The 67,918-nt window shown below is 38.9% G+C and overlaps 9 protein-coding genes, 2 long non-coding RNA genes and 3 pseudogenes across 19 annotated transcripts in view; 5 read left to right on the forward strand and 9 right to left on the reverse strand.

Annotated features, from left to right (window-relative positions):
* The first annotated feature begins 1,098 nt into the window (after positions 1-1,098).
* Positions 1,099-12,206, forward strand: LOC111337398 (matrix-remodeling-associated protein 5). Its single transcript, XM_088740483.1, has 6 exons — positions 1,099-1,468; positions 2,983-3,300; positions 3,440-3,745; positions 10,010-10,351; positions 10,704-10,844; positions 10,999-12,206. Exons 1-6 carry the CDS (start codon positions 1,405-1,407, stop codon positions 11,499-11,501), a joined length of 1,674 nt encoding a protein of 557 aa, XP_088596609.1. The 5' UTR covers positions 1,099-1,404; the 3' UTR covers positions 11,502-12,206.
* Positions 3,815-6,513, forward strand: LOC111337424 (uncharacterized; annotated as a pseudogene). Its single transcript, XR_015993795.1, has 3 exons — positions 3,815-4,192; positions 4,319-4,532; positions 5,025-6,513. The product of XR_015993795.1 is annotated as an uncharacterized LOC111337424 (transcript).
* LOC148719214 (uncharacterized) lies at positions 5,822-8,892 on the reverse strand (annotated as a pseudogene).
* A 574-nt stretch (positions 12,207-12,780) lies between the features above and the next one.
* Positions 12,781-16,317, reverse strand: LOC148719215 (uncharacterized). Of its 2 annotated transcripts, XR_015993798.1 has the most exons (3): positions 15,985-16,317; positions 13,870-14,071; positions 12,781-13,533 (listed from the first exon to the last, which is right to left on the reverse strand). It is a non-coding gene; the product is annotated as an uncharacterized LOC148719215 (long non-coding RNA). The 2 variants fall into 2 exon arrangements; XR_015993797.1 differs by having other exon boundaries at positions 12,781-14,071.
* LOC111337426 (uncharacterized) lies at positions 13,291-18,647 on the forward strand. Its single transcript, XM_022943717.2, has 4 exons — positions 13,291-13,520; positions 16,332-16,539; positions 17,269-17,372; positions 18,242-18,647. Exons 1-4 carry the CDS (start codon positions 13,476-13,478, stop codon positions 18,443-18,445), a joined length of 561 nt encoding a protein of 186 aa, XP_022799452.1. The 5' UTR covers positions 13,291-13,475; the 3' UTR covers positions 18,446-18,647.
* A 1,756-nt stretch (positions 18,648-20,403) lies between these two features.
* LOC111337397 (uncharacterized) lies at positions 20,404-29,526 on the reverse strand. Of its 4 annotated transcripts, none has more exons than XM_088740517.1 (9): positions 29,382-29,526; positions 28,101-28,258; positions 26,787-26,896; positions 24,459-24,540; positions 23,767-23,914; positions 22,663-22,729; positions 21,491-21,778; positions 21,021-21,101; positions 20,404-20,637 (listed from the first exon to the last, which is right to left on the reverse strand). In XM_088740517.1, exons 6-9 carry the CDS (start codon positions 22,727-22,729, stop codon positions 20,516-20,518), a joined length of 558 nt encoding a protein of 185 aa, XP_088596643.1. In that variant the 5' UTR covers positions 23,767-23,914; positions 24,459-24,540; positions 26,787-26,896; positions 28,101-28,258; positions 29,382-29,526; the 3' UTR covers positions 20,404-20,515. The 4 variants fall into 4 exon arrangements, with proteins under 4 accessions (XP_088596643.1, XP_088596642.1, XP_088596645.1 ...); XM_088740516.1 differs by having other exon boundaries at positions 23,767-23,947; XM_088740519.1 differs by lacking the exon at positions 26,787-26,896.
* A 2,822-nt stretch (positions 29,527-32,348) lies between these two features.
* On the reverse strand, positions 32,349-35,566 carry LOC148719216 (uncharacterized). Its single transcript, XM_088740504.1, has 4 exons — positions 35,443-35,566; positions 35,233-35,316; positions 33,241-33,572; positions 32,349-32,900 (listed from the first exon to the last, which is right to left on the reverse strand). Exons 2-4 carry the CDS (start codon positions 35,306-35,308, stop codon positions 32,724-32,726), a joined length of 585 nt encoding a protein of 194 aa, XP_088596630.1. The 5' UTR covers positions 35,309-35,316; positions 35,443-35,566; the 3' UTR covers positions 32,349-32,723.
* Positions 35,567-37,482: 1,916 nt separating this feature from the next.
* Positions 37,483-55,101, reverse strand: LOC111337425 (nuclear envelope integral membrane protein 1). 3 transcript variants are annotated; one of them, XM_088740485.1, is made up of 9 exons: positions 54,949-55,100; positions 53,670-53,844; positions 52,602-52,777; positions 50,564-50,636; positions 49,524-49,617; positions 48,508-48,640; positions 47,248-47,461; positions 39,744-39,923; positions 37,483-38,527 (listed from the first exon to the last, which is right to left on the reverse strand). In XM_088740485.1, the coding sequence occupies exons 1-9, from the start codon at positions 55,034-55,036 to the stop codon at positions 38,395-38,397; spliced, it is 1,266 nt and encodes a 421-aa protein (XP_088596611.1). In that variant the 5' UTR covers positions 55,037-55,100; the 3' UTR covers positions 37,483-38,394. The 3 variants fall into 3 exon arrangements, with proteins under 3 accessions (XP_088596611.1, XP_088596613.1, XP_088596612.1); XM_088740487.1 differs by having other exon boundaries at positions 53,657-53,844; positions 54,949-55,082; XM_088740486.1 differs by lacking the exon at positions 37,483-38,527 and adding an exon at positions 38,535-38,894 and having other exon boundaries at positions 54,949-55,101.
* On the forward strand, positions 40,798-42,417 carry LOC148719217 (uncharacterized). Its single transcript, XM_088740484.1, has one exon. The coding sequence runs from the start codon at positions 40,867-40,869 to the stop codon at positions 42,400-42,402; it is 1,536 nt and encodes a 511-aa protein (XP_088596610.1). The 5' UTR covers positions 40,798-40,866; the 3' UTR covers positions 42,403-42,417.
* On the reverse strand, positions 43,004-47,240 carry LOC148719218 (uncharacterized). Its single transcript, XM_088740482.1, has 3 exons — positions 44,989-47,240; positions 44,308-44,406; positions 43,004-43,810 (listed from the first exon to the last, which is right to left on the reverse strand). The coding sequence occupies exons 1-3, from the start codon at positions 46,459-46,461 to the stop codon at positions 43,310-43,312; spliced, it is 2,073 nt and encodes a 690-aa protein (XP_088596608.1). The 5' UTR covers positions 46,462-47,240; the 3' UTR covers positions 43,004-43,309.
* A 1,134-nt stretch (positions 55,102-56,235) lies between the features above and the next one.
* LOC111337402 (testican-3) lies at positions 56,236-61,782 on the reverse strand. The gene is made up of 6 exons (XM_022943687.2): positions 61,607-61,782; positions 60,514-60,544; positions 58,171-58,389; positions 57,387-57,556; positions 56,925-57,102; positions 56,236-56,407 (listed from the first exon to the last, which is right to left on the reverse strand). The coding sequence occupies exons 1-6, from the start codon at positions 61,661-61,663 to the stop codon at positions 56,379-56,381; spliced, it is 684 nt and encodes a 227-aa protein (XP_022799422.2). The 5' UTR covers positions 61,664-61,782; the 3' UTR covers positions 56,236-56,378.
* A 78-nt stretch (positions 61,783-61,860) lies between these two features.
* LOC111337401 (cytochrome P450 3A29) lies at positions 61,861-64,602 on the reverse strand. Its single transcript, XM_022943686.2, has 2 exons — positions 63,861-64,602; positions 61,861-63,553 (listed from the first exon to the last, which is right to left on the reverse strand). Exons 1-2 carry the CDS (start codon positions 64,375-64,377, stop codon positions 62,577-62,579), a joined length of 1,494 nt encoding a protein of 497 aa, XP_022799421.2. The 5' UTR covers positions 64,378-64,602; the 3' UTR covers positions 61,861-62,576.
* LOC111337400 (cytochrome P450 3A24-like) overlaps positions 64,218-67,918 on the forward strand; it is a 5,083-nt pseudogene continuing 1,382 nt past the window's right edge. The window contains exons 1-3 of the transcript XR_015993799.1: positions 64,218-64,357; positions 65,256-65,829; positions 67,235-67,918. The exon at positions 67,235-67,918 is cut by the window's right edge and continues 1,382 nt beyond it. The product of XR_015993799.1 is annotated as a cytochrome P450 3A24-like (transcript). The remainder of the gene's footprint in view (positions 64,358-65,255; positions 65,830-67,234) is intronic.
* LOC148719219 (uncharacterized) overlaps positions 66,137-67,918 on the reverse strand; it is a 4,114-nt gene continuing 2,332 nt past the window's right edge. Inside the window, exon 2 of the long non-coding RNA XR_015993801.1 lies at positions 66,137-67,918. This exon is cut by the window's right edge and continues 254 nt beyond it. This is a non-coding gene — a long non-coding RNA (uncharacterized LOC148719219).

Below are 67,918 nucleotides of genomic sequence, written 5' to 3' on the forward strand. Positions count from 1 at the left end.
GTTTCTAAAAAAAATCTATGCACTGCGTTGGTGAATGGTATTACAAGATAATTTGGTTTATATCAACTGATTTGATGATGTAAATTTGTCACAGTCAAGAGTTTCTAAAATTAAGCTGATGTTGGAGTGTTAGCCCTTCGTCGAGGCCTTGGTCAGTTTTCATGCAATTCAAAGAACAAAACTCTTGAATTTCGCGGAAGTTTACTATTTGTTTTAAATTTGGTAGATCGGTTGAGGCGATCGCTTTGGAAATCAGATAACATTTTCATTGCAATTTCGGTCGACGTTATTAAATTTCTAAAAAAAAAATAAATTCAGATTATATTTTTAAATCTTTGAGAAACTGAATAAAGCAAAAACAATGCATGTTTAGGTCGTCGTGTTTTGACGAGCTTCTCCGTAAACCCGCTTTTACATAGAAAAAAATAAAGAAGTAAGCAATCTCTTGTCAACCAATGTAAAGATAAAGTGCGAATGAAATTCATTTTATGATGGGCTGATTACATGCTTGTTGTTCAACTTGGCTGTTGTGATTTTGCGACAAACCATAAGTTGTTTATTTCACTATTTAGCCTCTTCTGACCTCTACTTTTATTCAAAACACGCGAAAAATATCGATTTAGCATCTGAACAGGTGATTAAATTGAATCTCCCGCATTAAATTCACTGCGTGGGATCGCAAGATAAATGCGTTTAATTTGCCTTGTTCTCTCTTTGGGCACATGTCCCTTTAGTCTTTCGGCAGGTTTTTTACTAAGCAAATAATTTCAGCGTAACAAATTTCCGTTCATTTTTCTCCTCTGACAATCTTTGTATATCTACCCATCAACACAGAACCAATGGTTAATTGATCACGGATATCTTACAAAGGAAATATCCTTAGGGATGAATGCGTTCAAAATCAAGTATGGTGTTGGCACTGGCCAATTTAACCATAGCTAACCATTTTTATTTGTGCGCATAAATAACATGTCTAAAGTAAATTTCATTTGGATGAGAAATTGACAGATATGTTTTCTTAAAAATGCATTTCGTCGAGCCAAATTAGCTGATAATTCTATGAACAAAATCAAGCGAAATTCATGACTTCAGTCATTTTGTCACTTTCCTTGAAGAGCCCGTTTTCGAATGAAAATAATTAACGCAGTAATGTAATTCCCCGGAGTGCACAGCCGGGAAAAGGTCGGAACTTAAAAAAACCCAAGATTACAGATTTGCCGACGAATATTGTTTGATTACGTTTATCATATTCATACCTTATTAGGAAAATTTGCTAATAGGAAAGACACGATATCAATCGCCTCTACATGAAAGGGAAGGTTTTTTTTCCTTCCTTTGTAGAAGTCGGGAATATTTTCGACAGGATAGTTGCATCTACGGTTTGGAAGAAAAGTTGAAGTATCTATGGGCTCATTTCCCGTCAAAAGGTTCATCTTATGTGGAGCTGTCATTGGGACTATCTGCAGTGGTAAGTGAAGCGTCGCTTATGTACTTCCCATTTTGTTAGTTACTTTTCCGCATAGTAATTTCTTCCAAGGAAATAAAAATGTATGTGTATGTTATCATTCCAACTTGACTTTACTCATATTCGAGAAACAACTCAGTTTCTCGCCTCATTTTATTTTCGTCAAAGATGTGTTTCAAATAATCGATCAATGTTTTTTCCTTAAATGTTACAAACCTTAAAACTCATTACAAATGTTTACTGAGAAAAGTAACGGCTTTGCCTTGTTGCAAATATTGTTTTTTTTTTAGCCCGTGTAAATTTTCCAAGAAACAAATTTTGGGGAGAAAGTTTAATCAAGATTATAACCGGATCCATTAAATTCCAGTGATCAGTTTTGATCTTAGAGCTATGCAAATTTACAAATTTTAAGTCTAATGCAAAAGAAATAATGCTAAAGTAAGTGTATGTAATTATTCGATGCTGTATTTTGTTTGGAAAGATGGAGTTGGTGTAGCGTATATAACTAAGCAGAGTTGGAAATGTCTTACTAATGCAGCTTGAGTTGGTGAAAAAAGGGAAAGTGAAAGCATTAGCCCTGATTTAAAGTTTGTTTTCTTAATTTTAATTTTTTCCGCTGACAAGAAGGCATAAATAACATATTTCATGATACATCCAGAATATTGTTGGGCTTTAAATGAATGGCGGTGTATTCCACAGTCCAAAAGTTGTAACTTAACACAATCGTGGGTTGTGATTCGACACTGATCGTTAAATTTAAATGAAAACGTCTGAACTTGAAAAACATCTGCTGCAGTATTTTGTTTCAGTGCTCATGAAAATAAAAAATATTATGGACTTGATAGCTTGTTTTTAGGAAACTGTTTTCAGACATAATTGGCGACTTGAAGCAGACTCCAAATATATGGCTTAGGTGTTTTGACTGGCTTAGCTTGATTTCCTTTTAAAAAGATGTGTACTGGACAGAGCAACAGCTCTCAAGCTGACCTTGACACCTTCAGCCACTCGGAAGACTCGCAAACGATATGCAACAGATTTCTACCCGGGGCTCTCAGACAAATTTGAGAATTATTTTGACAAAATACTGGAGAAGACTAAAATATCCGAAAAGAAAGATCTAAAAGCAGCTGTGATGGTTTCTGCAATACCGAGATCAAATTTTAAACAAAAGCACGTCAATAACATCTAACTTAAAAAATGATAATGATATTTTGCCAAAGCACCAGAGAGGATGGTGCTTAAGGGATATTTCCTCGCATGCATTACTGTTATGAATAAACATTAGTAAGATTTATTCTCCGTAAATCACAAGTTACAAGCTCAAGCGCTTTGGTGAATATTATTTTGTTGTGTGAAAAAATTCTATGAGATTTTTTTTTTTTGCATTAGAAAAACAACTAATGGTCTGGCCGAAGCAAAAAAAAAATTAAAGTTAAAAAAATGTTCTATTGTCTAAACAAACGAAATGGGCCCTTAAACTTGAGGTTTTCCATCATGTTCTTTCCCTTTTCTGTTAGCTCTACAGCAAGGCGAAATCCTTTGCAATATACGTAAACAAGCCTTTTTTGGGAGAGAGGTAACTGTGAATCTCCAGGACACAGTGTTACTCAACTGCTCTGTCCTCCGGGGGGGACCAATGAGACAGATTACATGGAGCAAAGAAGACAATGGAAGCAAACTTCAGTGGGTTTCCATATTACCATCCGAATCAGTACCAGGTTTCTGGTCGAGTGTTCAAATAAGCAATATCAGCGCAAAGGATCATGGAACATATAAATGCGAGATGCCAAAGGACAATGGAACTAGTATATGTTCAGTAGTTCTCCATGTTAACTGTAAGTTTACATCTTTATTTTTCTCTATTTTTCTCTATTGATTGCATGGATATTTGACCATAAATTACTTTCAAGTAGTGTTCTGCAAAACTCAATTTCTTCACTGTTTCCAACACTTTATTTATCGTTTCTCGTCCAGCCCCACCACATTTCATGAAAAGAAGAGGATTCTTCACCACAACCCCGCAGTATTTGTCTGAAGGTCAAGATCCTGTCTTCCATTGCTACGCAAGAGGCTGGCCGAAACCATCCTTCACTTGGCTCAAAGATGAAGTGGTAATAAAGGATGGTGACGGTAATCATTCTTACGCGCTAACGACAAGAAACAGCGGTCTGGATTTAAAGATATTTTACGTCCGACAGAAAAACCATGAGGGACGATACACATGTGTGGCAAAGAATAAATTTGGCGAGAAACGACATGAAGTCCACCTTTCTGTTAAAAGTAAGAAATTCAGGTTTATCTATCTTGCTTTATTGGTCAAAAGGTGTCCATTGAGGATCTAAAGTGTTTGATGGAAACACCTTCTAGAGCAGTACTGCGCATGTATTCTATGATTTATGTAGGTACGTTATAACAATAATTTCTTCATTCTTAATGATGGAATTATTTGATACTTTATCTTGTAGCCACCGCAACTCTCATAAATAGAGTCCTAAAGCGATGACGTTACGGCCGAAAAATTCGGTTCTAAACAAACTCGCATTCCTTTTCAGAATGGCGACGCTTTCTATCGCGTCGCCGCTTTCCTATTTTTCAGACGAAAAGAAATCCATAAAGAAGGGAGAAAATCATTATAAGTCTGATCATGTGGAGTCATTTAGCTATCATGAGGGAATTTTGCGAGGAGAAGTTCAAGCAAGTATGAAAAAGAAGGTTTACAAAGTCACGGTGAGTTACTCTTACGAGAGTTGTTCCGACATTTAATTAATATCACAGGTTGGCCTTCTTTCCACAACTTTTTTCACCTAATAAACTTGTTTGCCATACGAAAAATCCTTTCTTTTAAACATGCAGATTTACTTGGATGAACAACAAGACATAAAAAAACCGAATGCGAATGTCCAAGAGGAGCGTTCAAATGTAGTCACGCGGCCGCCCTTTTCATTCAGGGGATCTACCTTCTAAGCCGTACAGAAGTGGAATGCCAGTGGAGGAAGAGAAAATCCCACACATCACTCTCAAATCAAGCGGTTTCTGAACTGTTCCCTCCACCAAAACGTTACTGTGCTTTGTCGAGGGCGCCGACTCAAGCCGATCGTTCCGCATTCTATGAAGATCTGAAGAACTATGGAAATTTTACTGGAGTTTGCTGGCTGCTCAGCCCTGAGCCACCAGTCGCCAGTAAGCTGCCTATGCCTTCTATCGAGGAAATTATTTATTCTGACGAATTTCTTCGAGCAAGAGGAATTCAAGAGCAGTTGGATTGTTTGGTTTGCAGTTCCAGGCTAGACGAGGAAAAAATCGTAAGGATTAGCGAGACAACAGTTGGCCAAAGAAACAACCCTACTTCAGTGGCATATCACAAGAAGGGGCTGACTTATCGCCAGTAACTTTGGCTCCATCCTTTATGCGAAAAGAATCACCCCTTCACTATACTGAAACGTCTTCTCGGACAATATGATTTGTCGAGAGTTAAAGCGATCCAGTGGGGAGTGGACAATGAAGGGGAAGCCATTAGTGCATTCATCCTCAGAACAGGAAAATAGGTAAAAGAAACTGGTATTTGGTTCGATTCTTCTGGAATCCTTGGAACATCCCCGGATGGTATTGTTGATGATGAAACTGTTTTAGACGTGAAGTGTCCGTACACAGAACAAAACGTTACAATAGAAGAGGCTGTTAAATCAAAAACATTTTCCCTGGAAAAAAGTGAAAGTGGGCAGGGTTATGTACTGAAGAAAGATCACGTGTACTGGCACCAAGTACAGGGACAAATCTACTTTTCACCTAGAAAGTTTTGTTATTTTGTTGTGTGGACTACAAAAGATGTAGCTATTTTACTCATACAAAGGGACGACACTTGGGCAAGAAACATCCCACGCTTAACTCAATTTTACAATGACCATTTATTGCCAAAAGTAGTTGAAGGAGAATTGTAATTTCTGTAATTCCCCAAATAGGACAGAGTAATTGTAGCTTTTTTATTCCCAAAAGTAGTTTAAGGAGAAATTATCCTTAAACTACTTTTGGGAATAAAATAGTTACAAATTTTTACTCTTTCCTACTCGCACCATGATATTTGTATTTTTAATATATGGACATGCACATCTGCCGTGATAGGATATACCTTTGCGATTAGAATTAGAAATAAAAGAAGTCCTGTTCTAAGTAAGGTAACAGTGTTATGATGTGTAGTGTTATGATGTGTAGGGTAAGGAATGTGAATAAAATAACTGTTCCACTTATACTTGAGTTCAACATGCATTTATTTTTTTGACATACGTATGACATTTATTATTATATGTTATTTCAGCTTCGAAATGAAATCTTACACTCACTTACATGCCATGAACAAAACTATTCAAAAACCATATCCTCACATCCCTCCTTTATTAAGGGAAATTGTAAATTTACAAGAGCAGCACACAACTGAAACAGTACATCAGCATAGCAACGTAAGTAAGACGGAATAAAACTCAAAATTTGAAAGTCTTTCAGCCTGGTATTGGCTCTTTCGACGTGGATTCGACATCTTGCTATGGCCTTTGTAGCCCTTGCCTCACTTTCAGTCAAAGTTCCTTTGTTCAGAAATGGTGGTATATTTCCATGGGGGACAATGTCCTGGATAAGAAATCCCTTGTCAGCAAGTATCATGTCCCCTGGGGTCAAGTGTTTGAGGAGGCCTGACTCCTGCACGATGGCTTTGTCAGAAATAGATCCCGGGTAAAGCATACTTACATAGGTTATCACAGCATTTGGTGCAACACCAACAATGACTTAAAATGAATGCATTCCACGATAGGATGGGTAGGTTGCATTTTGTTGACTCATTAGTTTAGGTGCTGCAACCTCAATATCAGTGCAGTCTATGACTATGCGACAAGATCCATACTGACTAATGGATGATGGTGCTGATAGTTTGTTTTTGTCTTGGGAAGGAATTGATGTCATAATGTCTTTAAATAAAATGTCATGCAATACATGAATAAATGTTGTAATAATGTTAGCAATTGTAGCAACACTACAATTAAATAGCTGAGCCAAATGTAGATTTGTGTAGTTCTGCCTGACTTTCATCAAAGTAATAGAAATCTGGTCTTCAAAGGTGATAGATTCCACCTTCCAGCCCCCAAAATAGTTGATGAAATCTTTAAACCTTAAGGCATGTTTCACAACAATGTCAAAGACTTCCTTTGTTGGAAGCCCAGTCTTCATTCTAATAACTTCTCCTGGCAGCCCTGTCACAGTGTAACATCTGTTCTTGTAGTGTAATGTATCCTCTAGATTCTTTAACTCTCTTTTTGCTAGGTCCAGTTCTGCCTCAAGGATAACCTCCTGTCTTGTTTTTGGCCTTTGTTCAGTCTCCTTCTCAACAACAATAATAATAATAATAATAATAATAAATAATAAAAGTCTTTATTCCATCATAAGATAAAACTACATATCTTATGTTACAATGAATTTGGAAAAACTACAGAAATCTACATACATATTATGAATCAAAAAGTATGTCATTACAATAAATGGAGCTTAAATATCAACCTATTTACAAAGGTGTTCATAAAGCGCTGTGTATTAATTTTCGGGCGCGCGCAGCCTTTTTTCCTAAGATTGTGTACATATGTCTTTTGGACAGGAATGATGTCTTTCAGGGGGCGGCAATCCCTTGATTTTAGTTTCTTCAAAATGTTTCGGTCTTGTTTGTTTAAAAGGTTCTTGATAAAAACTGGAAATGAGAGAAAACCGCGTTTACTCGGACATCGGTCTAAAAAATTTTGTACAACCGTAAGATCGGACTCAGATGCCCCATAGACTGAAAGTGCATAGCTGAAATTAGCCAAAACAATGGATATAAAAAGATGATCAATCTCTGCCTGAGAGTAATGTTCCTTTCTCAATGTTCGTAGGACGTGTAAACACTTGTTTGCTTTGACAAGCTTAGTTCATACATGCTCATCAAATTTTCCGTCACTCTGTAAAGTTACTCCTAGTAAAACGAAGCTATTACATTGGGGAATATTAGTGATTGGAGAGTAGAGTACATTATGATTTTTCTTTCTAACAACCAGCTCTTTACATTTGCAAGGGTTGCAGACCATTCTACTGTCTTTACACCATGTTAAGAACTGTCCTACTAAGTCGGCAGACGGGTCTCTATTCCCAGTGATACGCGAAAGAATAGTGGAATCATCGGCATATTTAAAAAGCACAGGGCAACCATTAAAAAAAATCTCCCAATCGTTCAAAAATATATTAAAAAGATACGGTCCGCTTACACTACCTTGTGTGGTTCCTCTATTGATAGATTTCCACTGTCCTAAAAAATTATAACTAACAACACGTTGTTGTCTTGCATAGAGGAAACTATGATACCAATTGATAATGTGCGGATTTATAGGTAGCTGTTTCAGCTGTTTCTGTTTTCAGTTTGTTTCAACAGATGATGGTTTATTTCTTTGAGCCTGTTCTACCAACTCGGCCAAAGTCTTCTCCGTAGACACAATCTTCTTTTTCGTCGGAGGAGGTCCCCTTTGCTCATCGAATAATTTCTCTTTGTTCCGCTCAAACATTTCTGGGCCATTGGACTCCTTGCCCTCTCTAAAATGACAGCTACACACCCTTGAGTGCTTGCCAGGCATTCTGTCTTCTCTCCTGTAAAACGAGAAGTAAGAGATAGCCATTTAATTTAAGATCTCATGTGAGATTTACTTCAGATTATAAGCTTGATGTTTACACATAAGCTTAAACATTTTTACTTATGCACAATGAAAACAAATGCGTGTTCATTTCGCAGTTCTATCCAAGCTTTTTCAAGGTTCGTAATGCAAAGTAAAGCAAAATGTAAGACTAAAAAATATAGTAATTAAAGCACTCACAAACTAAAATAATTATTATGAAAAAACAATGCATGCAATTGTACAGACATTCGTCGCCTCTACATTCACTTGAGTCGGTAAAAAGAGCACATTCGCTCAAAACTGCCGTATGTTATATTGCTTTCAAGCGAACGATGAATACAGTTACTAACCTTATCAGACGGATTCATCGTTTGTATTCGCTTTTTTCCTTTTCTGCGCTCGGAAATTTGAAGTACTTGCAAGTATATGGCTCTCCGATGAATGGTTGCACGATGGGGCGAAGCAGTATACCATTTCCGTCCGTTTAGAATTACCTCTGATCACAAAAGCGATCAATTTGAAATTTTCATTGACCTTTTTACCCTCTATTCTTCCTTGTGGCGTTTTCTGTTGCAAAACACAGGGTTAAGAAGGGTTTTGACCTCAGGACAAAGCGATAACAAGGACTACGTGATCCACGCGCAAGAGTTAATCAGAGTTGTTTAGAACCCTATATTTTAGCGCCATGGTAACGTGACGTCACACTTTAGGACTCTATGGCTTTTGCCACTCCTCTGTAATGAATAGCCTTGTTAATATCTTCTTTTTTCTAACAGTTCCATCCTCACAGACTGCAAACACTAAAACGAGACCCTTTTTTGCCAATATAATCCATGGAGCAATTAAGAACAACCTTGTTTTATGTGCTTAAAGTGCACCTAAACCCAAAAATTTTTTTCGCTTAACGAAATAAGCTTATTTTTTGGAGTATTTCTGTGCAAAAATTTTTTAATTTGCTTAAATCTTAAATTTTCTGTGCCTAGTCAAAATACGGAAAATCGGCCGCCATCTTGCCCCACGACCGAGTTTAAAGAGGAATGGCTCTAGCGGATAATGTGACGTCAAATCGAGAACACGAAAGTCTGCTTTTCACACATTTTCACTTGTTTGGGAAGGTTGTGGTCGATATTGTCCGAAATATGCCGACCAGGTGTATTGTATGAGGAATGTATGAAGCGTGATACCCTCTTGCAAATTTCGCACGTTGCTACATCCTCCTATAACACACTTAGTCGGCATATTTTCGGACAAAATCGACTACAACCTTCCCAAACAAGCGAAAATGTGTGAAATGCAGACTTTCGTGTTCTCGATTTGACGTCACATTACCCGCTAGAGCCATTCCTCTTTAAACTCGGCCGTGGGGCAAGATGGCGGCCGATTTTCCGTATTTTGACTGGGCACAGACAATTGAAGATTTGAGCAAATAAAAAAATGTTTGCACAGAAATACTCCAAAAAATACGCTTATTTCCTTAAGCGAAAAAAAATTTTTGGGTTTAGGTGCACTTTAATAATTTGTTTCAAACTAACTGAAAAATCCAGACCTGATGGGGTTCTTAAGGTCGCAAGTATAATATCATTCTACACTAAAACTTTCTGAGCTAGTTTGGTTTTACTCAGCTGAGGTCATAATGTAAATTGACCACTCTAAAGAGTTTCATCATTTTTCTCTTCCACTGAGAACTAACGCTCGAAACGTCAGCCCAGAAACTCTTTACGGTGGCCAATTTGCATTATCAACTCAGCCGATGAAACCAAGTTGTTTTGTAATGCCCCTCACCGACAGTTTTCTGTAGAAACGTACCCCCTTTAAAACTTTTTGAGCGGCTAAATGATCAGTTTTAATTATTTTCTTTTGTTTAAAGGCTCGGAAAATGTTCCACCAAAAGTCCATCCCTACGCATCTATCGATAAAGTAATCATTCAGAAAAGTGGCAATGCGTTATTGACGTGTGTGGGAGAAAATACCCCAAATTCAATTACATTTATCTCCTGGGCGTTCGAAGGAAAGGATTTGCCACTGGACGGTAACGATAGACTGCACCATGAATCAAACTTCTTTTTTGACGAGCAGTCCATTCCAAAAGTTAATTTCTCATTACTAATAAAGAACGTCACGGAGCAGGATACCGGGGCATATCAGTGTAAGGTCCGTACTCTAAGAGGAAGCGACTATGGCACAATATACTTGAGTGTTGTTGAATCAAGTGAGTATGTGCAACTTGTAACGTTAAAGTAGTGTATTTATATCCTCTTAAAGAGACACAATGGCCTAACGGTTTGTCCGGGTCGAGATGACCCCATTCGGGAAGTGGCGGGTGGTTGTACAATGTTCTTGTAAAAGACAACATACATTTATAGTGCCTCTCTTCGCACGAGAGTATGAATGGGTATCGATCGACAAACTGTGAGAAAAACTTAATAAGGTGTTTGGGGTGGGGGGGAGGGCGATAACCTATGATATAGCAGCTTCCGAAGCTTTGATGCTCTTGTGGTTCCACCTATTATTGTTTCTTTGGAATGTGCTGATCCTTCGTTTTGTTTGGCTCCTTCATCAAGATGAAGCCAAAGATTCTCGGGATCGGCAAAGTAAAAATTCTTTGACAGAGTTCTTGCTGGTGGGCGCCGGGACATTTTGCGGTCTACTGACGGCTGCTATCGTTTATCGACAGTGGAGGAAGAGAAGAAAGCATCAGAAACGCAAGTGTTGAGTTAACTAACTTTTTGCACCATAGTCTATTTTTCCGTAATTTTTTTTTTAGACTGTTTTTTGTTTATGTCGTTGTTGTATAAAAGAAAACATCCCAAGGACCATGATGAATACTTATCATCTTGTTTTGCGTTCCCTCCTCAGACGAAACTACATTAAAGGAATTCCAGTACGACGTCTTTATCAGCTTCAGTACCCTCGACTACCATTGGGTGAGAGACAACCTCACACCTGTTTTGGAGAGCAAGCGAATCAATTACTGTATTCACAGCCGGGACTTCATCGTTGGAAAGGCCATAATCGAGAACATGGCAGACAGTGTTTATAATAGCAGAAAGGTACTAGCGATCATTTCGCGAAATTATCTTGACAGCAACTTCTGCCGTGAAGAATTAGAAATTGCGATGCACCGTTCTGCGGAAATGGCTGATTCATCTCTCTTGCTAATTAGACTCGATAATGTTGATACGAAAAATCTCCCCAAGACACTGAGGAGGCGGACGTTCTTGGACTACTCAAGTAACTTGGAGAGAGTTGATTGGGAGGAAAGACTATTAAAGCAAATTGAGTTCGATGCTAAGGGCTTTCATAGGAAAGTTACATCAAATTTGTCAACAGATATGGTCCAACTTATTAGTCATCTATAACGTGATCCGAACATCCATTTTTTTTCCTAAGCAAGGTAGTATTTTAGTCAAAGAATACAATATAAGTTTGGTGATGCAACATGTAGTTCTGCTTGTTGTCACAGCGTACTTAAACAACACTATGCATGATTGTCATGCATTGGACAATTTTAAATTGTTTTAAGAAACAAATTACGACTTTCTTCATCAAACCTGATAATCAGTTTATGAGGAGAATTTTACATCTACTTCTCAAAGGGCGACTGACTCAAAGTTAACTTGGAATTAAAATAAATTTCAGATTCACGACAAAGTTGTTTTGGCTGAGTCTAAAAGCTTAACTTAATCAGCTGAACATTTTTTCATACAACTTGGAAAAGAACACAAGTGTTTGTTAATATGACAGCTTTTGTGATAGCAGATGTTCCTTAACCCTAGTAGAAAAATGGCAAGCTGTCTCTCCAAGATAAACTGATAATTAGGTAAGGAATTTAACTTGGAATTGCTGTTCTAGTGCGTTTAATGGTATCATTGGCCAGTTCTTCAATCTAACACTTACAATTAGCATCAAATGATGCATTTATCTGTACTCAGCTACACTAATGCTTCTTCAAAACGCTGCTACCGATTTGAAGAGTGCTGTAACGGTTACTGCACCATATGAAATCATCTTGACAATTGCGTTTACGTAGCACAAATCATTGACAATAAACGCTATTCTTAGTACACTGTTTAATAGGTTATTGATTTTATCAGGAAAACAGCGAAAATATTGGCAAGCTCACTGTTAACAGTACTCAGACTACAGAATTATGCCAGCATTATGCTCTGACTATAGCATTATGCCCACAATTATGCTGGCATAATTTACCTGACCCTTATCATGTCTAATTGTGGTCAATACTAAACTCAAACTGCCATCAAACTGCCATCAAACTGCCGTCAAACTGCCGTCACTCATATGCACATGCAACGGAAATGATATAATTAATTTTGTTATGCTCTGTCCATAAACAAAATGTGAACTGCCTGCATGCAATGTATATTCCAAATAGAAGTTTTTTCGAAAATGTGTTATTCTTTTTTTTTTCGACAATGACCCAAACGCAAATTGAATTGAATATTTGATGCACAAGTGAAAGACAATATTTAAGTTATTTTCGTAGACATCGCGTGCAGCTACGGCAGGGGCGCGTGGCAACTAAAGAACAGGGAGGTGTTATCTCGAAAGATTTTCGGTGATGCAAGGTTAAAGGTGCTTTAATTATCACATGCAGAGCGTGCCTGACGAGTGTTAGTGTTCTTTTTTTTTTTTTTTGTCTTCTTATCCCGTGATAAGAGCGTCATTTTTCTATCCTTGAATTCTTCAAACCTTTCCAACCATAAAATGGCAGCTTCTTGTGATCTTTGGACAACAGGCGTTGTGAAGACAAGTGCAGTCAGCCTCGCATTAAATGGTGGTAACTGGAAACCATGAGGATACATGCACAGGTCCTGACAACAGCAACAAAAGTTATAGCCCTCGTTTTACCAACTGAAGGGAAGCTGTATAGCAAACAAGCGTCATTCTGTGATTCTTGCTTTAAAAAAAAAAACAGGAAGCGGCCAATCAACACTATCGAAGAGAGGAAGGAATTCGAAAACGGCTTTCTAAGTATATCTGATATAAGGCATCTTAACTACATTAGCCTAACAGGTTAACAAGCTTAGATGCAGCGTAAACACAATCTTTATGAGCATTTAACATTAATTATATCAGATTAAGAGCAGAGAGGTTAAAGTTAACAGCTCAGATCACTATCAATCCTGCTTCTTCCTTAGAAGATACAGGGGCGACAGTCCGTCCAAGAACGTCTCGTACCAAACAAAGATATATATATCTAATTCATCGGTTGTTTGTTTGCGTGGGAGTTGGAAAACTCCCAAGCATCTAATTTAAGCTCAAAGAACGGTAAACAACAGTACTCACTTTACTCAGTTTTTCCTTTTATTACGATGAAGAAGTTCTTGAAGGTAGAAAAACCCAGCTTTATGCGAAAGGTAGGTGCTTCAGCTATCGTTGGGGGAAAAGCTGGAATAACTTATTCTGGATGCTAATTAATTGACTGCAAAGTGATGGCAGACAAGTAGCAAATCATTAGACTAACCAGAAATAGCACAACCGCAAGCCATTATTTTGAAATGGTCTATCTGAGAATGTATGCTTGTTTGGGAAACTTAGGAACGTGTCATCTGTCGAAAGAGCTGCAGTGATGTTTTGATATTTAAGTAGAGTTGGGTCACAATTGCGGGAACGATCAGAATCAGCCGGTGAAATTCTTTTAAGGGCATGGAGAGGGTAAGTGCCTGAATGTGGATTTGTTTCAGTATCAATCCAACTGATACATACCTTCCCTTTCAAAATTTCCCAAGGTACAGGAGTAGCGCTCGTATGTGTCACAGAATCTCCACTACAACAATATTGCTGACCTAGAGTCATAAAAATATAAACCACGCCCATTCAGAGCCGGAGAATCACTTAACAGTAGTTTTATTGTGGCCTTCGTCGAGGCAGCCAGCCGGCTTTTGTCTCCACTCTCTCTTATGACGTGCTAGATGATACAAAAAAGTAAAAAAGTATAATTGTACGGGTGATATTTTTGAGACAGACGGTATCTCCTAATCAGAGGGGGTCTATAATGGAGAACCTATTTAACGATGTAACATATGAACCAGATTAGGGCTCTCCATGTGAGAGGATAATGGGCGAGATATATGATCATGCTAGGCCATGTAAGGATCTAGTTCCACTTCGGATAAGAGTCATCCTTGTTTGTACAGCACTTCTATTAATCAACTGTGTCGAGCAAATGACACCAAAACATCAATGCAAAGAATAACATGATTCCAGCAAACGATTCATGTTAAGTGCAGTATTCCCTAATTTTCGTGCAGTGTTAGTAGGAACATGATCGCATAGAAAACATAATACAATAAAACTACCAATAAAGGGCGTTATGAAGGTAATGAAATTATTGAGGAAATTGAACGTGGCAGCTCACAATCGAGATGAGATTGTAAGGCATAGGAGAGAATTTACTGTATGGGAATTCTCCTTAGGCTGAACCGCGAAGAGGCAAAACTGGGTTGGCATGTGCGCCTAAATGGAAGGTGATGTTTTCAATATTTTATTTACAATTAACGACAACATCAAGCATGCTACAAATTTATCTAGAGGTTTCAATGAGCATACACTGATGACCTCAGTTAAGGGTTGTTTGACGCAACTGGCTGTAGACTCAATAAAATTTGCTGTCATTTCCAATCTTAAGCAAGACCAGAAACGGAGCAAGTACCTTTTGTAACTGTAAAATCTAATAGCCTCATTCATTTTAAATAAGGAATAACTGTGACTGTTATCAAATGAAAACAACTACTGAGATGGTCTAAAGGACACGGAGGATCAATACAACTGGTCTTGATGAAAAGAAAATAGTCTTATACAACTTAAAAATTGATACTGTCTATTTCGTTACTGAATTTAGATAATTTCCATCGAAAAAATAGTTGGCTTTCCTGTATTAAGAGATCGACGAAAGAGCAAGTTTGGCGTGTGAGTTAGTGTGGCCTGATTTTGCGTTATAGACCACATGCTGCAAGCCTCTGTGGAAACAACTCGATCTTGTTTGCAACAAAACACGTGATTTGCAAAACCTGACTTTTGGTAAACTCTTGGACCCAATTCAGGCTGGCAGTTTATCAACAGTTCACTAGCACTGTCTTGGCATTTAGTCGATTCAAACCCATTTTCAAATCGGTATCACTGATTTGAGAAATGCCTCACTGCCATTGCGTCAGTCCACGATTCATCATTAGAGAACTTAACGGGGAAGTTGTAGCGAGTAAAACGAAACAAAAGATAAATGTATTATTCTTCGATCAAAGTGCAAACTCGCCGTGTGCTTTCAAAGCGTGATGAGCTCATGGGCAAAGCCTGACGATGCCTCTCGACCAATGAGCGCGTGAGAAATCCTACTGATGTTGCAAGAAATTCGGCAGAGAGGGATAAAAATAAATTTAGGTTTCTGCTGTTTATGACGCTTGTTTATCACTGATAAACATACTTCGAAAGCCATCTTTCGTTCCAAAAGCAGTGCCCAAGATTTCGAAGTTGCATTTAAATACAACTCCGTAATCTACAAGTACCTCAAATAACACCATTTTGGATGTTTCTACTCGTTTGCTTTCAGATATGAAAACATTATTTCAAAATCAAAGAAAACCCAGTAGAAAGGATGGAAAGGCCTGTTTGTTTTGTGAACGTGTCGATGACAGCCAAGGACTAAGGAACTGAAAAAAAATATACAGTGCATAAAACCTTACAGTTTCAGATAATGTGTACGCCGGTTTCTGTTATGGCCGAAGCTCTATGAAATTGCCATTCTAGATATTTAAAGAGATCATCTCAAGAGTAATTTGTTTCGGGGATTTCGTTAATTTTAACTGAGGAAGCGTTATTACTTACATATTTGTGTTTGTAGATCGCTCGCTTTGCCAATTTTTAGTCAATCTTGTTTAACCTACAAAGTAAGCAAAGCGGATTTTGTTGCATAGCTAAGCAGAATTTACCCCTCTTAACCCACTCTGTTCTTAATGGTGCGCATAAATTCCAAGTTTTAGGGAGCTAAGCCACAAAAGCTGTGTCGTAGTATGTGTTTTACAAGATCATCAAAAATAATCCAACACAAATTTATCCTTCTTTATCACTTTCAATTGGTGGATTTTTGTTTCCAAATATTCTTTCATTTTCCATGTATTTGTGCGAGTCATTAGTCTCCGAGTCCTTAAACTCGTGATCTTTTCCTCCTACAGGTTTATTTCGTGCTCTTCTTCATTGTTGTAAACGGAAACCCGAAGACCAAGAAATACTTAGTTCAATCTTATTACCGGGCGAAGAACGGCAATGGATTAAAGGGGGCCGGAAATCTTCTGAGAGTTGGTTTCCCATTTGGCTCTAACTCAAACCGGCCTAATCAAGTATCTTTTACTGGCTCCTGTAGTGATTCTCCGGCCGAAATCGGTTAGTGCACCAAGAAAAATCATCGAACACATTGATGAGAAAGTATGCTTAAATTGTAAATTCGTTGAATGACGCCTACATATCATTCTGTTTAAGTAAACTTCAGATTCATGGGGAAACTTTTTAAAGTCATGTTTCGGCATTATTCATGCCATCATCATCAGTGTAATAAGTTGAACTGTTGACTTTGTTTTTACACGTTACATGCAAATAAGTCGAATATAATATTTGAAATTAGCACAGTTACAATGGTTGAAATAAACAGTAGCGCGCACAAATGTAAAACTTGGGCGGAAAGTAAATCTAAGCCAACAAACATTCTTACTGTAACTCATTAGCCAATAAATTGGATATAAACTTACGCATAGAAGAGGTCCATATATTCAGACAATTGAAACACGGCCAAGAAGCCAAACTTTTAAACCACCAGCACAAGCAAGGCTTAGAATATCTTCTGAAAGAGATTTTATCAGTAAAAGAACCTGAAGGGAACCCGTTTTGATAATGATCTTCCAAATCTTGACCATTGAAAATCACCTGATCTAAAACCGAATGATGATAGTGTTCCTCCCACGGAGATGGTCACTGTTGTCCGCCAACAAATGACCTTGTAAACTACTGTAGTAACTTCAAAACACATTTTTACTTTGGGCGTTTGAAACTTCCCACTCATATCTCGCTCTTAAACTGGAGATTTTCTAAGTTTTTCATGATCTTGTTCCTCGGTAGAATTCCAGCCGATACTCACCAACAGAAACGGAGCTATCACTGTACGCTTGAATGCGAACATTAATTATGTGTTAGCAGTTAGAAATCAATCGTTGGTGATTGAGGTAAGAAGTTTGCTATGTGACTCACATGCACATGCCATACAAGCCACTTTGGTTATCATGGCATATCATCTGCAAATACGTGGCCTTGGTAGAAAAATCCCTTTACAATGATGACCTTTACGAGGCGATTTCCATCTGGAAAACAACTTTCTAACTAGAAGCAAAAAGGATGAATACCGTTTAGAGACTTCGGTGCCAAAAGAGAATGCAAGTTACTCAAGGAAAATTGTTACTCAAAAACAGGCCTGCATATACAATCTTAAAAACCTTACCATGACACTTTCAGATCAGATCCGTATGACAATTTCGTTACCAATTGTAGGGCAACTCTAAGATGGAAGGAAAAAAAATAAATTGATAATAATCTGATAAAACTCCGAATGCTCAGTAACACCCGAAAAAGTGACCAGATAGGAGAACTACAAAGCTCTGACATCTTAGAGGGTAATACCCATCCATTGAGCTAACCGCCTCCCGGTTAGTTCAATGGATAGAGCGCTGAACTGTTGTGCGGGAGGTCGAAGGTTCGAGCCTCGGTTGGACAAACACTCAGGGTCTTAAAATAATTTAGAAGAATTTGCTGCCTTTCTATAACATCAAGAAATGGTTAGATATTCTAGTCTTCTCGGATAGGGACGAATAAATGGAGGTCCCGTCTCCTGCAGGGTTGGGGTAGGAGACGTTAATTTCTCACACACGAGATTACTGTGTGATGGATGTCCTCCGCTGGGTGGGATGGGTGGGTTTACAGAGAACCATGCGTTAGAAAACTCTTTACTGGGTTAATCATTTATTTACCCTCTTGAAATAAAGAACATTGTATTGTATTGTATAGCAGTACGTAGATTCATTTTTTTTTCTGTTCACAGCACCTTAAGAAAACTGGCCATGACCACGAATTCGTTCACAGTTGTGTCTCAACTAAAGATTGTGCGATTTTTACTTTGAAGAGCTTTAAGTCTTCTTCTTATGTCAAAACCAATGAGAATGGAAACCCATTAGTTGGTAGTAATTCTTTGGACGTCACAACATGGTTTCAGTTGCTAGAGAGTAGTGTTTGTTCAACGAGATAGATAGAATCAGCTAAATAGCAGAAAAGCATATTGTGGTGTGCAAGGCTCTTTCATCATGCATGTATTTATTACGAAGTGAAGGCTGCCGGGCAGTCAACTCCTGTAATCTTCACCGATTACAGTTTAATTAAGGATTCAATCATCATATAAAGTATTTTCGTTGTAGAATTGTTGTATTCATGATTAAAAACATGCGAGCATATCTCTTAGTACTCTCCCTAGAAACGATAAAATGGAATTTGGCTTAGGATATCAGTTCCTGATAACCCAAAGTGCCATATTGTTCCTTAGTCGCAGGAGCACCGTGGGCAATATGAAGCCAATCCTGTGGTTCTGGTTGGCCACCCGAGCCGGAAAGATGTGCCCCTCTTGCCCGCTGGGAATTGCCCGCTTTGATCCCGCGCATGAAAAAAATTGATTTCGTACTAATTTCGTAATTCTTGGACAATGTCGGTGATGGAGGTGCAAAAAGTGGCAGAAGACAGTCAAAACAAAGAAAACATAATCGCCGTTTACGTTTTCCTTTCATAGTTATTCACGGACTCTCGTGGGTTTATTTTGCTACAAAGGCATTTAGCTTTCTTTTCCGGCTCTCGAAGTAAACAAGTCATTCTTGATTCTTGATAAAACAAAATATTTTTCAATGTAAGAAATCCTTTTTTGACCAAGCTTGTTCGGTCGAGGTGGCTGGATATTAGCTTCGTTCTTTTGCTTGAATTTTTACTTATGGACCTCGACTTCGTTTCGGTCCATAAAACGCCAAAAAAAGAACGGCCAATATCCAGCTATTTTGACCTCACGCTTGATCAATAACGCATATATCCACATTTACAAAGGAATAGTGTCAAGGCAAGAAAACTTTGAAAGAAACCGCATACTTGTAGTAGTGTCTTTGATCCCTTAGTTAAAAATATTTTGGCTTAAATGGGAATTACCAGTTGCGTATGGGAAAAAAATCAAACGGAAATAGGCTACTTTACAAATAGAATTTTGTGCCCGTCAATTAAAAGCAAACTGAGACAGCTTTTTTTAAAGGGGAATTTTATTACCGAATGCGCTCTTTTGTATCGATCGTAAATCCATATCTCTATTGTTTTTCCTTGCATCATAACCAATTGTACTCAGAAACGTAACAGTTAATTGAATAAGCCATCCAATTTTATAACAGCATGACCAATCAACAACTGAATGATATATTTCGAGATTTGAAATTATCTTTGAATTGATCTGTTAAATCACATGTAGATTAGAGATACCTCAGTGCATTCTACTGGAAGAATTTTCAAAGATGTAAAAGATACACTTGCATAAAGCTAGCGGGTGGTCATGGGCAATAGATGTAGTCAAGTTACTGTGCAGGTAAAGCGCCCCAGAGGAAAATTTTGAACTCATACAAGTGAAACCAAGATGATAAAAGCGTTCATTGTAGGATTAAACTAACTTAATTGTCAACATCTCTATCAATAGTGCTGAGGGACACTCCTCCGAAAACATCATCAGCGACGAGATAAAAAACTAAACAACGTTTTTTTTTAATCTTGGAGTAAATATTTTAATTAGTTTCCTGTCCAGGTAACACTGAGAAAAATGTCCTTCGTGAGTGTCACTGACCATACATGAAAGACCTTTGTAAGAGACACAAGAGGGGCAATGGCACAAGTGTGACTTTCATACCACCCTATGGACTCCCAAAACTACATATTTCACGGTAACCTAAGTAAGATTGTAATCCTAGTCTCTATCATCACAGACTTAACGTATTCACAACAATCAAAAACGAATCTAACAAGTATCGAAGAAAAGGGAACAACTATTACTCTCAAAATGGCTTTCGTTCACGTCAAATAACTAATGGTTCTCTGGTACAAACATGTCTTTAACTTTTCGATTACAAAAGTCTTTCTAAAGTCTCTCTATAACCATAATCTTCGTGCTGCACGGGCGTATAACCAAACACATTTGTTTTGACAAATCATTTTATTAGAGAAAAAAAAAGAACACTCCATTCTCAAACTGCTAGAAACTAATAACACCAACAGCATCGCTCAAACGCAACTTGTCTACAGGTACTTAGCGACGGCAACATGGTGGCGGACAGGATCGAATGCATGTGTGGGTGCACACAGCTGGGCAAGGGCTTGGCATGGGGGGAGGAGCCGGTTGTCCTGCAGCACCAGGAAGTCCAGGAGGTCCTGTTATGGCAGTAGGACAATCATCATTAAGCAAATAAATTACAGAGGTTGCATCTTTTTGTAACTTTCATGGAAATATTGCAAACGAGTAAGTGGTACAATGGTACAAGAGGTACGATGGAACAATGGCGAATTACAAAGTTACAGGCATCCATCCCGTGGAAATAGTGCCTCGTCATCTTCATCTTTTTTCAAACAACGTTGTCTAACGTGTCGGTAAAAAGCTACTAAAACCCAATGGCCCCTTCTCCTTCTCCGCCTTTGAATTTACTTTCGTAAAGGACGAGGTAGGAATGATGAGGATATGAGACATATTATGCATGCATTTCCAATAAGTTTTTGAAAGGCGATTGTTATTTTAGCCCCAAAAATTTAGAGCTTACCGGGTGGTCCACCATCTCCGGGAGGACCTTGGTTTCCGGGTGCTCCTGGAGGTCCCATGGGTCCGTCACGTCCGGGTGGACCTGAGAGGATAAGGCAAATTGTCAAAATTATAGAATGGGCCCAGTAGTTCAAATCATTTCTAAAACATAGATCATGGACTTTTCCGAGGATCAGACAGTAAGCTAATGGAACCGTATCCTTAGGCAATGTCGAAAATTAACCACAGTGTTATTGAAACAACATAAGGACATTTCAATTACATGGTGAGCAGCTATGTACACTTATTTTTGTAAAAGAAAAGAGTTCAAATCCAAGAGGACTGACTTGGGTACTAACATGACCACTATTCGATTGTTTTGGTAACCACTATGCCAGCCGAGCTGCCATGTGAAAACGTTGTTCCTCCATAATCTGACTGAAAACGATAGGATCCTTGGACAAGATCTTTCCAGAAAATTACTGTACTTACCTGCTGGAGCTCCTGGAAGCCCTGGCAGTCCAACTGGACCAGGTAGACCGACAGGTCCTGGTGGTCCCTTTGGTCCATCAGGTCCTGGGGGTCCCTGCATTCCCATGGGCCCGTCCATTCCTGGCGGGCCTGGTGGTGGTGGAGGTGGTGGAGGTGGTGGAGGCGGTGGCGGTGGTGGCGGTGGTGGTGGAGCAGGCGAGCAACACGTTACTTGACAAGCAGGAGCACATGAAGAGGGACATCCTGGTGGACACGGATTAGGACTTCTTTTGTAGTGCCGTAGGCGGTCTGTGATAAATTAAAAATAAGAGAAGCTCATTTTTAAAAGATAGACTTAAACCACAAAGAAATAGTTCAAAGGTTCTTTGCCTTTATCACATACATTATAACCAGTGTTGCCAAGAGGCCTCGGAACGCCCACAAATAAGCTGGAAATTTTGGAGACAACGGATTTTACAACTTGCTAGCGAGGCGGTAGTGTTATCAATTGAAACACAAAGAAAATGGTGAAGGGCTCTTCAATATTAGATCAAATACAATCCCTTTCGCTAAGAGGTCTAAGGACATCCACTAAATAAATTGGACGTTTTGGAGATCCACCTTAGCTCTTAGCATATAAATCTCTAAGAAAGTGATGGCAGTAACAGCAAACCATTTTTTAATATATTGCCAAAATCTTTGAATTTGAACCCCTATGCGCACGATAAATATTTTTGTAAGTTAGGTATCAGCTGATTGCAAAACAAGGAAAATAGACAGGACTGACTGATATCGGTTGAACAGATATTCTTTCCTTTCCAACAAAGTCAAGAAACCAAAGATCATTTTCATTTTCTGAAACCACTGTAAAATGGAAAAGTAACAGGTATAACTCAAGATTAAAGTTTTTCCGAAGTCTAATATTTCTTTTATTTCTTTTCATTGTTCTTCACCTTTCTTTAAACCGTGCTTACCAAATAAACTTTGAGTAGCTGTGGTCAACTTTGAAGGATACGTTTCAAATGACCAAAGGTTCCAAGTGATTTGTTAAATATTTACGAGCACGAGACAAAGAACCAGTGACCTCCAAAGGGGAAGAGGTGTCGAAGGCTCAACCAACTCAGCCGCAGAAAGCTCGTTTGTGAGCTGCTAGGTTATGTATTAGAAATAAGTTAAATAGAGGAAATTCTTACCGAGTGTTGACGCCGATGTGACGGAAGCGATAAAGAGGACGGAGCCCAGCACCATAAGTAAACCCATCTATTGAGTAAAAAAAATAGGGGCTTGGCATATTAATTTCATATTTTAAGCGATATCCAACATTTAGCACAGTGCTTTTCATTTAAGCACTAATTATTATCACGTTTTTAAACGTACGGAAAAGGATGTGAAGGCTGAGGGCGTCCACCCGAAGGAAGATAGTTTTGAAGAATTGATTCCAAAGTTATTGAAAACGTTTCATTGCATGAAAAAATAAAAACGATTCAGAATTTGATAAAAGTTATCGTGACAGAAACAAAGACAATCAACGAATTTAAATGAAGGCATGTTATGAAAAAACTGAGTGAAAAACTAAAAAGATACCAATGACTTTACATCAAAGATGTGCAACGTAAATTAGGATACATATAGATTGCGCAAATGAAATTTAAAACAATTTTTCTTAGGTTAATTGGCAGTTTAGAACATCAAAAAGCAAGAAGGCTATTGTTTTTATGTCGTTATTATCCAAAGTCCAGACTTTGAAAAAATCTTTCTGTGCAATATGAAATTTATTTCGATTGATTACGTTTTCGATATCGAAGGTGACCAAGATGTATTTACTCAGAATTCTTCATCTGTTGAAAGAAACCGAAGGGTCCACTTTTTTTTTTTTTGTCGTCTTAGTGGACGTACCCTTATCGTAGTATTTTCAAAATTAACAAAGAGCCTAATTTATGCTATACTTGAAATTAATAAAATCAAAAGAAAACATAGTCCAGTGTTTATAAAACCAATACATCTTAATTCAGCTTAACCCTAGATTAACTATGGGATATTTCAACGGTTATTTTGGCTAAGTTTAGGTAAACTAAGCTGACAAAATTTTCTTATAACTGCAAATACGAAATATTTACGTTTAAATCAAAACACGCACTCTCTATTTAGGCAGAAATTTACAAAATAAAGTAAATGGAAAACAAAAATTTTCAAGAAACTAATTAATAAAGAGATAAACAAGTCTTTATAAGACTGTAGACGTAAAAAAAAAAAAACAACTGAAAATTATTTTACAGGCAGAATACCCTCATCCTTACCTTTGCAGATGCAAAGTCGTCGGCGAATAATGGTTCGCGTCTTTCAACTCCTGGCCCTTAAACGTCCCTACGATGCTGAATAATTGATTACTTTCTTTCGGTTCATCTGGTCTCTTAACGCTTCAGGAGCTAGATTCGGCTGGTAGAGCTTCAAAAGTGATCAACAATTCTTCAACATCGTCTGATCAAAAGTCGAATTAAGATGTCATTAAAGGCATTGTCACTGCAAAAGCTGGTTCATTGCTTTTTTTTCCCCAATACTTACGAAGCTGTGCTCGAGCCGCTATATATTGCTATATTGCGGCTTTCTAGGTGCGTTGACATTTTAACCGATATTGCGTCATTCATAAAATGGTCGGGGTAAATCTATTGTCGAAAAAGCAGGTTACACCTCTACGAGATGGCAGGCATTGCTGGTGGTAGCTCTACAAAGACGAAATTCTTTTGACAAGAGGGCAAAGGTATTCAAAATAAATTAAACACAGTTAGGCAATGGAAAATCTTTCACTAGAGGAGCGAAAATATTTTACAAGAGATGCACTAGCATCAGGGAGGTTAAAACGAAAAATAAAGATCTCAACTGAAAAAGTCTAATAAAACATGATTCACATTTTTGGGCCATGAATGGGACCCACAAAGCGAGCAATATTTCAATTGGACCGTGAAATCCTTTTATTTTAAGGGGCTGGTACCTGTCTGAAGCTAACTTCTTGGTAGAAGCATTGCGGTCTTCTCTAGCTCTAGCTCGGAAAAGTTCGATTCTTGATTTCAGTGCTAAAATAAAAATTGGTGCAAAAGTAAATTATAAGTTATGAGTCAATTTGGTGCGTTGAAAATGAACTGTTAGGAGCATTCCATGATCTTTAATAATAGCCTTACAGACAAAAATTATTGACATTTCAAAGAGTAAATCAACCACTGCCCGAAAAAGGATAAGAATTGTAATTCTTGGATAAAGCTTAACTTCATCTGATCTTCTAAATGAACAAGATCAGTCGAGCTTAGCAGCAAGCAGAAGAAACATTAAGAAAATAAAAAGTAATAGAATTTGCTGTGGTTTTAACCTTCCCAAACAGGTCTCATGAACGACCTGTCAAAAAAAAAAAAATGTGTCACCAAATACTTTCACTTGGTGGCCACGTTTCTGTCATTTAATTGGTCAAAGTTGTCAGGCTTTGTTTGCTAAACATAGACAATAAATTTTCTACATTCCTTAACGCCGCAGAGTCCCATCGACGAAAAAAGTCGAAACATGAATAAGATTATTTTTTCTCTTTTCTATAAAACTCTGAATTCACACCAAGATCTTGGAGGTAAGCCTTTAAATTTTTTTACACATAAGTATTTTATTTTCATTTTGTTTTGTAAATAACCACGAAGCAAGTGTCTACATAACATAGTTCATCGGATTTTCACGGCTGTTGAAGAAAGTAATTTTAAATGAACAACCAACTGGGTTGAAACAGGTGGGAAAGAAGTTCATTGTTTCTCACCTTGAAGCCGGTTAAGATTCTTTATAAATACTATGTTAACCTGCTTCAGCAATCTCTATCAGGCAAATTTACGGTGGAAAGGACGCTCTCCAATTTTGACCAAACTGACAAATTGGGTCAAGAAAATTCACTTGGGATATCAGGTAGGACCAATTTCGTGAGTTCAAATTGTGTATTTTCAAATTTGACATAGGAACAATTTCACAGCTCGTTAAATTTCCTATAATATTTAGGCTGGTCCTCCATGCAAGATCAAAATTATTTTCATATAACACGGCATGGGTCATACCATACCAAGTGAAAATATAAATTTGCTTTCTTTTTTTTGACAATACTAATAAGAATATAAAAATTTCCTGAATGTATGTTATAAGACTTTTCTTATAAGGAATCTTTAGTTACGTATCAACAAAAGAAACAGTTTCTACAACACAAGAAAGTTCTGGAGTTAAATTGTCGATATACTTTTGCTGACTGGACATTTTGTAAGGTTCAAATTGATGAGGAAGCAACGTTAGGCAGCCTAGTGAAACGTCTGCTTAAGAAATACATATTAATAGAAAGAGAATTGCTGTTATCAATAACGAGACTAATGAAATTTTCTAGGATAGTGTGTAGTTAGTTTGTTTTTTCAGTGCCTCTTTTATCGTTTTGTTTTGTTTTGTCTCGTTCTGTTTTGTTTGGTTCTGTTTTGTTTTGTTTTCAAAAACTTCTTTCATCTACTCTAACCTAGAAAATACATTCACTATAATTTTTATTTCTTTGTTTACGGAAAATGTAATGTTTTAGGAAGAATGTATTTACTTCTTTGTGAGTTCCTTCGCACCATGCATGAAAGATCCTCTTGCAGTGCTGTGGCAAAGATTTTCTGACATGGGTTGTAATTTAAGGGTACTTTATCGACAGAAAAACTTTACTTTTAAATCGAAACCGAAAGTAATCCTTAATTTGTTTGGTATTGCTTTTTGATTGCCTTAATTTGCTCTCTGACAGCAGTACGAAACTCGCTTCTTTCTCAAGTCCATTCAAACACAAATCCGACACCAATCGCGACTGGTTCACTCGTGATTTCCCAGTTGTAAAAGTAATTTGTTTGCCAACATCGAGTCCTTGTTGGGTCGTCTGATAAGCACTTTGTACTATTTGCAATTATTAGTCTGGTTTTTGTTCTACGAAACTTGAACTAAACGCGCCCTAGGAGGGAGGGAATACTCCCAGTCTTATGATTGAGTTCATGATTTCCAGCTATGTCATATTTCTTACCAAAACTATCATAAAAACCGAGGAAATCGTCATGAATCCAACAGCGCGTAAACACCCTGGCAGCAAACCGTCTCTAGTTTTTTCAGCCCCGAGTTACCTCTTTACATGCATGACTTCAGAATGGAAAAGAGGTTTCTTAAAATAATAAGTTTAGGAACGAGCAACAAAAAAGAAATCCTAAAAAGCGTAAAATAGAAAAATGACAAGGCACTAGAAGAGGGATTTCAATGAGAAAAAAACAAGAATGCTAATACCACTACTTACCGGTACAATGTAAGGTAGTACTTTCGCAAGACCTAGTGGATATTGCTTAATGGGTACGAGGCTGCCATTCGAATTATCCAGGAGACTACTTCCTTCACTAGAGCCGTAAACTAGAGGAAAAACAAATTATTTTTGACTTGGCGAATACTGTACAGCGAAGCTATTAACCAACGAACGTATGACTTTAGGCTGCGACCAAAGAAAAGCTTTGCGGAGCAAAGTTGTGGAAACATCAGTAGTAAATTGATGGGCTCTCCAAATCAAGGGAAAGTTGTCATTGGCACTCAATAGTAAATATGTCAACTACTTGGCAAAAACGATCCCTTGAAATCAATAGCTCACCGAGCTCCAATCTCCTTCTTTTATAGCAGGCTTTCATATTTCCGGATCTTTATTAGGATTATTCTTGGAAATTCTTAATTCTAGAGAAATCAGTATCGTTAATGGTATATCTAAATAACAAATTTGTTTTAACAATAAAAAGTCCTAAAATAATTAGCGATGTGCGCGTTAGAAGTGTTTTCAAAGTGATGATGATATAATCAACTTCTTCCCTCATTAAATTTCACCCCTGATCTTACGAAGCTGTCATCTGATCCCAAAGACTGACTGTTTTAAATGGGTTCCGGTGCTTCGGGCTTAAAGCTTTGTGGCGTCTGATATAATGCATACTAAAAGAATCACAAATATTACTTGGCATTGGTCCAGTCTCAATTTAGTTTTAGCTCTGCAAGGACAATTCATACCTATGTTTTTAGACGGAATGTTCTTTGTCTGTGAGATTATGATCCAGAGAATGCACCCTGTTTCCGAGGTCTCGACACAAAAGAATGCTTTGATAATTCTACGTCAACAAAGGTGACAGGGTGTTGCCAAAAACAAATTTGGAATTTGTTACTAAAAAGATAATTTCCCACCACTTTACTTTTTGCACAAATTAATAAATCGAGGAAGATTAACCATTTGAGGTTTAAGGTTTAAAAGAAGAAAACTAAATTTGCTGTGCCAGAGGGCAAAGTCCTTTGGAAATCGGTTTGACATTGAGACAAAAAGTCATCATGTGTTAATAGAATATTACCTCAACGAAGTAATTAAAGACACAGCTCTCCACAATGCCGATCAAAGCGAACAAAAAATATCACAGAATGTAAAGAAAAGACCATTTAGCAAGGGCTCTCCCTTCTAACTTTATGACTACGTTTACGATTTGATTATACCAAACGAAACACTGAATGTCATGGTGTGAGTTAGATAAAGATGTGTGAACAGGAGACTTATTAAAAAAATCATGGCCATTACATGTTTAAGCCTTACCCTGTGAGTAAACCTCTTGGAATAGGTGTCCTCGGAAACGACATGAATCAGTAGATAGCCTTTAGAATCCATCTATCATCGGTAGTTATTTGTTTGCTGCATGGCTTTTCGACGACAAGAGATAGCTTCACTACACCACAGATCTAGATTGAGGAACCCTTTGTAAAAGATGGGTACATGTACATCGTAAAAACATCATCTCACTTAGCATCACGAGCCATAATAGGGACAGAAATTACGAGAACCCTTTAGGTAACCTTGCCATAAGGGAAGACAAATGTCTTTGGTTGAATAAAAGATCAACTCCAAATCCAGTTACTTTTGCCGGGGGAGCAATTTAGATACCCCGAGAGGAGCACTGAGTGCAAAATATTTGTTTTTACATGACTGTGAACGTACATTGGATTCAGCCATATCGTATCCTGAGATCTCTTACACGAATTTGACATAGCCCCACGACCAAATGATTTAATATTCCAATGAACTGAGAGAAAATGACAAAGTGTAAGAAGCGCCATAACCTGGAGGCGAAAAATTTGAACTCTCTTAAAGAAATTCACGGGAATTGCAAATTCTACACAAAGCTGTCTTTTATCTTGGAATTTCGATTAACTATAGATCTTCAAAATTTAACTTATTTTTCATTTGAGGGATACAAATTTCACATCGTTTCTCGATATCATAGCAGGATTATAAGCAGTGCTCTAATTCGTCGAAGAGGTTTTCTTTCTTTGCGCATGATGCATGAAACACATCGCTTATCAGCACTTATATCTCAGAAAACAAATCATAGACGCCAAACTCATCAGTCCATAGATATTTCTTTTTAACAATTAGACTTTGACCTCCTCCAACTGAGGACACAAATTGCTTAAGAACGCTGCTTTCCATGAGGAAAAGTGTGGTTCCCTGGGACTTCAGTTCTAAGGCAACTCGATCATCAATAGATGAAATGAGTTGCGGCATAGATGGCACTTTTTCTTCATGCCTGTGTACAAGGCCTTCTTTAAAATCCGTCAACATGTACCACAAGTCCCAGAACACCTATATCACTTCTCATGTCCAACATAGGCCGGGTTTACATTAAAGTAAAATTCATGAACCTGCCATTTCTAATAAGATATACCCTTGCTTTAGCCAAAAAGCTTTTTCTTGCATCTTATAATTGTGATCCCACAAGCAAAGGTAATGTTCCAAATCGACTAACGATCTCTACATTTACAGCAGAACATTTATTGATATTAAAGAAGATGAGCAATCAAAAAGGATGGATTTACTTACGTTAAAAGTCTATCCAGCTTCATTTTCCACCAGCATGACTTGTTAACCGCAGTTAACAATATATGAACTGCAGTAACAATTGAAGTAGAACTGCAGTAACAATATATTGTTACTGCAGTAACTGCAGTAACAATATATTGAACCGCAGTTCAAAATATATGAACTTCATATATTTTGAACTGTGATATTCATCGTATATGACTTGTTACGTAAACTTTCTAACATGGATAGTGTTCTTAGCCTGTAGTTTCACTGCAGTTGAGTCCAAAAGACATTATTTTACGCTTTATGGGTGGTAAAACAGAAACGCAGGTTAATGCAACCTATTTTAGTAAAAACGGTGTTTTTCAGAGAACTTGTTTTAAGAATTTTGATCACTCAAGTTCAACAACTCCACCTCAGCACCTTCCCACGATATAATTTGCTTTAAATGAAAATAATATTGTCTAGATTTATCTGTGTTCAATTGTATTGCGAAAGAAAATCAGACCTTAGGAATGGTGTCCAATGTTTGCCACCTAACATCGATGACAACTTCCCTCAACTGGCACTACGAAGCTAAGTTAACCTTGTGAGCATTTAGTTCATCGGCGTAAAGACTTCTCGCACACCGGCATAAATACTTCTCGCACACCAAGAGCAGAAAGGTTCTGTAATATGCCAAATAGCTTAACCAGGACAGTGTCTCGCACGTTTACTGTGCAACGATTGAAAATTTCCGAAGAGAAATTTATTACACTTTGATGAGGTCTCAGTGGGAAGTTTCTAGCAAGGGAGAAAATTGGCAAGGGTATTATGGGCAAGCTCCTGAGAGAATAAGATTGGTCAATTGCATCAATAAAGCCGATACAAACCTCAAGTCAACTGGTAATCAGTTCTATCCTTTGTTAAAAAAAAAAGAAAAAAGAAAGAAAAGGAGTCCAAAGTTCCGTTAAAAGCTGATGCGATTGATTGTAATATGGGGGTCTTGCTTCTAATATCAGTTCATCTCTGAACTTTGTACGACCCAAGAATGATTAAAGACTGAGTGCTACTTGAGAGCACCCAGTGAACAAACAGCCAGTTCAACTGAATAAGATTACTGACGCCTTAGTTTAAAGATCACGGAAATAACATCTCGAAATTCTAAATACACTAGGCAACAGTTTTGTGAACCACGCAGGTTGTATGAAAGTTATACAAAGTACAATGAAAGGTACCTAGCAGAAGGTAGACGAAACAGAAGTTCAAGTTTGAGAGAATTACAAAGGATATCCAGTTTAACATCTTGATTAAGACAACATTCGTAAAATGTACAAAAAACTTCTCTTCAGTGCATTGCAGTAGTTCATGATATACGTGAGTACAACCAGTTTCATAATAAAACTGGAGGAACACTTTATAAAAGAAACTCACAAAGCATACTCCATCCCGTCTGTTGGCGCCGATGTTTTACTGTCAACTTCTCAATTCAGTGACGAACACGTGCAGATTTTCAGCGCCCCCCATATTCCACTTGAAAGCTCTCACAATATTGAAAGCTTATATGCGAGGGACACTGTTCGTGTAAAACATTAAACGAGGAAATCCGCTAACCTAGAAAAATAGGCAACGGCAAACATTTATTCTAAGCTCATTATCAAATTCCAAGCCGTTTTCCTTTCCGTTGAGATATGTGGGATTATTAGTTTAACGAGTGACAAGTCAAAGTTGCGCAGATAATTGCCGGTAAGATGATATTGACTGCACGTAATCAAGAAAGTTCTTGATTTCTTTTAAATCATATTGAGAAATATAACGTATTTGACCCGTAAATGTCGAGTGGCGATTTGATACTCACGGGTAAATCCCAACTAAACCTATCATGAGAGTCTCGATACAAGAGATTCCTCCAAGAGCTTTGTCTGACAGTTTATGATTAAAGGCTGATAGTTTCGAAAGAAACTGTTTGGGGCTGCGTCGGTGGGAGTAACGAAATAATTTGGATATATCAACAAAGTTGAAATGGTAAATTGGCCACCGTAACGATTACAAAAGCTGACGTTTCGAGCGTTAGCCCTTCGTCGGAGCGAAGCCCTTCGTCGGAGCGAAGCCCTTCGTCCGACGAAGGGCTAACGCTCGAAACGTCAGCTTTTGTAATCGTTACGGTGGCCAATTTACCATTTCAACTTTGTTGATACATCCAAATTAGTTTATGATTAACGTTGGCAAAGAGAAAACGAAATGTAGCAGGCTGGTTTTTAACCTTCACCTTAAATTACTTTTATCATCTGATGTTAATCTGTTTGCTGCGATTATACATAGAAATAATTAGGACGAGAAGACCCTAGGACAAAACTTCTCGTTCGCCCATGACTTCAAAACACCGCCTTGGAACAGCTTACACCGAGTTTCGAATCCAAACACGACATCTAGTGAAACCACGAAGCTATTTTACAAAAGTTTGATCGCAGTCCATTATGCATAAACCGTAGATAAGAATACGGTGACCTTCAGACACACTTTATGAAAAAAACTAACGCGACTTTCGCGCTAAAGATATATAATGAAATAAGACTCACATATGATTCATTTCTCTATTGCCATTCCTTATTAGTTAGAGTAGTTTATTTGATCTCTTACCCTTCTTCCGATGAAAGATTTCCTTTTACGAAAACATTACTGGAATTGATTTAAGTAACAGAAAATTTATTAGTATTAGTAACGCTAGAAAATTAGAGCTTTGTGGTCTGGAAAAATGTGTTTCACCTCTCTACAGACGATTCGAAAATATACTTGAAAACTGTGGAAAAATGGGACGAAAGATTATATTATTCAATTTTTTTTCTGGTATATATAATTTTTCTGGTATATATAATTTTTCTGGTATATATTTTTTTCTGTCGGTAAACGTGATGAGGACAATACGATTCAATTTCTTAGTTTTTGGTAACGTTAAACCTCAATTTTAAAGCAATTAAAAGGAAATCCAAAGAAAGAAACCAAGAATGTACTAAGAGAGATAATTTTATTACACATTTCAAATAAATCCTTCACTCGACACGCCTACTTTCTCAGTAACATCAAGCTCCATCGAAGGAACATACGAATCGTTGAAAATTACGTTACTCCTTTCCACCCGAAAAGATACATGGTTTTTTTATGTCAAAAGGAAAACAACAAAAACTAAGCGAGCTGAGGTTTTACTATAAATATATAACATAAAACAAACATGAAAGTAATCATCTAATTTCTACAGGGGGAAAAGACAACAATTAAGGACTATCACTAATTATTATTCGCTCAGCGGTGTGATAAAAACTCGAATCACTCGTCGAACCAGAAGTATAAAAATAGCTGCTGTCATTGCTGCTTTTGTTGTTTCTATTCCAGGAGGTGAGATCTCTTCTTTCGGCCGTGGCAACATTGCGGAGCACAAGCCTTGATACAAGTATGGACGCAGACAGGTGGGCAAGGAGGCATACCACCAGGAGGAGCTGGGGGTCCCGGTAGTCCTGGGGCTCCTGGGGGTCCCATGGGGCCAAGATCACCGGGTGGTCCCTGGAGAAGAGAAAACGCATGAAGTGAGCGACGGACACAAGCGCGATACAATCATCACGTGTTCCTGGCACCGGATCAAATGCTGAAAAATTGACTCGCCAAATGTGCCATGGGAAGGGAAAACTACAAAGTCTGCAACTTTCAAGCCGTAAAACATGTCAATCTATCTAGCCGATCAGATACATAATGGTAGAATGAGAGTTATTTTAAAAAACTATTTCCCAGCGCTTCACAGGGTTGTATTGAACTTCATAATGTTCAACGTTTTTTAGTACGATCACAATGTATCGTGAAACACCACACGGACACAGATCAAGTTATATCACAGTGGCAAACGTACTTGATGTCCAGAAGGCCCTGGAGGTCCCATGGGGCCGTCACGTCCTGGAGGACCAGATGGGGCACCTGGAAGACCTGGGAGACCAGGTGGTCCTGGAAGTCCGGGAGGTCCTGGGGGTCCTTTAGGGCCATCGGGGCCAGGTGGTCCAGCCATTCCCATTGGACCATCAGGGCCAGGGGGACCGGGTGGTGGTGGTGGTGGGGGAGGAGGTGGTGGTGGAAGAGGTGGAAGTGGGGGTGGGGGTGGAGGTGCACAACATACCGCAGTGCATGATGGGGCGCATGATCCCGGACAACCAGGAGGACATGGGTTCGGACTTCTTTTGAATATACCTACAAATGAAAAGGACAAATGTTAAGCTTTTAAAAAATCCTGATCAAGGTCTTAGCGGTACAGTAAGATTATTGACAAGTTCTATAATTGACATGGAGGGCACGAAGCCTTTACCTCGATGAACTTTCAAAAATTAGCAATCCATAGATAACATGAAAGGCACGTCGCAGGAAATACTCATCTCTTAGATAATACAAACGATATTTCGCAATGGATGACTTATAATAAGAAAAGCTGGTATCGGCGTGAAAAGTAATAAGAATTACAATTTTCCAAGGCCGTAAGGCCATAACGTTTCCTTACACTATATTAGAGTTTAAGATCCAAGCAATATTGATAAGAGAGAAAAACAGGTGCCAAAAATATTTAAAATATCAACTGGAGCGGGTTGACGAGGTAAGACCTCCTGCAATGAGATACGGCAGTGATTCTGGTGTCGGAGGATAAATTCGCAATCATCTTAAAGGTTACTCTGCAAAATTCTGTACTGGCCAAAAGAACAGTACTCATTTTTCCCTTCCTATTTTAATTTTTGTCTGAAAGGAAAGATTGTCTAGGTTACGGCGTGGAATATGGAGCTACCTGTGTAACGGATGGGAGAGCATTTCTTAACACAGCATGAATTGTTAATAACTCGAAACAGGTTTATTTTGATAGAACTGCGAAGTAAAAAGATTATTTCATTTTTTTTCCTAGTGCCATAAGCGCTAGATTCTGAGATAAAATTCAAATAATAGATTTGCATTCACAGAATTATATTCCTATAGGGCATTTTGACATAAAAAAAAAACACATATTCGAGACTTCTTTGAAAATAAAACTTCAATCAAGACGTACAGAGAAAAATAAGATGAAAATTGTGGACGAGAAGTCCCCTTAAATCTTTTTAATTGAAGAATGAGGTAAATAAAAATTTAAACACCTGAAGAACAGGAAGGATTGGACTGAGAAATTTTCGGATCAGCTTTTCGCGATAAATATTTCATTACTAACGGAGATTACAACAAACTTTGAAGAAGACACTTGGAATTAGGAAGATCATTATGACATGTAAAAGCTTAAAAAAAGTTTCAAATTTTGACAGTCAAATTTCAACAATCATCAAATGAAAATGCATTTTCTTAAAGATATCATCAATTTCATCCCTGCTATGGCATCAAAACGTTTACGTCATGAATTTTGATTGTTCAAGAAATTTTAACCGAAATTTAAGGCCGGCTAAATGAACATGTTCGTAATAAGTATTTTAATTCTGTTCTTTCTAGACACTGTGAGTTGTGGCAAGCGACTGCGCTGTTCTATTCGAATTTTGCGACCTGATAAAATTACTTCTTGACCAAAAGCAGCTTACAAGTAGGTATCTTTCCTTTTTACTCTCAAATTACTTTACAATAGAGATTGACTTAAATTCGAAAGAAATAAATTAATCTTCAACCCATGTACCGTGGCCTTAAATCATGATCAAAGTCATCAAGAAAGTTGCCACTCAAATTTCTAACATTTTCCATCTTATCAAACAGTTGTTTGGTCAAGAGCTGCTTCCTATAAACGTCAAATGTTTCCTGGTAGAGGAACCTCCCCTATAAAAATGATCTTAGGATATAGTCGTGCCCTGATATCTCAATCATTTATTCCCAGAGATTAAGAATTCCAACTTACTTCCTCGACGTGTTGCCTTGGCAGACACTGAGACGATGACAAATAAAAGGGAACAGAAGACCAGCCTATAATCCATGGCTAAGCCTGAAAAAGAACAAATTCCAACATTATACCTTTGGATATTTTGCCTGAGTAGTCGACAAGAAAAGTTATCTCTATTGGGTCAAAATCAAAAAGGGTAGCTATCAAGTACTTTGAGCTTCCTCTCACCTTAACAGTCGAAACGTTTCCGCTATATGCGGCCGCTATTGTTCATCAAGGAGTTTTATGAGAGGCACCGGTAAATAATTCATGGTAACTCTATTGTCCAATGCGGGGATCGTGGCAGCCATTGTGTTCACGCTTCGCTTCATAGGAATCTTTTCTCGGCTCTTGCTTCTTATAAAAATATACCGGTAATATAACAGCATTATTGACCAGTGTCAAAACCAGTGTTGCCAAAACTTTAAAGCAAATATCTAACTGGTGCCCAATTGTTTTAAGACAAGAGAGTCAGCCACACTAACTTAAACTTCGAACGCAGCTAGGGTTGACCCGAGTACACTCGAGTGAATACCTTCTTTTAGAGACCTAACAACCATGATATATGGGCATTTTTGTCCGTTCCTTATGGTTTTAGTTCGCTTTGATGCTTCTTTGAAAGTTTATTTTGGTTTTTAAGTTACTGGTGCTGTAGGAATGGCTTTCAAAATATTGAAATGCATAAACGATGAGTGATATCGCTGGTGCTTCATAGCTTAGTGAGCCATGATGCGGATTTCAAATGGATACCCTCATGAATAAAGCTTCACATTACCAGAAAATACAAATGATATCACAAAGTTGCTCAAATGGAGTTTCTAGGAAGTGCTGTTCGCTATAGATATCCGAAAAGTAATACGCTAACTGAATTTTGTCAACTTCTGCGTGAACCGTCTGGCCATCATTCTATTAAGTGAGCTCGTTGACAAAATGACAGCTGATGTACGAGATCAACAAACACGACAGTAAACAAACGCAAAATCCCTTGTAAAAAAAAAATTCCTTAATCGCTCCCCAGCTGGAGGAGAATCGCCCATGTTTGACTAAACACCAGTAGCAGGTGACCCAAGTAAACAATTTCACACATTCTAATGACTGTTCGTGTTCCTTTTACCCGAGTAATACACTTGTACTCTTGTCGAGGATGAATCAGCAAAACACAAGTAAACAGCAGACATTTACCAGAAAAGTAAAAGAGGTTGAATTGTTTAATTTGCAGCAATACAAAAAGAGCAAGAAAAACAGCCTTGCCACAGTTGATCCAGCTTTCAGGTTCAAGTGCTCCTTAATGAAGCGTTAAAAATCCAAAGTCATGATGTAGTGTAGTTATTAGACCGTCTCTAAACTGAAGATTTTTAAGGCTATGCGTCATGCAACAATCACTAGCGCCAATCAAAGACAATGGGTCATCCGGGGTGGAACGAAAATGTGTTAATGTTACGAAAACTCGCACACTATGGCAATGATCACATTGCTTCACTACTATGGGAACTGTTTAAGTGGAAACGCTTCAATCCAGTCCTTCGTCTTAAGTCTCCATTGTGTCTCCAATGAAGGGCGTGTGAGTTGGTCAACATCTACACATAATGGTGAACGTAACATTTCCACACAGAACTGTTTAATGCTTTCCCAGTGAAGCAGAGTTAGTGCAGTGAGATTAACTCTCAACCTCGGCCATCATTGGATGTTAGATCTTCCTTTGGCAAATATTATTGCCCTATAACTTGTTTCACGATAACACTATCATTGGCTGTTTCGCGAGGTTAGCAATGAACTTCCCTTCTAGGATTTCAACGGTAAAGAACAGTCGAAAGTCCAGTATTCCGCATTCGCTTTATCTTAAACTATCCATCTCCCTACGTTGATTTAGATTTAGCTAATCCTAAAACATCTACGCATCATCCAGAAAGCTGGCGATGAAAATAGACCAAACCATCAACGATAGAACATCATCTTGATTTAACATTAAGTTCTCTACACTAATTTACAGAAAAAAGGACAGGGTCTGTAAGGGAGAATCACAGCCCAGATTTTGAAATTCAAAAGCTAAACCGAAGTCTGAAGGAAATCCACTTTGACACTCTACATGACGCAAAACTTAAAGAGCATAACTCATGACGACGGTGCTGAAAGTTCAAACGGTCCCATCATGCAGTAGTGTAGCAGAAGTTTAGTAGTGATGTAGCAGTAATAAAAACATTTTGCCGAAATGAATAGAGATGAAAAAGCTCGTATGTGAAATTTAACTTTATTGATAAAAGGGCACTAACAAATGAGATTAAAATGAACTAAACTAACTAAGGTAATGTGAGCATGTTATCGCCAAGTCATTTTAGAAGAAATTTAGCGCATATATTTCGACATTTGTTTACTGGCCTAAATTTTGGCAGCTCATAGTTCTTGGAAGTGATCGTAAGTGAAAAGCAAATGCAAAGTACATTTCAAAGTTCTACGCAAATTTCCGTGAGACAGGTGTGTAGATCTGTATCCATTCCTAAATAAAACAAATTCCCATTTTGGCAATCCGTGGCTAAATATATTTTTGTACGAACTCAACTCTGAAACATAACTCCGAAAGACTTTCATCAATCTTATACCCATCAAACATCACACTGAATGAGCTATGCATGCAAACATCCGAACGTCGAATATGAGGAAAGTGGAAATAAAAAATAGATCAACTTGTTAACTATGTACACTCGGTGATCAAGACCAGCTTGTACATGGTGAAATTTCTGCTAACGCTAAATTATTGCAATAAAAATGTCAAAGAAATTTTGCTTCGTTTGACAACGTTTAAAAGCATTTGTCTCAAACCTTGCGGATAACTTTATTCCTACCCCTTCCAGTCCTCTCCGTACGTCTCAACTCCACAGAATGCCACGAATCTAGCATGTCCATTGACAAACAGTGTACAATTGAGAGGTGCCAGCAACATGCATACAGTCCCCTAGTTCTACCACAAAAGGTAACAGTCTCCGCCCAGACCGGGTACCTCCAAATTGGCAATTGCATGCCGTCAGCTCTAATGCCAAAAGGACCTTACGCAGACGATAACTCGTTGACACCATCCTTTTATGGAAAATGAGTCCAGGACGTGGAGGCCCGGTGCTGCTTCTTGGCGTTAAACGGTGACGAGTGCTAATCAATATGGTCATTAGGTTCACTGTCACTTCCATCGCTGTCGGATGTCATCCATGCCGATGGATCCTCCTCGTATTTCTTGACTTCTTCGTCTGAAATATGCTGTCCGGTTGCCACGAATGAGGCAAATCTAAAACATGACGAGCAAGTTATTAACGTGAATTTCCAGACAGTGATCATCTTGAAGCAATAAGCCGGACTCAAGAAGACAGATTTTCGCCATCGATATCCGGTTTGAATTTTAGCCACATCGCATTTTCAAATCCACAGTCGACCTTGCCGAAGATAACGGAGGCTGAAAAGTTACTAAAGAGATTTAGCACCTCGTTTACGTGAAACGGCAAACGTCAACTTGCCCTTTCACGTTTCACGTAAAATAGCGTGAACCTTGCTGCTTTAGCTTCGCGTGAGCTCACGTCATGGCGGATTTGAAGGCGACCTTGTATGACTTACAGGGAATAGTTTTGGTGCCCTTTTTCTGGCAATTATCCTCCACTCTGAGAGAAAAAAAACAAAGAAAATCTTATGTACACGGCAAACGCGAAACAGATTTCTTTCACGAAGAAACGGCAAAGCGCAACCAGCAAACGTGAAAAAAAAATAGCGGGAAAAACAAGGTCACGTGGTCAGTCTTACCGCTCACGTTTCACTTAAACCAGGGCTCGACACTAACGGCAGCCAACTAGCCACAAACTAGTAGAAATTCAGTTTTGTTTAGTGGTTTTCAATTTCCACTACCCAGTTTGGATGGTAAACAAACTGAAATTGTCGTAACATCTAAGGTGTCACTAGCCACTTGGCTAGTAGGTTGAAAAGTTAGTGTCGAGCCCTATAAACGCGATGCTAAATCTTTCTGTTGTCTTCTTATTACGACGCCTAGCTTAGACATTTACGTCAGGATTTGCTGAAAACCCTTTCGAGAGAAGCTTTCCTACTGAGGTAGAATACGCTATCATGCCAAGTGCTTTTAGAGGCGTCAACCGTTACTTGATCCAGCTTTTCGTTGCGTAACAGCAATTTTCAGAGAGTGACGCAAATATGCCGGAGTGGCATTGGTTTTACCCTACTACCATGTGTGACTCATTGGCCTATAAACATCGCATTGCCGTCTCAATTAATCAGATGCACAACTGAAACGCGCAATCCCCCAAGTTTAAGGCAAATTAAACGTAATTATCTTACATTTCCATGGAATCCTTGCGATATCTCTCGGTGATTGAAACAGACAGAAAGACAGACCGAAAAACAGAAAGCACGGCAAACAGACCCACATAATTATACAATATCACATATTTTATCCTTATGTCGTCCTCAACACACTTAGTAAGCCCCTGTACACGTCATACCTAGTTGGATGTTTGAGTCGACTAACCACGCGCCAAGTATCGCAGTCAGGACTTCTGCAATATTCTCTAAGATCTTCTAAAGCTCTTTTTGTTTCCTCTGCCCCTTCTGAAGCATATTCCTCCAGTGATAGAAACTTGTGTTTTGGTGGAAAGAAGAAGTAATAAATTCTGTACGAAACCCTACAAGAAAAGAAATCAAATCAAATTTCAAGCACACGAACATGGTGTATTACCATGTTATGTCAAGAATTTAAAAAAGCGCTCAGTTAAACTGGAGCCAACAACGAGCGAGTATTATGAAAATGTACAAAACGTAGTGGGATAAAAGCGAATCAAACCGGATTGGGATTGGCTACAGTTCGGATCATTTTGAGGCTTGCCATGATGGACAACTCTTTACAGTCTTCGCCATGTTCTGCTTTGAATTTCTATGCTTTCTAGAAATTTAACCACGTACGCTCAAGTCTTTTTCCTTCATTTTCTTTTGTCAAATTCACTGAATTTAATCCATCTCAAGAGGCATTTCGCTATTGAAATTCTTTTTCCAACAGCGCGCTCAGCTCGTTAACAACAACACTTTCAGGTAACTTATGATCAATGTCAACCTAATCAAATTGAATATATTTTTATCTATTTGTTTATTATGGTTAGCCAAATGTTGCAAAATTCAACAACTTGCATATTTATATTCAACAACTAATATTTATGCTCAACAAGATATATTTTTATTCAACAGTTTACAGTTATATTCAACATTTCATATTTATGTTCAACGACACACATTTTCTTTTCATATTCAACCAAAATTATTTTTATTCAACAACAATATTTATTCAACTTCAATAGCTATATTTATTTTACTCAACAAAATTAATTGTTCAACTTCAATCCAAAATTTTTACCCAACAAAAATAATTATTCAACTTCTACCCCGCATAATTATTTAATGACATACCTTCTATTATGACTAAGTGTTCGAAAGTTCCCGGACATTCAAAATATCGTCATTCAACAAAATTCCCCGCCCCTACCCCCGAACTACCCCCAAACATGAAACCCATTCCCTTCCAATACGAAGATTACGGACTGGAACCCGATCATTCAATTTGCGCCAAAAATCAAAATGGCAGCCATAACACTGGACGAAGGTTCATTCTTCAGTTGCTTTGAGGATGTTATAAGTTTGTTAAATGTTTGTGAAGAGGGAGAAAACAGTATTTCCCGACCATTTATAGAGAGGGTGATCAATTGCTTAGAATCAGCGGCGAAATTTGTCGAAAACGTGTCACTGATTGTAAACGAGTGCAAAGGAGAGTTGACTGAGGTTGCTGGAAATTTAAGGGTTTTGTTCCACAGTTGGTGCCGAAAATTGACAGAACTGGGGTTAAGGAATACTCCAAACTGTACTCACTTAGCAGTATATCTGGTAAGTTCACCGGAACGTACAGTAAACGGAGGACCAGGGAGACCAAAGTACGAGATCAATGAAGAGACTTTGCTACACTTAAGAGCATTGGGATTTAAGTGGAAAGACATCGCAGAACTTCTTCTCGTCTCTCGTTGGACCCTGTGGCGACGGGTACGAGAGCTTGGTATCAGCGAGGAAACTGGCTTTACAATTATAGGAAATACAGATCTTGATGAAATTGTGCGAGCTTTCATGAACGTACAAGGAGGCCTTGTGGGGTATTCAATGGTTCATGGCCACTTGCGAAGTAAAGGTATTAATGTTCAAAGACAACGTATTAGAGCCAGTATTTCGCGAGTTGATCCGATCAACTGCCGCTTAAGATGGGCAACAGTGGTTTCCAGAAGAGCCTATTCAGTGCCTGGCCCTAACAGTTTATGGCATATTGACGGCCATCACAGTTTGATTACGTGGGGTTTCGTTATACATGGTTGTATAGATGGCTATTCTCGTTTAATATGTTTTTTGAAGTGTTCTACAAACAATAGAAAAGAGACCGTTGAAGGTCTTTTTCTGCAGAGTGTTGAAAAGTATTCGTGGCCTTCTAGAATACGAACTGACCATGGAGGAGAAAACGTGTTGACGTGGGAACGTATGAATGCATTTCGAGGCCATGATCGTGGATCCGTACTTATTGGAACTTCTACTCGTAACCAGAGAATAGAGCGTTTATGGCGAGACGTATTTCGATGTTTCGGTAACGTATTTTACTACACTTTCAAATCCATGGAGGAGTCTGGTTTGCTTGATGTTACCAACCCCCTACATTTGTTTGTTCTTCATTATGTCTACTTGCCCAGAATTAATGCTGCAATTGACAGCTTTGTTGAGGCCTGGAATAAGCACCCCATAAGAACTGAAAGAAATAGGAGTCCGGAACAAATCTGGTCCAATGGAATGATAGACAGAGTTAATGGAAGACTTACTGCAGTAGCTGATGTCAGAAGTGAAGCTAACATCAGTGGGCATGAGCATGAGTGGTATGGTTTTGACCCTGATGCACCACCACCACCTGATGATGGTCTGTCTACTGTCCAAGTCAATGAAGTGGATTTGAATTTACCAGATAACATTTCTAGGCTGTCAAACGAGATCAACCCACTTGGGAATTCAAGTGCTTTTGCAATAGATATATTCCAGAGGGCAGTTGAATTTCTAGAAAACTTGCTTTCCACCCATAGTTCTCAATGAATACTTACAAAGGCCACTTAGGGTTATGTGATGATAACCAATAATGCCTATGAGACATGCCTGCAGAGGATCATCCCACACATAGCTGTATTCAATATTGACAAGGTTAAAATGCCACTGAGTTTTTTTTCAAATCCCTACCATTTCTTGCAGGAGGGTATCTTAAGAGAGATTAAGAACTGAATTTGTGTTTTATCAGTGTATCTTTTGAAGGAAAAACTGATGGTATGACACACACCTGTTTTGAATTTTACTGTTATGGTACATGGCGGATTGGAACATCATTCAAACTGAACCTGCTTAAAATTATCATGAAACTCAGATAGCCAGGTAATGACTATGAAGCACTGATTTTCTCACAATGACAAGTCCCAGCCACCTTTCATATTATATCTTCTTTTTTTTTTTTTTTTCGGATGAAGTCTACGTCCTCAAAACTGAGGCACTAGCTACCCAAACTAGCTGACCAATCCCTATCTCTCCACCCCTATTCTATAACTCTGTTCCATTTTTAATGATTTGCCCATGCAAAGCATTTTAAGAAGAAAACAATAGTTCAGGTTGATCCACTTATTTCAATAATTATTAAAGAACAACTCAATAAAGATTCACATTTATTACTTGTTTTGTGTGTTATTTTCAATAATAAAATCAGAAAATGAACTTTATGTATGTCAAAAGATTACAAATTTATGGCTATTATTCCCAGGAATCAGCACCAAACATAAACACCAGTTATACTGCTGGGAAAGGTAACACAACTAAACTTATCAGTGAATTAAACAACACAACATTGAAAAGAAAGTTACTGAAAAGCAGCACCAACATTAGTTGTGTGTGTTGTTACCACTGTAAATGAAGTCAAAATCGGCCATAAGGTCAATCGTGACTATTCACTTAACAGTGTTCAGACCGAGGTAAAAGACTTTCCAGATGAAGAAAAGGCTGAATTTAAAGAGAGTTCAAACAGACCATAAGAGTGGAAATGATCAGGTATTAACAATGTAAAGGTGCACGTTGATGAAAAGATGTAATCTTCCCAATGAAAATTTACATTTATTGCAAAGTTCTGTACTGAAGGCATCATCTTACTTCCAGTGCAATACTGCATTAATTGCATCAACCTGGCACTTGATGACTGGTCAACAAATCTATTCATCATCATCTTGATTTCCTGTGCTTGGTCACTTAATTCATCTGGATATTTGAGACACTCTCTGACTATTGCTGGTGTCAGCTCAACAGGTTTAAAGGTGAACACACTCTCAAACAAATGTGGGTGCTTTGACATCTCATCAAGAACACCAAGGGTGATCAATCCTTTTCTCAACTGATCCAAAGCCATTTTACGTTTTGAAATGACCTCATACATGACTATTGATTGGATTATTTTCCCTTTGGTAGACATCTGAAATAAAATTATGATATTAACAGCAATGTCCTAATAGAATGCAACATAATTCTCTTAAATTTTAGCAAACAAATAGGGTGGCACTTAGGTGGCTTCAAACTAATCAACTGAATAAAATTGATGGAAACTTAGTATGTAGCCATATAAATCTTCTGAAAGTGTGTTACTGTTAAATGAGGTGTCTTACTTGAGAGAAAGGAATGACCATATCATCTCTGGTACCATTATAATCATAAAATGATATATAATTGCCATGTATATACCATCTCAGAAAATTTTCTGATATATTAGAGCTACTGTATAACCATCCTATAAATAGTTCCCATCAGACTCAAGACAGCAGTGAAATCTCAGTGCATGTGTAAAAGTACATCTGGAAATTCCTGCATTGATTTTGCTATTTCACAATCTCAAGAATGAATAATATAGTTTATGCAATGCCAGGGGTGACATGCATGACAGACCATATATTTTTAATGTAAATTAAGTTCTACCTGCAGAACACTTGTCTCTCCACAATTAGCCATCAGATTAATTACTTCACCATTCTTGGCTAGCTCTCCCAGTTCATCATAACTGTTGACATCCATTAGCTTTCAATAAATTTGCAGAAATAGAAATAATCATTACTCATGACTAGAATGTACATATACTGGTGGAGAAGTTCTATTATTTGAATAGTAGGTATAGGTGAAAGGTAGGCCCTTTTACACCTTTCAGCAAGCCATTCCAGGAAATCTTCATGAGAAACATTTTTTGCATGCATGTGCATTTCAATGCTCAGGGCATCTTGATTGTAAACTAACGCACCTTCACATTTTTTCCACACTACTTTTCCATACTATCAAGTACAAAAACTCCTAGACCACAACCACCATTTCAAAAGCACTTGCCACATAAATTTTCTAGTAATGGGAGGCTTACCTAATACTGGCTGATAGTTTCGAAAGAAACTGTTTGGGGCTGCGTCGGTGGGAGTAATGAAATAATTTGGATATGTCAACAAAGTTGAAATGGTAAATTGGCCACCAATACTGGTTGCTTTGGCATGTTAAAGAGTGGATTGTTTAATGGGGTGTCCATGAGGTGCGGTGTACACTTACTGGATTTACTGTGGTTTTAAGGTAAATCTTTGCTTTCCTTTAAATTACACTCAAGACATACTGAGCATTTACCTGTAAGACTATGTTCCTGGACATTGGACATGGAAGATCCCAAACATCACAGTATGCAAATGCACACATGACATCTCCAGTCACAAGGTAATAAAAACAGGGCAGTGCCAGACATGGAAATCCAGGGCCTCCTTGCACAAGTGAATGGGCAATCATTTTCCCAACCATTTCAAACATTCCACTCATGATGGCCTGTGGTTGGTAACTTGGCACCTTGCGGGCTTCTTCTCCTTCAAACAGCAGCAGTAGCTTGCCCTGTACTAATCCTTCAAATAAGTTAGAGTAAAACTGTCTTAATACTCCACCACTGTCTACGGCAGGCTGCCCTCTAAAGATAATTCTTAAAGGGCAGGAAGCATCAAACTGAATGGACTTGTAATAGGCCACAGCATCTTCAATTAGATCATCTTCATCAACTTCTAGTTTCTTTCTTTTTCCTGTTAACTTATTTCCTAAGATGTTGATGATCTGCACTAATGAGTCAAGGTCTTCCTCACTTACAGATGGCAGCAGTTCCCCTAGTGTTGCCATGTCACTCTGCCTGCTTGGACTGGAAATAAAGGACACATTACTGCTTAGCAAATCAGCAGAGGTACATGCCCCAGATACACTTGCACTGTCCATGTTAGTAAGGCCGTGGTCAAATGGTCCATTCTCTGCAGATGCATTCGCTAGTGCACTCTCAGATTTCTTGGATATGGAATTAATCGACAATTCTGATGAGAAGAAAGGTGACTTCATCAAGTCCTCATCGTCCTCACCTTTAGTCACTATGGGTGATGGCTCATCACACGCTTCGATGACTTCTTTTAAGACATTTAAACGAATATAAAGCTTTCCCTGGCCACATAACTCTTTCACGTGTTTATAATTCCATTCAAGAGATTTTCCTACAACGGGGGTAGTTACTTTGTTGCGCTCTCGCTTAACAAAGTCAAAATGATCTGGTCTTACGAAAGGGAATTGCTGCTTCAGTACCTCTGTTATGCTTTCTCTGATTTCGCTTTCCGACTGGCCTGTTCCCAGCTCAAAGTAACCTTTCAGCAGAATCATATCGTCGGTAACTGGGTAATCAGGGACAAAGCCATTTTCATCGAGATCTTCGGGCTTGTCGAGGAGATGAACAGCTTTTGGGTGTAACTCTTGTTTCATTTGTTTCTCCTGTTTACCTTTGAGGCGCCATGGATGATTTGTTGCAACTGCGGGCCTCTTTTTTCCCTTGTGAAAAGAAGACGAAGAAGAAGGAACCGGGGTGGCTGTGGCGGGAAAAGATGGAACGATGCCCGGGGCGATAGAATTTGTCATCTCTCGGCTCGCAGATCTTGCTGAACTTGCTATAAGGTCGCGCGTTCTCATTAATAACGAGGTATTACTTCCCGATCGTTGAAGAGCGATCTCATTTCGAACACATTCTCTCACAATTTGTGTCAGTTCTTCCCTAACATCACGCCCTGATTCGTCTTCCGACGCCATCTCTATTCATGGTTAATGGTCGGGGCACTGGGTCCGCAATACAGCGTATTTAACTGGGGTAGGGGCGGGGAATTTTGTTGAATGACGATATTTTGAATGTCCGGGAACTTTCGAACACTTAGTCATAATAGAAGGTATGTCATTAAATAATTATGCGTGGTAGAAGTTGAATAATTATTTTTGTTGGGTAAAAATTTTGGACTGAAGTTGAACAATTAATTTTGTTGAGTAAAATAAATATAGCTATTGAAGTTGAATAAATATTGTTGTTGAATAAAAATAATTTTGGTTGAATATGAAAAGAAAATGTGTGTCGTTGAACATAAATATGAAATGTTGAATATAACTGTAAACTGTTGAATAAAAATATATCTTGTTGAGCATAAATATTAGTTGTTGAATATAAATATGCAAGTTGTTGAATTTTGCAACATTTGGCTAACCATAGTTTATTTATTTAAAATTTATTTTTTTAACTCTTTTTTCTCTAGTCTTTCTTGTGAGCCATTTGTATTTGTATATATATAACATACGTGTAACCACTGCTCGCCTCGACTAGCTAATCTGCTAACGGAGGGCAGGAGATATTGCTTTCTGTAAGATTTGCCATTATGATCATCGCGCAATTCTCCCCCCTAAAGTGGAGAAACTAAGAAAGGTTTCCCTCTGTCTTTGGCAATCAGAATTCGGTCATTTAACCCTTTTACAGCTAAAAACCGCAAAACGAAGTAAAAGTACGTGTCTTTTGAGCACATGTTTCTAACTTCTGCCCCATTACGGACCTACCAAGTTTTGGGAAGTATCCTCATGAGAATACCGCTTGTGCGAATACCATGTGAAAACACCACCACTGTTATCAGACCAAAGGAGACCACGTCCGACCGAGTACCCATATAAAGAAGGGTCAGTCCAATAATCTGCAACATCCAGCGTATAAGGTCCAATCCTCGGTCACTTGTCACGGGACCGCGATAATAACAAACGCAGAAGCTGATTGTACCTGAAAAAAATATAATCACGGCGAAAATTTAGCTCAAACTAAAACATAAGAAAACAGACAAACTCAGATCAATAATCTTAATTTAGTATAATTTCAGAGCTGAACAAAGAGTTTCCAGCAATCTGATTGGTCGAGTGGCTCCTTATATGACGCCATATAAACTGCTCCGTGCGGTTTATATAAAATGTTAAACTACAATGTTAATAAATGTTACTAAATGTTATGATTTTAGAAATTTCTCTGTTGTTCAGCTCTGAAATTATACTAAAACAATTATTCACCTCAGGTTCGGTGAATATTGTCGAATAATCCCCTCGACTTCGTCTTGGGGATTATTCGAAGATATTCACATCGCCTTCGGCGAATAGTTGTTAAATGAGCGTTATTACATTGAAAGGAGCCTGGTGACGAGGTAATATAGTGGTTTGCACGATTGATTAAAAGGAATAAGGAGCAGGTTCAAGCCACCCCCCCCACCCCCCCCAAGCAGTCATTGCACAAACCTCTCTACTCTCACAGTGCCTACACACGGGAACATAAATGAAAAACCTGCACGAAATTCTTATGGGGAGGAGGCCTGGGGGGCGTTACCAGCAATGACGCCATTCCGTACAAGAAGAGTATCACAGCCAATGCTGGAGAAGCAGCGGTTACCTTTGGCAGTCATACGAATCATTCTCGTGGGCAGACTTGAAAAACTTCCTTATCTTTTTAAGAACTACATCCCAAATCAAATAACTTCTCTACATAGCGTACAAAACGACTTCCAGGACTCTCAAGGCCAAGTCATTTCTCACAGGAGCCTAGCGTCTTTATCCAAACGGGATTCCCGGATCGTCCCAGACAACTGGGATGATTATATGGACTCGACACCAAACGACCATCGATGACCCAGATAAGCAGGTCGACCACAATGGTCAGGTTGGAATTCAGGTTTTTCCTTAGCTTGGTGATCGCCCAGATCATTACGATAGGCCCGATTGCGGTGATCCATACTATCATGCAAAACAGGCTTGCGAACCCTTTTTAGACCATGACAAACCTACCTACTACCACAAGATATCCGATGACCCATTGATAGTGGTTGACCATCAGTTCTTTCAAGTTACCCAATGTCCACTGGATCAGGTAGGCAGCAAAACTCCAACCTCCTAACAAGATGGCATAGGCACTTCCTCTCTGGACATAGATGTACGAGATGGAAAAAGTAAAGGGTTACTAAACGAATACACACTTTGCGACTTATCTGAAGACCACTCAATTTACAATATATACCCCGTATGTAGAGCAATGAACACAACCCATGGTGAATGACTCTGACAAAAACCATAAACAGTACATCAAATGAAGTCTGACTATCATTACTGTTATTCAGAGCACATTTCAATAGGCCACTTTACAGTTGTGTACTTAGTTGCCAAGCCTTTGATTTGGAGTGAGGCTGAAGGTGACCTTGTTGTGATAGAGACTACTATCTAGTTAGCATGATAACAAAGTAATTTAAAATTTGAAAATCAGCAACGTTTGTAATTAATAACAAGGTCACCCTTAGCCTCACTCCTGTTCAAAGGCTTGGCAACCAAGCATTCAACTGTAAAAAGGGCTACTGAGTGTTGTAAAACCAAAACCAAAATAATCATCACTGCCAATCAAAGGAAAGGATAATATCACAGGAAGCCACTAAAAGGGCAAAGTAAAAATAAGCACACTGTTTGAAGGGCAAGAAAACGCTAGTGACCCTAATTTTTCATAAATAGGTGATACTGTTAAGCATGCTGCACCAAAAGTTTATCAGTCGGCATGCGTTTTATGTTTGTTCGCCACTGTAATAAAAATATTGTGAGCTTTTGCCAGGGTTTTCAGCCAGCTAAAAGCATATACTTCAGTCAATAAAACTGAGCAACAGTTCAGAAGAAAAACTATGATGTCACTATTATGTTATTAAGGAGAGCCCTTCTGAGAAGGCCTGAACATGAATAAACTCCTGGATTTGAAAATTATTAGACTCTTCGTGATAATACTGGTTCCAGTGTAGATAAAAACTTCTTCAATTGGTTCTTACCCCAGGGACAAGTCTGTGCAAAATATAAACAAGCATCAACAGGGAAGCAATGACACCAAGTGATACACCAGATGAGTAAAAGAACAAAGTATTCCTGGTGAAGATAAAACCACAACATATGCATGAATAGCCTGCTTTACAGTCATTGTAATGTCTTGTAATGCAACAACCTCTTTCCTCCACCCCCCACCCATCAAAAGGGGATTCAACCAGCCAGAGTTACAACACCATGTGCGGATGCAAGTTTAAGGCAGCTCTCTACATTTTTCAGAACTTCTGCTTTACTGACACAGCAGACACTCTTGATGAAGAAGTCTACTTTTCAGCCATTGTTTAGTCTTGCCATGCAAGGTGTGATAGAGCAAAAAAAAATTTTGGGTGGCCTGAACAAAAATTGGCTTCTGAAGGAGATTATTCATAAGTCATCCGTAAAAAAAAAAAAATGTAAGAAAGATGTCCTATTATCAATTAATGATTATTCTTTTGACATCAGAGGTAACAAGGAAAGCTCTTGCTGACACTGCAGCACAGACTGGTTGACCAAGCATGACCACGTATTTCTTGAACAAAAGCTCATCTTTCAAACCGGCAGTCTAAATCCCACAGGTATCAACGAACGCTTTTCATTCCACTAATTTATTTGTGTTTTTCTCGTTGCCATGTTCCTACCAATCACGTAGCTCCTTTTTCTGCCTTTAAAAGCACACACAACCCACAATTCTCCTATTTGCTCCAACAAAGGGCTAACACTTGAAATGTTAGCTTTTATAATTGTAATGGTGGCCAATTTATCATTTCAACTTTGTTGATATATTCAAATTATCATGTATTTTAGGGTTACACTTGAAAGTAGCACAGCAAAAGCTGTACAAAATTCTATTGAGAACCCCGTATTGGCTTGTCAAGAAATAATTCTCAGCGAAGTAACTGTTACTGCAGTAGTAACAAGTACCTTATCTTCATGGAATTCATCAAAAGTTTTCCCTCTAAAGCAAGTGTTTCACCATTGCAGATTGTAAGGTTTGTTAAGTGTCATGTACCTACTGAGTCTTTCTGCATTGTAAAATATGGCAAGCCCTGCCAGGAAAGTTACTGGGAAATACCAGTCAATAGCTGAAAGAACAAAAACCAATTACACACCAACATTCAATTTTACAGAATGATGAAGTATGATCACATTAGCTCAATTGTGGTAGCATATCATCATATAGCAATCTTCTTAAAAAGGCAAATCAACAACCTTATATAATAAAAGATTACATGATATAGCCGTGTTAATGTATAAAGTTAAAAATGATCTGTGCCCTAATAATATTAAGAACTTGTTTGACATTAATAATAATAGATATAATTTAAGAAATAATGATTTCATTATTCCCAGAGTAAGCACAACACGTTATGGTAAGCACTCTCTTAGGTACTTAGGTCCAGTAATCTGGTCTAAGTTAGATAGAAAAACAAGAACACAAAGAATGCTACAAGAATTTAAAAGTGCTTTACATACATTAGATATACAAAGTTTAATCTCTTAAGACAATTGCAAGAACTGTATTTTATGAAAATCTTAATGTTTTATATTATCAGTATTGTATTTCTAATCTTTTAGGTAATTTTAATTCCACATGGTAGGGTAGTACATATATATAGGGTCAACTATATCGGGCAGGATTGCATATATTATGCATTTTGTATATATTAGATTAGTTTAGTTTAGGTGTCCTTATTTAGTGGGAAACTGCTATTGATTTGACACATTAATAAAGTTTATTATTATTATTATTATGAATATGAAATATTATTATTATGAAGTTGAAATCGTAGCTGCCGCGGGAGCCATTGACATTGTTTAATGACTTTTAGCAGCCTTTTATACAGGGTTCTAGATTTGTAATTCACCTTTCTCTTTTCTGTATAGTTTTAGATAAGCTGTTACTTATCAGATTATTAGACTTTGAATCTGCTAAGATTTGACTCCATTATTTATAGTTTTCCAGACGCTTTGACATTAAAAAAAGGAGTAGATGTGAGCCGAAAGTGAGTTACTTTAGATCGTTTTTTTACGCTGTTAATATTTTGTATTGTAGAGGATTTTATGGAAATTATTGATATTATTATTATTATTATTATTATGATGATGTTGCAGAGAAATCAACTGAATGCTACATTCTAATCAGGCAGCACAGGGAAAAAACCGTAACCTGTGAGCCATGGAGTAAAAATAAATGTACATTAACTAATCCTAATAAATGTACATTAACTAATCCTAATAAATGTACATTAACTAATCCTAAAAAGCTTTTCCGTTGTGTCTACGGTCCTCCTTCTAACAGGAACTCAAACTACCACCTTGAAAGTCTGGGCAATATTCAGCGTGCCCGAGAGCACTGCCCTCTGCATCTTTCGCAGTACGTCTGTGCTTCTGCCTCCCACCAGCTTGCGCATCATGACATCCAGCTCCCATGATCACCCCCCAAGGGCATCCATAATGATGTTATATTGCTTCACCTCGTAGCCTGGGAACTGCTGCCTTAGTTATTAGCCTTATTATGCCTTAGTTATTAGCCTTATTATTATTATTATTATTATTATTATTATTATTATTATTATTATTATTATTATTATTATTATTATTATTATTATTGGTTAGAGCACCAGATTGTGTTGTGCGGGAGGTTGAGGGTTCAAGCCCTGGCCGGACCAATACTCGTGATCTTAAAAATAACTGAGGAAAATTTGCTACCTTTCTATAATATCAAGAAATGGATAGATATTCCAGTCTTCTCGGATAAGGACGAATAAACCATAGGCCCCGTCTCCTGCAGGGTTAGGGGTACGAGACGTTAATTTCTCATGCAAGAGATTACTGCGTGGTGGATGTCCTCCCATGGGGCGGGATGGGTGGGTTGCTGTCTTACGTTTCATACATGAGCCTCTGGCTCGGGCAATGTGGGTAACCATGCCTCGCGTATAGACAATAGACTTGATTGACTGATTGATCACACACTACCGAGACAGGTCAGAGTGAGTGCAATAACATAATTGAAAGGTAACACAAATCTGATCATTATTTCCTTTCACCTCGAAGTGAAGCCGTCACTCTCACAGCCTGCTTCTTTCCAATTAAATCAACTGCAAAGCATGATGTCTTTAATGGTGAGTAACTGAACACAATTTGATCCAAAACATTCCTTGAAGTGACAAAGGACTGCAATACTGATGCCCAGGACTTGTTTGCTGGATTCAAGGCAGAGCAGCTGAGGAACAAATTAAAGTAGGTATTAATTGTTAGAAACTTTAGTTATCAATAATCAAAATTATTTTCATCAGCTAACAGACCTAGAACCTGGTGAGTATTACATAGGCAATCAATAATTAGTCCCTTGTCATGAATAATTTAAAACATTAACCCTCTAACTGCTAAGAGTGACTGGTTTCTTCTTTCTCCTTAGAGTATCACCCCTGAATCAAATGTAACGGTTGCAAGAAAAAAAGGAATGGTCACTACTTTAAAAGCTCCTGAAATAAAACTTGGAGTGGTCTTTGTATTCATGGTAAGGGAGGAAAGAGAAAGCTGGATGATATAGGTAAGAAAAAAATACTCAAGGAAAGAAGAGAGAGAAATTAAATCCACATGTTGTGCCAAGCAAAGGCCCCTGTGATAGAAAACAAGAGCTCTCACAGCTGCATTATCCCCACACCTTGTCTATGTACAAGTATGCGTTTTGTACTTTGGTTTTACCAACTGAGTTAATAATATAAATTGGCACCTGTAAAGAGTTTTGTGCTAACATTTCCAGCATTAGCCCTTTGCTCTGACAAATGGCTAACAATCAAAATGTCAGGTTTAGAAACCCTTTACAATAGCCAGTTTAAAAATTAGTTGATTAAATCAAATATTTGAATTATACCCCTTCCCCCCTCCTCCTCCCACCGGAACAGAACCAGCTTCTTTAGAAACTCACCCCCCTTTATAAATTATTTCGCATGTTGTGGCAAGTTTGGTTGTGTTTCAGATTCAATTTCTCTGTTGTTGAAGTACCTTTATTGTTAAATCATATAGTCATACCAAAACAAAGGAAAATAAATCAAGACTTTTACTATACATATAAGATTCAAACAAACCATGAACATACAATCCAAGTTCACCTTTCAGCCTCATAGAACTGCACCTCTGTTTTGTCAAATTGGAGCAGGACTTTAACGCTTGCCCAAATGTGAGATAGCATAAGCTCGCCACCATGTACACACACTGCAATGATGGAACTATTGCTTTGTCCACATGTAAAATACCAGTCTCTTCCAAGATTTGAAACATAGATATCTGTTAAAAAAGTACAATTCTACTCATCAGTGCAAGACCCTTACTCACCACCCCACCCCCACCAGGTAAGGTTTGCATCACAGCTCAATTAACTACCACAGACTTTGGGAGAAGCCCGTGACTTGAGGATGGACTGATAGCCTTTTTTTCAGAATTGATACAATACCAAGAACAATGGTAATGTTTTTCTTCCATATCAATATCAATACTGTGACATCATTGAGTTGAATAGTACTTAAGCCACCTCATTTGATTGATGAAAATTTAATATGAGGTCATCCCACAGTGGTGATCTTATGCTGTGTTCAGTACTCTATAGAAACATCAACAAGACAGCCAAAAATGAAAAGTGGATTGAGGACATACTTGAGTCAAAACACATGGTTGTTCATTAGTTCACTCTTGTACCACTCACACCCACTTAGACTGGTACACTGTGGTGCTCATTGCCCAATCTCGAGCCCAGAGTCTTTTCGACTCCTTGCCAGCAGAGAAAGTGCAAGTCAGTCATGTACAGTACCAAAATCGACAACACTTTCTGCTAGTGTTAATATTTTCTGAGTAGACCTCAGTATCCTTGTATCCAATATTTGGTATCGGTATCGACCAATCCTTACCTTTGTGGTGCTACAAGGTACAGCATTAATTTGTGCCAATTAAGAGCCTGCTTACAATTCAGTACCCCTATTTGCTTCGTTTCTTTGGGTCCTTAAGAAAATTTTCATTCTTTGCACCATAGATTTGAAGACAAACCTACAATTTTTTAAACTAAGAAACGAAAAGCCGCGTACAGAAATCTATTATTCACGATCACGCCTTTACCTTCCAGCTTACATGTACACGCACATGTACTACAAAGTCACCGAGCAAGGCAAGATTAAACAAACAGAAAAACGAGTGGAAAAAAGCGGTTGTGCATTGAAGAACAAGCAGTTATGCCTCGCGATACGAAGTACCATGCTTGCTTAGAAACGCGCGAAGATGCGATACATGTGGAAAAGAAACTGACGCAAACTTTTCGATCAATCAAAGCAATACAACCAGAATTCAGGATTCCTAGGAAAACAGACATTAATTGGACAGAAGATGACCTGTTCTACTCACCCTCGCATCTATGAGCCGCTGTGACGAGCAAAACAGAAAATAAAAGAAGGTAAAAGAAAAGACACTTGATGTCGATACCTGCCGCCATTTTTTCTTTCAACTAAGGACTGAGTTTCTTATGTTACCGCTTTCGCCCCATGCCCTCGCGCGGCTTACGTTCCTCTGCAACCAACCGATTCGCCCTTAATCTACCGCTTATATGCGAATCTAATTATTCTCAAATTACCGCATACATGCGGATAAAGTAGGCCCTATTTACCTACCGAGATTAGATTACCGAAAACAAAAATAAGGCCTGGTGCTAGAATGGATGGGTTTTGCAGGCGCCATTTTAAAATGCCTCCCCGTAAAGATTTTCGATCTAAAAGGGCTTTTAAAGTTGTCAGTTTTAAAGCAGGAAAGGCAGTAAAAAAACAGAAAATTAATGTTCCTGGTAGATTAAATGTGCAAAAAACCGATGCATCGAGTTTCGCTTCAAATATCGATGTAACTAGCGACGAGCAGATCTCACAGTCGGCAGTGCAACTTTTCATTTGGGTAGCCTCTTTTAACTAGAAAACGTACCATAGAACAAGCTAATGTAAAATAAATATCAACTTTTGTTGCCAAACGAGACTATGAATAAAATTTAAACATGCCCTTTTTTTATTTTGAACCTTTTTTTACCACACATATGATGATTTGAATAAATGCTGCCCGCGAAAAAATGCCGCATCAGCTGAATCGCGGGAACTAACATAAACACCACGACCGACTAATTACCACTCTTTGAATGTGTGAGGCAATAAGATAACTCTGTGTGTGTGTGTGTGTGATGCCAATGAGGTGTCGAAATATTCTAATTGCTATACCAGTGTAAAAGCACTTTGTCCCTATTCAGCCCGACTTCCTCGTTGGTGGTTAGGGGCGCGCGCCGCACTTGCATGCTCCCCAACGCTTTAACATTTTTCTCAGTTAATAAGTTTGCGATGATTAGTAGATTTAGCGGGCCGTATTTTACTGTACGGTCTGCCAAACGTTTGTTTGACTCGTTTTCGCGGTCTGTACTGTAAGTTAAAGAACCTTACATTTCAGATTGAGAACAGGAGGTCAGCAAGAGGTATGTTTACATTTTTCAAGTAACTGGGTGAGATTAAAAGACTGCCTGTAAACAAGGTTGGGGCCTAGGAGATTCGCTCTTTTTTTGAGACGTATTTTGTGATATTATAGAGGACTCAGTTTAACTTTGGTTTAAATCACGAAAGGTTGTGAGGATTCTCAAAGTTACGGAAGGAAGAAATTGAAATATTTGCGGGAAGCAAAGAAGATCATTTTAATCGATGCATTCTTGATTAATGAGGTTTTACAAATGAACTAGAAGAGACATCTGAAGAAATAAAAACGATATCAAGTATTTTGAAGACTCCTCCTGACACCTGGTACTTATTTCATTAGAAGTCCATAGCGTCCTGGTTCACTTCTGTTAAGACAAGAAAAGAAAAAACATTAAAAAAAAGATTCAATTTTATATTCCAGGTAGAAGTTAATGTATGAATGCAGCTTCCAAGGCTAAATCAAGACGTTCTCTACTCATGGGCTTCCACTGGAAGGGAACCTCAAATTTTTACTTGTTTTAACTTTTTCTTTTATTGAATAATAAATAAATACATGATTATCTTCGATTTTGAAAGGTGTCACCGAAGGTTAATGAGCGATCACTCGATATTTCAGGCGAGAAATGGGACGACAGCCTGTTGCCGACTTGTCAGTTATGAAGGACGAAAATGAGGGCGAGCGGAAAACATGCAATGGTGTCTGTGTCTGTCTAAAGCGCTAAATAATGATTCAAAGTGTATTGCAATAGTGTCTCTCATGCCACTTTTTGCGGGCTTTCTTAACACCCTTCCCGCGTTTCTCCCGAGCATTTACAACACTTTTCTTTTACATGTCACGCGCTTTTTCCCGTCATTGTTGCCCCAGTTATGTTACCTACTCACCAGTACTGATTGGTGGGAAGCATTCGTTCCATTCCTTCCTACTAATGCCCGGTTTATGATCATAGTCACATGACTTCATGAATCCAACCATGCAGTCTTCGTTCGGGTCGATCATTAATTCGATTTCCTCTTTGTCGAGAATGTCATTGTGGTTCTTGTCCATACCATAAAATTCCCACTAAAAAAGAAAACAAAAGAGAGATTACCATATGACCCGTAGGGCCCCGCGGGCTTTAATTAAAAAAAAAAAAAGATTTGACAAAAATACCCGTACGTGATGGCGCGAGAAGGGCCGTAATATTCACTTATTGACTGAGTGTGAGTGGAGGGGAAAATATTTGGCTAAAGGTCATAACGTACAGATCGAGTGCAGCAAGATCCGTAAGTCATGAGTGATGAGGGATTATTAGCAAGGTGTGCATAAGATAGGTATTTGAAAAGGGCATAAGGCAGTCCATTAACCTCGATAATTGCTTTCCGTTCCTCATATGTCAGCGAATCCAGTCTTTTCGACCCAGTTGGGAAATCTGGATCCAACTCCTTCTCTCGTGCAAACATCAGATATTCAAGATATCGATCATGGAACTGCTGAAGGCTGGAGGTTGAGCATGGGCCCCACTTCCACTTGTCTCCTAAAAATAACGAAAAAGTTAATATCAAGAAGAAAAAACAAGGTCAAGGAGCTGGAAAAATGGGAAAATACAGTGGAATCCCGATTTCTCGAACCTCCCGATATCTCGAACCAAACCTTGTTTCCCTTGGATTTGCTTCACTTGTAATTTCACCCCCAATTTCTCGAACTCCCGATTTCTCGAACCAATTTGCGTTTCCCCTAGAGCTTCGAGAAATCAGGATTCCACTGTAGGTTCGGGAATAGCCCCACCCCAACCCCCACCGAAGCAGAGGGAGGCGAGCCCCTAACCAGATATTTTCTCTTCCCTTTCCCTTGGAATTGTCGAAGAAATAACTCACTGCTATGTAACGATAGGAAAGAACGGTTTCATCGTATTAGGAAAACAAGGGTGGAGTTCCTACCTTCTTTCGAATCGAAACATATCATTTCGGTCAGCAGCGGTATTAATGAGCGCCGACGTGTAGCCGTAACCCCCTCTCCTCGGGGGGAGGGTACGGTCACACGTAGGCTATAATTATAGGCGCCTATTTGCAGGCTAAGCAAACTCTTTTTGACAATTTCGTCTCGTAAATAAAGCTGCTATATATTTGGTTGATTTTTCTAGCAACGAACCTTCGCTATCACATTTTCCCTGTCGTTCAATTCCAACCATAACGCCAAGTCGACAAGCAAACTTGTGCAGTTCGCATTTATTGTTGAATTCCGTTCGGTACACACTGCAGACAGGATTATACTCCTCAGGACAAGATTCTGGACACACACAAGTAGTAGATCGATCCTCGTTTACAACACACATACGTCCTTTAGTGCAGAAAACCCTCTCACAAGGATCTTTGGAAAAAACAATAATTAAAAATACGTTACGTATATAAACTGAATTCTGTTGACCACACTTGGCTATTGATGAGTGTTTCAAAAGTCTCGTAACAATTGGAAAAGTGAACAAAATCTTTGATAAGGCAACTCCTGCCACAACCTAGGGACCAATCATGATATATGGTCTAGGCGGTCGGAGGATTGCAGGGGGAATGGAGAGGGGGGGGAGGGTCAGTCTTCGCCAACAGAGCATAAATAGGGGACTATAGAGAATTGACTATCAATGGGGGGAGATCATAAAAATTTACAGAGCCTTATAAGGGGAGGGGTCAGCTAAATTTTATCGGACACAACCAAGATTCTCCGACTCTAGCCTACGTGTAGCCACGTCCTCCCGCCGTGGAGAAACGATTTGTGTAATGTTTGCGCAGACGTTCCCTCCCTTCCGTTTCTCCATGGGGGGTGAGTGCGGCTACACATAGGTTACTCTGACTCCAACCCACAAAGCGATAAATATTAAATAGTGACGGGTCCTTCAGTCCTGGAGGCTGGATCAAACGATCTAATCAAAGCCCATGGACGGGATCAATGTCCTGAGTTGGTGGGCGATACACTTTATTCGCAGTGTTCCTACAGGAACAATGGACAGCCTACGAGCAGGGTGACGTGGGCGGCGAAACCCACGGATTTCGAGGCGGTGAGCAGTGCAAGCGCGCAAGAGGTCTGAGACGAATCTGTTTCAAGGGATTTGTCATTTCTCGTGCCAGACTTCTCACAGCTCGCTTCGCCTCTTGCAGCTCGACTGACTGACTGATGCATCGTAAGACGGCGACATTCAGACAGTTTTCTTTAAAGAGACTTTTCTAGTTATCAGATTATGCTTGAGCAACACCCAGATTGACCTTCTTTAGGGGAGGTTATAATTCATTATTATTATTGTCGATTATTATCGATCAGCACTCCCGTAGCTTTAAATTCCTCCCGGATTTTAAGATCAGTTAAGAACACTAAAAATAATCGATAGTTCATAATAGACACTTTTGATTAACTGAGCCTAAAAGGTGGTAGAAAAATGAACGGCCAAGAGTTTCTACTAAATCATTGTGGACACAAACCGCAACATGCGTTCTAGGCTCAGCAGTTCAAAGGGCGGATAATCACGCTACCCAACGGATAAACCACTATCCAGGGGATAAGCATTAACAAAACGTACTGTGTAAAAAACCAGACAGAAATTTAATCAGCTTGAAACGTTATTCATTCTTCAATCAACAGGGCGTGAATGTTTGGCGTACTCCTCGCGTCCCCTTTGACCTTAAAAACCGCCACGGAACTTAAGCAATTCTAAAGAGGCCGGAAATGAAGGGCTGCCCGAAGGAGATATAAGAGAGTGGATGACGACTGAAGATCATCTTTCGTCCGGCAAAGAACAATTAAGATCATAATCTACGTGTACTATGTGGTACTTTTTTTCTTATTAAATTTAACCGGGAACTAAATTGATATTATTGATCATAAACATTATGGGCTGGTTATTCAAACGAGGTCCAACCCAAACCGCGGTTTTACGCAAGTGACGGGCCTCGGGTATTTTCTAGAAGAGGATTGATTAATCGGATAAATATCTTTCTACTGTTAGCTTTTGGCCCTCTTGACACTGTTCACAAAAATAAATGTCCAGGTAAAAGGTTCGGCTAAATTTAAGATGGTTTAGAACGCGGTTTTGTTAAACAATGGCTAAACTTTGTCTCAATAACTGGCCCTATCAGTTTTTTTGTAGCTCATTGCACATTGTTACATTGGACTGGCCCCGAAAATAGGCAAATTCAAAAACGTAATTGAACGGCGCGCTTGACACAATTAATTCGATTTATTTCCTTCCTTGGTTAACCTTAATCTCCCCGAAGTCGTCAATATATTTTTTAACTATATCCTCACAAGTTCGAAATTTTATCCCACAAGAATCACGCCCACTTCACTAATATACAGCGAAATGCGCAACTTCAAGAAGGGAGAATCACTTATCAGATCATGGGAGCTGAAAGGGTTGACAGCTGAAAAAGGATCACTTTGCCGTCGTAATATGGTAAATATGGAGAACATATCATAAAAGCTATCTTTTCTTTACAAGTTACCTACCCTTTGATTTGGCCGGTGACTTTTCTGCGGTCTTTGTTTCGTCAGGTAAGCAAAATAACAAAAAGACAAAGCGTAATTGAAAGTAAACAAGAACAAAAGAAGAAACAATAATAATGCAATGATAATACATCTGGCTAAATGGTTAATGATCACGGGGAGCTGACGTTTTTTTTCTTCCTTTTGCACCGTGCTCGTAACAGACTCTTTTCACCTTCTTGTTATAAAAACATGTCAATTCACGTTTGGGTCTTTGCATTCCCGTGATGAGAAACCAAAAGTAATTCTAATCTTTTCCAAAGGATGGCTTAAAAATTGGTATTTGGTAATTCATCTCATCAACTTTCCAAGGATTTTTTTTTTCAACAAAGCTTCTCATATTCCACAGATCAAATCCCGGATATACGAGATTACTTCTCATCAAAAGATTGCGATATTTTTGTTTCTAAACTAAAACCTTTGGCGTTTACTCTCAGGGGAAATTCGACGCAGAACGCTCAGTAATTTTCCTTTTACATAGTACCTTAGACTTTTTTTTTTTTTTGCATCCAAGTGACACATCTTGAATATGTAGCGCCGTTGTGAGTCGAAATCTTTCGGTTAGTAGAAAACCGGGAAGGGGATTTTTCAAATCTTCCCTGAAGCCCAGGAAGCTAAAAAATTATCGGAATTTTTTCAACGTATCTTCAAATTATATTGGATTAGATCGCATTTCCCTGAAGACTAATACATTTTGATATCATATTGATGAGGAAGACATTGGGACGCAAGATAGAGGAAAAGGATGTAAAAATGTTTTTTTTCTCGTACAGGATACTCAAGCAAGTTTCAAGACAAAGATCAGTACATTTCATTGATACCATGTGCAAATATTTACATTCTATCAGAAATCAATGGCGGATTGTTTACTTTGCAAGCACAACGCGTGAAAGCGACCATTACGAGTCATAACTTGTTTGGTTACAAAGCAGTGATGTTCCTTAAATAACACTTCGTTTTATTTGACTCTAATAATAATAATACTTGGTTTCAGAGGGTCATCTAAGACGACAGGGCGAATTACGAGGTAGCAAAACAATTTGTAGGAATTACTCACCGCGGTTGTAAAAAGGCACACACATATAAGAGCAACATGAAATAGTCCGGCAGCCATCCTGACGAAAACTTTTTTCTTTCCTTATCTTTCTCTCTATCCACCCGGTTCTTATTCTTCTCTTGAGACTAAGTCTTTTAGCGACAAAGATCGGTGTTTGTCACTTTGAGTGGAATGAATGTGTACGTCGTCCAATAATTGGGAAATTTCACACTGTCCCATACTATAATACTTTTAAAACTGTCAGAAAGCTATCATCAGCTGAAAGGGTGACAGATGATGTATTCAAGTTACAAAGTGCCATTGACATGGGAGGAGCTGGTCTACCAAAAAGGTCACCTATTGTATCGTCACGCAACCTCATCAAGCAAAGAGATAATATTAATATTACTTCCTCTGTAATGCATTATAGAGAAACGGAAAGCTCCACTGGGCATGGGCGTGGGCGGCGACGTCTACGGGAAAATTTAGAGAAAAAAAACTGGCCAGCGTTTTGTATTATCAAAGGTTCAAAGAAAATGTAAACGCGAAACTTGATGCAAGCTTGAGGTGTGACTGTTACATTTTGCCCTCCCCACCCCCCTTTCTTTGGTGTCAGATTTCGTTCGTTTCGTGCGCGGACCAAGCGAGATGGAGACTCATTTTTTTGCGGGTCCAACGGAGCTCTCCCTTTGTGCAAGAGCAGCTATTATTCAAGGCCAAGATGATTCATATTCTCGTGACTAGGCTAGTTATCAACTAGGAAAAATATTCTAATCTTAAATCGTTGAGCAGTACATAATTCTTAACTTTTAGTTGGCTAATCGAATGCGCGAATGAGGGGGGTCTACGGCGAGTATGAAAATGGTGAAGATTGGAAAAGACTCACAGGGAGGAGCAAAACCGGTTTTGTGGGTGTTTAGACAGGGTTTAAGATATCTCACGGACGAAAACAAACTTGAAGTGGGAGGTGACAAAACTTCTAGAGAAGTTTCTATATGGACCCAATCTTTAGGTGAACCCCATCGCGAGGAGATAAGGTGTTACCGGCGTGCATAACAAGTGGAACCTGTGTCTCGGGTGCCTGCATAAACTTGAACTTCATCAGGATTTTTACCATTGCGATCTTTATCTCCATCAGGGCAAATCTCATTCCAATGCAATTCCGGGGCCCGGCACCGAACGGAAGGTACTGGTATGGATGACGGGTATCTTTAGCGGAGCCTTGAAATCTTCCAGGGTCAAATTTCTCCGGGTCCGGCCATGCATCGGGATCGTGATGAAGGGCATAGAAAGGAATAACGATCTCTGTACCGCTGGGAATTGAAATACCCTTTATTTGGAAATCTTGGCCGCACTCTCGGTTCAACTGATGTGCCGGAGGACTCAGTCGCTGAGTTTCGTTGATGACGCAGTCAAGATACTCGATACTATGGGACATCTCGTAAAGGGAAGCCTCTGGATTCTGCTCAGTGAACTGGAAAATAGCTTTTCGCAACTGCTCTTGAATTTCTGGATTTAACGCCAATTGGTATGCAATGGTAGAAAGAGTGATCATTGAAGTCTCATGACCGGCCAATAAAAATGCCACGCACTGTGCGACAATTTCCTCATCTGTTAGTTTGCTGTCGCCCTGGAGTGTGGATTCTTCATGGGCGGTCAGCATAAGTTGCATCAGATCCTGTCGACTGGTGCCACCTTCTCCTCGCCGCTGACGGATCATCTCCAAAGCAATATTTCCAAAATAGCCCATCCCTCCTTTCAGACGCATGACTAATCGGAGAATTGAACTGATGAGAGGCATGCGGCCTATAATACGCAGAATGAAGGGGAATCGAAAGGATTGCCTTGCTTTTGTCAGAAGTGTTTCATCTGGGTCAGTTTGTACGTTGGCTTGAATACCAAAAGCAGTAGAGATGATAATTTCCAATGTTAGCATACTGAACCAGTCCATGATGTTCACTGTTTTACCTGTTAAGCGAAGTTTCAAAACAAAACAAAATGTGGACTGAAATGTTTACATAGGCGAGATTAGAAGATCAGAGCTATGCAGAGCAGAATCAGCTCGAGTATTCCGACCACGTTAAATATGCCCACTTTGGGACGAAGTAAAGTTAATTTGTTGATCGTGGTTCCTACTATTACACGTGCAGCCAAACACGTTTTGCGCGGAAGTTGACAGGACCTCTCTTATGCAGTGAATTTTTCTCGAGTTATCCGGGCTTCGAGACAATGGAATCTTCAACGTATTTTAAAATTGTTCGCAATGATGACTTACCAGTATCCGCTATTTCCTCTAGTTTCTTCATCAGCACGTCACAGGATTCCTCTATCAGAGGCACCATCAGTTTCATCTTTCTCGCGCTGAACGAGGGCGTCAGGATGTTGCGGATTCGCTTCCACGTCTCGTCGCGCGCGGAGAATACGGCTGAATTCATGGGCGGCGGAGGTGTAGGAAGCATGCGGTTGTGAAACACGGCAAACTCTTTGACCATGATCGTTTTCAGCATTTCGGGATCTGCTACGACTAAAGATGGCTTCATGCCGAGGGATACAGCAAAGACTTTGCCGTATTTTCGCACGTAATCCAACATCATCAAGTGAACGCTTCCATATTTGCGAACCTCGAGAAGATTGCCGACAAACGGTAGAGGTTTAGGACCCGGGACATTCAATCGGCTCAGAAGCAAGAAAGCGCGAGTACCGTACCAGTAGGTGATTAGCAACAACAAGATTACAACAGAAAAGATGATGGAGGGATCCAAAAAGCTGGAGGTTTGGATTGTAATCTCCATTTTGTCTGAGGCATGTTTACTCTAGTAATGCAAGCCGTCACGCCTGGTTGATTGTAACCAGAATTTGCATGACCCAGCAAAATCTCAACACGGGAGAGGAGAGTCATACGGGATACTATGCCTGAGTCACGGACCCTTCCCACTACTGCAAACGTTTTCCAACGAAAAGTATCCCTTTGTATCAAGAACTAATATTCACTTCTTTCTTGTGCCAAGTGACAACCCGTCGTCTTCCCAGGGTTCACGAGGCGCCGGGAAATTTTTTACCTCTCTTAACTCACGCAAACATTTACAGGGCTGGCAAACCAGTAATTAGCCATAACAAGGATAAGTGGGTGAAGTAACACTATTGCCATTTACAGAAAACGATAAATTTTTATGTTCTCGCTATTAGGGACTTTAAGAAACCACGACGGCGACGCCAAGGAAGACTTCCATTAAAAAATGAATTTCTACTCTTAGTTAGACTTTAAAAAATGGCTGCAGGAGCTTACTGTCTCATACAGCGCCACAGCTCAACTTCAGCATGACGTATAGAGTAGCCTTTGAGTTCCAAATTGAAATTAAAATAATTTGCCGTCGCGGTTTCGGTTCGCAGACGACGCAAATTTTGGCGATTTCGCGTTGTTGTTTTGCAGAGGACGGCCAAGAAATGTACAAAGTTTCAAAACGCACGTGCTGAACTATTGTTCTGCCAATTAGATCTCTTGTTTTTCCACGTCCTCGTTGCCGTCGCCGTCGTGGTTTCTTAAGGTCCCTAATGAACCGTGTCGTGACTGCAGTGAAGTAAAATCAACTGTGCGTGACGTCCGCTTTCTTCGTAAACAAAGCAACAACACAGATTTAACTGAGTTTCTCTTCTCTAACTCTTATTGCAGGCTCACGTAAACGCTGCAACATTCAACAAACGGAGAACTGTAACGATGGATGTGATTCAAAATGCCCTTCGATTGGAGGAACTCGCTCATCTAGCTGCTATCACATCGATTTCATTCCTTCTGTTGTCGTTGCTATATTGGTACGGAACGCGTGGCTTTGCAAACCTCAAGAAACTCAATGTTCGTGGTCCTTAACCTCTTCCATTTATTGGGAACTTTCTTGAAACAATGAAATATAACGGAATACATCTCATGTATCTCGACTACGTTAAAAAGTACGGAAACGTTTTCGCGATTTGTCTGGGCGAAAAGCCAGCACTAGTTGTAGCAGACGCGGAGTTACTCAAACAGATTATGATCAAAGATTTTTCAAACTTTCGCAATCGTTTCCATTTTGTGAAACGAAAACCTCCATTCGGCAAAAACGTTGCAGGTGCAAGAGATGAGACCTGGAAACGAATCCGTAACACGCTGACACCCAAATTCAGTGCTGGGAAGATGAAGTTGATGGTACCGTTGATCGAGAAGACGTGGGACACGATGACAGGAAACCTTGATAAAATTGCTGATTTAGGTAACATTCATCTACTCGAAGGTTTAATGAGCAAACTATTACTATTGCTGAGACAGCATTGCAGGAGAAGGGGAAAAAAGAAAATAATTAGGGCCAGGGTATACAATGAAATCGAATGAGACACTCATTTGAAAACCTCCTTCGTGGACAATATTTTGGCGCGTCACGCATTCTTCAAAATTGCGTGACGAACCATAGAAATTAGGCGTAAGAATATAACAGAGGAAAGCGGGGATGTAGCCCGCAGGCCCGGGCCAACAATTTTTTTTCTTCCCGTTTCACTTTAATAACATGACTCTCGGACATGTTGAAACAAAAATTTGAACTTTATTAGGGAACATGCTTACAACATTTTAAAATGCTGGCTAAGCCCCCGGAAGGTGTCTAAAGTAAAGGCTCAACTCTACGTCTCAATCCCACAGGGATCAATGAACGCTTATCATTCCACTAATTTATTCATGTTTTTCTCGTTGCCATGCACCCACCAATAACGTAGCTCCATTTTCTGCCTTTAAAAGCACACACAACCCACAATTCCTCTATTCGCTCCGACGAAGGGCTAACGCTCGAAACGTCAGCTTTTGTAATCATTACGGTGGCCAATTTACCATTTCAACTTTGTTGATATATCCAAATTATATCTACGACAGAAAACCTATGTAAATTCAGTTGGGTAAGTTTTGGATTGCTTCGGCCTCGCTGCAAGAGTGGCACCTAAGTGCAACACTAAAGTAACGTTCTCAGTGGTCATGCTTCCCTAGTACCTTGCAGGCGAGGATCGAGGGCCTTTGGCATGATCCATTTCAGTGCAAGATACTATTGGCAAATTTCTGACCATGAGCAGTGGATTTCATACCTTTCAAAATCGCGATGTCACTGTGGTTGCACCTTGATCCTTTATTAACGCGTCAAGGTGCAAAAATGGTGAAAACGCACTAAAAGATCGTTTGCGATTTGAAATTACTCAGTTACGAAACAATGCAAAGGCGAAAGTGTGCACTGGTGCCCTTTTCATTCATGCCGATTGCCTCTCTAACTTTGAATTAGAACTCATCGAAATTGTACCGTTTATTTCTCTCCTTTTTTTAAAAGACGTTTTAACTTATGAGGCTTCGCTACAAACTGATTCGCGTCTGTGCATTTGAATTGCAAAAGAGAATCCTGATCAGTTAGCGGAATGATCCTCGCAGGTGAGCGACAAATTAAGCAATTGCAGAAAACGAATCTTGCTATGAAAAGATAGATTATCTCAGGGGTCTTCGTTCGGTACCTGCCAAGGATTAAAAAAGGATGATCTTTGGGAAAACTATTGATACAATTGGCGAGCATGCCTCTTAAGTACGTTTGGCTTATGACTCAGTTGAATATTGAATTTTTCCCACTCAAACATATGGTCTCTTGACAGGTCAGAGTGTAAATATGCTAGACTGGTTTAGTAAGCTAACACTCGAAGTTATTCTGTCGACGGCCTTTGGTGTGGACGCAAAGATTCAAAAGGGGGAAAACGAGGAAATGATCGAGAAAGCGAAGGCCTTGTTCAAGGTCCCAGGTATTCTCCGGCATTTGGCTCGCCTTCCATTCGGCAATTTGGTGTCGCAGCTGTTGGGAAGGTTTCGACAAAATCAACCAAAACATTTTGAAGGCGTCGAAGGAGAGATCATTAAATCTCGTCGCCAACAGGGGCCTAGTGCACAAAAAGACCTCCTTCAACTCACGATGAATGCTAATGATGAAACCACGGTGGAAGGGGTCAGCAGGCTTTCTGATGACGAAATTGAAGCTCAGTCAATTATATTTCTATTGGCTGGGTATGAAACGTCGAGTAACACGTTGGCATTCACTCTGTACCACCTGGCTGTAAACCCAGATGTTCAAGAGAAGCTGAGAAAAGAGATCAATAAAGCCCTAGAGTCTAGTGCTGAGAACCCTTTGTACGAGGTCGCCCAGAACATCGAGTACCTTGACTGCGTCATTAACGAGGCACAACGGTTATGTCCGCCAGCTCCAGAAGTCAACAGAGAATGTTATGAAGATTATGACCTCGATGGTATCCACATTCCTGCTGGAACAGAGGTAATCAATCCAATAT

The sequence above is a fragment of the Stylophora pistillata genome, chromosome 12 (genome assembly GCF_964205215.1).
Source record: "Stylophora pistillata chromosome 12, jaStyPist1.2, whole genome shotgun sequence".
In the NCBI taxonomy this organism is placed as follows: Eukaryota; Metazoa; Cnidaria; class Anthozoa; order Scleractinia; family Pocilloporidae; genus Stylophora; species Stylophora pistillata.

Bases quoted from the DNA above. Each gene is read 5' to 3' on its own strand.
- LOC148719218 (XM_088740482.1), bottom strand. From the start codon at position 46,461: ATGGCGTCGGAAGACGAATCAGGGCGTGATGTTAGGGAAGAACTGACA. The intron at 44,407-44,988 runs GTAAATGCTCAG...ATTTATTGAAAG, and splicing joins CCAGGAACATAGTCTTACAG to CTAATGGATGTCAACAGTTA. The intron at 43,811-44,307 runs GTAGAACTTAAT...ATTTTATTTCAG, and splicing joins GAGAGACAAGTGTTCTGCAG to ATGTCTACCAAAGGGAAAAT.
- LOC111337398 (XM_088740483.1), top strand. From the start codon at position 1,405: ATGGGCTCATTTCCCGTCAAAAGGTTCATCTTATGTGGAGCTGTCATT. The intron at 1,469-2,982 runs GTAAGTGAAGCG...CTTTTCTGTTAG, and splicing joins CATTGGGACTATCTGCAGTG to CTCTACAGCAAGGCGAAATC. The intron at 3,746-10,009 runs GTAAGAAATTCA...TTTTGTTTAAAG, and splicing joins AGTCCACCTTTCTGTTAAAA to GCTCGGAAAATGTTCCACCA.
- LOC111337426 (XM_022943717.2), top strand. From the start codon at position 13,476: ATGAAGAAGTTCTTGAAGGTAGAAAAACCCAGCTTTATGCGAAAG. The intron at 13,521-16,331 runs GTAGGTGCTTCA...TTCCTCCTACAG, and splicing joins AACCCAGCTTTATGCGAAAG to GTTTATTTCGTGCTCTTCTT. The intron at 16,540-17,268 runs GTTAGTGCACCA...GTTCCTCGGTAG, and splicing joins TGATTCTCCGGCCGAAATCG to AATTCCAGCCGATACTCACC.
- LOC148719217 (XM_088740484.1), top strand. From the start codon at position 40,867: ATGGCAGCCATAACACTGGACGAAGGTTCATTCTTCAGTTGCTTTGAG.
- LOC111337397 (XM_088740519.1), bottom strand. From the start codon at position 22,729: ATGGGTTTACTTATGGTGCTGGGCTCCGTCCTCTTTATCGCTTCCGTC. The intron at 21,779-22,662 runs GTAAGAATTTCC...AATTTATCACAG, and splicing joins CACATCGGCGTCAACACTCG to ACCGCCTACGGCACTACAAA. The intron at 21,102-21,490 runs GTAAGTACAGTA...TTATCCTCTCAG, and splicing joins GCTTCCAGGAGCTCCAGCAG to GTCCACCCGGACGTGACGGA.
- LOC111337402 (XM_022943687.2), bottom strand. From the start codon at position 61,663: ATGGCTGCCGGACTATTTCATGTTGCTCTTATATGTGTGTGCCTTTTT. The intron at 60,545-61,606 runs GTGAGTAATTCC...GACGAAACAAAG, and splicing joins TGTGCCTTTTTACAACCGCG to ACCGCAGAAAAGTCACCGGC. The intron at 57,103-57,386 runs GTTAATGGACTG...TTTCTTTTTTAG, and splicing joins AACGGAAAGCAATTATCGAG to TGGGAATTTTATGGTATGGA.
- LOC148719216 (XM_088740504.1), bottom strand. From the start codon at position 35,308: ATGGATTATAGGCTGGTCTTCTGTTCCCTTTTATTTGTCATCGTCTCA. The intron at 33,573-35,232 runs GTAAGTTGGAAT...TTTCATTTGTAG, and splicing joins CAAGGCAACACGTCGAGGAA to GTATATTCAAAAGAAGTCCG. The intron at 32,901-33,240 runs GTACGTTTGCCA...TCTCTTCTCCAG, and splicing joins CAGGGCCTTCTGGACATCAA to GGACCACCCGGTGATCTTGG.
- LOC111337401 (XM_022943686.2), bottom strand. From the start codon at position 64,377: ATGGAGATTACAATCCAAACCTCCAGCTTTTTGGATCCCTCCATCATC. The intron at 63,554-63,860 runs GTAAGTCATCAT...TTCGCTTAACAG, and splicing joins AGAGGAAATAGCGGATACTG to GTAAAACAGTGAACATCATG.
- LOC111337425 (XM_088740485.1), bottom strand. From the start codon at position 55,036: ATGGCGGCAGGTATCGACATCAAGTGTCTTTTCTTTTACCTTCTTTTA. The intron at 39,924-47,247 runs GTAGGTCCGTAA...CTTTTCTTGTAG, and splicing joins AGGATACTTCCCAAAACTTG to GGTTTCGTACAGAATTTATT. The intron at 38,528-39,743 runs GTATGACGTGTA...GTCATGTTTTAG, and splicing joins CGACTCAAACATCCAACTAG to ATTTGCCTCATTCGTGGCAA.